The 72,089-nt window shown below is 31.2% G+C and overlaps 1 protein-coding gene and 1 pseudogene across 10 annotated transcripts; both read left to right on the top strand.

The window, feature by feature from the left end:
• The first annotated feature begins 3,111 nt into the window (after positions 1 to 3,111).
• LOC111296296 (CMP-sialic acid transporter 2-like) lies at positions 3,112 to 13,098 on the top strand. Of its 9 annotated transcripts, none has more exons than XR_016325859.1 (16): positions 3,112 to 3,269; positions 3,389 to 3,571; positions 3,692 to 3,808; positions 5,222 to 5,278; positions 6,413 to 6,490; positions 6,748 to 6,792; positions 7,143 to 7,202; positions 7,350 to 7,472; positions 8,664 to 8,741; positions 9,057 to 9,126; positions 9,363 to 9,470; positions 10,015 to 10,062; positions 10,356 to 10,435; positions 11,693 to 11,741; positions 11,851 to 11,909; positions 12,751 to 13,098. XR_016325859.1 is itself a non-coding variant. In XM_089740530.1 (16 exons), the coding sequence occupies exons 2-15, from the start codon at positions 3,416 to 3,418 to the stop codon at positions 11,899 to 11,901; spliced, it is 1,206 nt and encodes a 401-aa protein (XP_089596656.1). In that variant the 5' UTR covers positions 3,112 to 3,269; positions 3,389 to 3,415; the 3' UTR covers positions 11,902 to 11,916; positions 12,751 to 13,098. The 9 variants fall into 9 exon arrangements, 8 of the variants coding, with proteins under 8 accessions (XP_089596656.1, XP_022746245.1, XP_022746249.1 ...); XM_089740530.1 differs by having other exon boundaries at positions 10,015 to 10,148; positions 11,851 to 11,916; XM_022890510.2 differs by having other exon boundaries at positions 10,015 to 10,148.
• Positions 13,099 to 40,135: 27,037 nt separating this feature from the next.
• LOC111295812 (putative E3 ubiquitin-protein ligase ARI8) lies at positions 40,136 to 53,479 on the top strand (annotated as a pseudogene). The gene is made up of 15 exons (XR_016325860.1): positions 40,136 to 40,640; positions 42,310 to 42,434; positions 42,685 to 42,790; positions 42,921 to 43,011; positions 45,588 to 45,760; positions 46,468 to 46,572; positions 46,706 to 46,794; positions 47,548 to 47,655; positions 47,991 to 48,081; positions 48,199 to 48,283; positions 51,033 to 51,080; positions 51,918 to 51,989; positions 52,063 to 52,162; positions 52,240 to 52,366; positions 52,641 to 53,479. The product of XR_016325860.1 is annotated as a putative E3 ubiquitin-protein ligase ARI8 (transcript).
• The last annotated feature ends 18,610 nt before the right edge of the window (positions 53,480 to 72,089 follow it).

A 72,089-nucleotide genomic window follows, 5' to 3' on the forward strand; every position in this document is an offset into this window, starting at 1 on the left:
ATGACAAAACAAAGTTGTTCAAGTGGTCATTTGGCATTAGAAACAAGGAAATCAAAAAGTTTAACTCTTAATCCCCATATTTCTTTGAAAAAGACTATTAAGATGGGCAAATATGTTTAAACACAAATTTAAGTTCTTTAAACCATCTAGAAAAGTTTTATATCCCAATTTGAAATTGTCTAAATGGTTTTTGATGCCCATGTATGTTCAAAAACAAGATTTGATCTTTTAAGTTCAACAATCCTTTGAAACTTGCATGTAACATTATGAAAAATAATTAAGCACATAAATAATCACACCAAGCATCAATAAAAAATTCATCAACAAAGTTATGCTCAAGCAATTTAACACCACAATCAATTTCAACAAGCATCTCAAGCATATTTAAGTGCAAAATAAATGCATATTCAATTCAACTCACATTTTCTCAATATTATGCAACATATGTCTTGCAATCAATGTCAACCAAATTTTGCATAATTAATCAAATACTCACAAATTTCATCAAGAATAGGTAACCAAATCCAAATACTCTTGAAATAAAAGTTTAAAGGTTACCCATCTCCATTGTATGTCTAGAGTATTCAATCTTCAATCCACATTGTAGCTTCTTACTCTAGCACACCTATAAGAGATAATCTCATTTGATTTTTTGTATCCAGATTGCTTTGGGTCCTTGAGAGTTAGTGAGCAAGTCTCTTGTTCCTTTAGGAACAAATACTTACCTAATTCTAAATGAAACTTTTCTTCTAATAGGACAAGTATATATAGTATGATCATGAAAATTACAAAAATTACATTTAATCATTTTAGTACTTAATGAACTCTTTAAAACTTTTTGTTTTTCATACATCAATTCATCAAATTTCTTTTTCAAATCAAAATTTTCTTTTTCTAAAATTCATTTATATTTTGAGAGGTTTCTAAATCTATTTTCAACTTTTCATTTTCTTTTTCTAAAATATTTTTTGCATTCATCACAAGATCATTTTCAACATTCAATTTTGAAATCATTTTCTTATGTTTCAAATGCATATTTTCAAACTCAATTCTTAAATCATTGTAAGCATCTTATAACTCATCAAAAGTATAAGAGTTTGAATCACAAGAGTTAGAGGTTATCTTTGGTTCCTCAATAGCCATAAGACATGTTGGATGTTGGTTGAAAATTTATCTTTTATGTAGCTCATCCAACTTTCTTTATATCTCATTTAAGGTTGAGCATTTTGAGACCAAGTTGAATTTGTAATCATCTAAAGCTCCATAGAGAATGCATTTAGCCTTTGCATCATCCATTACTTGTCTTATATGGTTTGCATCATTTAAAGGAGTTTCAAGCCCTATTTCTATCATTAATCAAGTTTTAAAATCATGGGCCATTGTGAACATCTTCATCTTTCTTTTTCATTCACAAAATTTAAATTTATCAATCATAGGAGGTTTGAGGACTTTCTTACCATCTTAGAACCAAAATTGAGCCATAGGATCTTTACTCAAGGTGATTAGACCTACAAAAAGAGACCAAAGCTCTGATACCAGTTTTCAAGATCAAACGCTTACCATTACACCAAAAGCTATAGCTGATAGTGAATGTGCAACTCTATTTTCTTATTCTCTTTTGGTAGTGTAGAGCCCTATACTAAGCGACATATGGACATAAGGGGCTTTACAAAGCCTTCATGGGATACTTCACCCATTGGATCTCGACAAGTTGGGTTGTCATACACCGAAATTCGATCCACCATGGGATACCCCACCTAGATGAATCGACATATCGAGTCCTTAAGAGAGATCGTTAGACCTCAGAATCCAATAATCTCTCTTCCAGCAACACCTAGAGGACTCAAACCTGTAACCTCGCTCTGATACCAGTTTTCATGATCAAGCGCTTACCATTACACCAAAAGCTATAGCTGATAGTGAAGGCGCAACTCTATTTTCTTATTCTCTTTTGGTAACGCAAAGCCCCTTACTAACTAACAGGTGGATATAAGGGGCTACGCAAAGCTTTCATAGGATACTTCACCCATTAGGCCTCGGTAGGTTGGGTTGTCATACACCAGAATCCGATCTATAATGGGATATCCCACCTAGATGAATTGACATACCGAGTCCCTAAAGCAAACCGTTGGACCCCATAATCCAACATAATAAATTTGGACACATGTCAAGTTCTTATCAAATATGAAGAAGGTATTATAGTAATTTATTTGGAGATAGTTTTAAGCTAATAGTTATAAGAGAAGTGTAATTTTGAAATTATGATATGGAAGTTAAAGGTATTCATAGGTTGGGTCGAGCTCAGGTCGGATTCATACTTAGTATTAATAACTTATATGCTTATTCAGATTCAGTCCACTTGATTATTTAGGCTTAAAAAATTTCTTAAACTCGGTCCAAATTAATAAAATAGATTTCAAGCCCACCTATTAAACATAATTTATATAATAAAAAAATAAAAAATAATTAAATTAAGTTTAATAGGATTATATTCAACTCATATAAATAATTAAAAACAAAAATTATATAAAAATAAAAATTAAGTTTAATAATATATATAATTTTTATTTTTAATTTTTATACATTTGTGAATTAATTTATATATGCGAATTTGGACTAGATCGAGTTCGGGTCTTAATTTTTTTGGTTTAAGATCCGATCCGAAATATAAATGGATTTAAAAATTATGTTTAAACTCATTTAACATGTTTTTATTTTTTGTCTAAATTCTTTTAAAATTTGGATAAATCTTTAGATTTAAATGAATAATTTGACTCTTAAATAGGTCTAAGTATTATAATAAATAATTATAAGAAAAAATGTATTTTTATAATTATAATATTATGACCTACTAATAAATTTGAATATGAAAAGGGATATAATAATTTACTTTCGGGATAGTTTTAATTGTATAATATTGTTTTTATAAGATCAATTTAGTAGTAATTTAATTTTTTTATATATAACATTTATGAGGTCAAAACCATGCATGCAGTGTACGCGATTAGGGTGTAATTTGGTAGTACTTCCAAAATCTTTGATTTTGTTGCATAAAAGGCAGGAATAATATATAAATGGAAAGGCCAGTCAGACTCAGTCAACCTTGTTTAATTGTTTTAATTTATTTCTTAAAAAACACAGTAACATCTCTATATAAACTCAAACCAAAACAAAACTTAAAAGAAAAGAGCAGCAAGCTTTATGCTCTTTGGTTTCAGTTTTTCTTTTTCGGCAATCAATTTCTTTTTTGTTTGATCGGAATCTGATCGGTAATTTTTCTCCTTTTGTTTTCCTCCAACTTTCACTCCAATTCTGAAATTCCCCCTTCAAATATCTTTTCTATTTTTTTAAATTGTGATTTTATATTAATGCAGCCGATTTATTGTAGTTTTGATTGGGGCAAGTGCAGTTGGAGATGATAGAATGCAGTGTTTGCCATTCAAAAATAGCATCACCGATTAGCAAAGCCATTTCGAGGGCTTACGATGGGCACCGTAGCCATGTCTCCTCCAAAACCCGTATCCTCAATGTTCTTTTGGTCGGTGGTGACTGCGTTTTGGTCGGTTTTCAGGTCAATTATTTTCCTTTAACCTTAAACCAACCATACTTGGTCTAAACCAGCAATATTGTTTGGTGGTGCCTTTGCATTCTAACACTATATATATTAAATATATACACTAAATTATTGCAGCCTATATTGGTTTATATGTCAAAGGTGGATGGTGGTTTCAAGTTTAGTCCCATTAGCGTTAACTTTCTCACTGAGGTGACCAAAGTTATTTTCGCCATTATTATGCTCTTGTTCCAGGTATTTTTACCATTTTATTAATCGGCCTCTTTAGAATTTAAGGAAGCACTTTAATCCTATATGCCAGCAGGCAGCAGTGGAGCATAAGAATTATATGCTTGTTATCATGTGTTCATTTAACTATAAATAAATAAGTCAACATTGAGTTAACATGTATAGTTAATTAGACACATGGCATTCAAATAAACCTGCTTGTGGAGTTTTTAAACTCTTCTGCTAAGTATTATTGCCATTTGTTCTCTCTTTTTTGTGCTTTTATTATCATAGAGTTTGCAAGGAATGTACCATTTTTGTCCTAGTGAAGTCGTATTCTCCATTAAGTTTGGTATCCAGTGCATGAACTCTCTCATCCTTGTGGTGTTGTATTCTCAATTGAATCTTAGTTGTATCTGTTCAATTTTCATTTATATATATTTTCTATACTAGGTTAGATAAGCCAAAGAAAACATAAATGTCTCCCTATTACAACTATTGAAATAATTGGGGAAAACAGAGCTGAGCATATCCAATCATGATGTTTTTTACAAGGTTGGAATTGGTTGGCATGATCAAAGGAAAATGCATATATAATGTAAAGGTATCAGAAACACCATAAGATGAATCAACATATCCTTCTAAATATGAGGTCCACACATTTAACAGTTCAATCAAAGTTACCTCATGCATGAAATCTCTGTTTCAAAATTTCCCTGTGCATGAAACTTGAGAAATCCTAAAGAGGAGGGGGGGGGGGGGGTTTACAAAATAGATCGGTTTGATGATATTAATAGTTTATATACTACAATCATGTTATGCTGGTTTTATAAAAGGATATAATGTCTAGTTGGAAAATTTTATCATAATAGCTTTGTAGTTCTGAGTCCGTGTTTTGTCAACCATTTCTGTCTCTTGTAGTTATTTTTGTTTCAAATTCCTTTTTCATTCGATTCATCAATTATTTTTATAAGATGTTTTATGATTTATAAATTCTCCTAGCTTATAAGCCCATATAAATTATTTTTAGTGGAGATATCATCTTGACTGTGGTTTCTTTTTATAGAAATTGTCTGACATGCAGGAACAAACAGATTATGTTCACTACCAATTATTATCAGATAATCTAGAAATGGCAAAGATGGAAAGGGATCTGGTGCCTTAAAGCAGTCTGGAAATTAGAGGGAGTGCTAAATAAAATGATTCTGATCATCGACCTGTAGCAATAGGAAACATTACTAAGCCTAGCCTGTATGAGTTCAATGGGCTTGTTATTAGTATCTGGCAGGAATAAGAGAAGTTTTATTGCAAATGATTATTAGAAGTCCAGTTCCATTTATTATTTTTTTATTGAATGTTATTGGAGATTTTTTTTATTAAATTCATTCATTAGCATTTAATTATTGATCCTATTTAACTCTATCTCTTATATCCTTTAAGGCTCGGCATAAGAAAGTTGGGGAGAAATCTCTTCTATCAATTTCTACATTAGTGCAGGTAAGAAATTTATTTCAACAAATTTGTGATTCTGATTGCAGTTGTGTCATTAGTTTCTCTATCACTAATTTCACTATTGATTCTTAGTAACATTAATAATCCGGATGGTTTATAATGCAACCTTCTTATAAGCTTTTGATAAAGAATGGAAATAGTCCAATCTTGAGGTTAGAAGTATGTCCTGCAACATGTGATTAAAACTTGTTGGCTAAGCTAAGAACCAAGTGTTGGGCTTTGGTAGTTTAAATGTTAATTCTTGAAGTTTGTACTTTGTTCAAATGATATGGGATGATTTTATTGAGTGTTAAAACTGTAAAACTGATTAAGAAATTGGCTTAACCATATATGCTTTCTGGTAGATAACAAAAGCAATTGAGATACCAACATGATTGTTCATTGTGATTAGTTGACATTTATGATATTTAGGCAGTAAAGGTGCAGAAGGACATTAAAAGAATTTCAGTTGTTACAATGTGATGCTGAAAGTTGAGATGCAGTAAGTCAGCCAAATGTTTTCAGTTGCCCACATAGCTTTGGCTTTCTGTCTTGGTTTTCTTGGTTTTGTGTGGTAAATTTGTTGAGACAGAGTGTTGTGCAATGTGCAACTTTAACAAGACTAATGGTAGATAAGCAGTGGGTTTGGTTTTATTCTATTTAAAGAGTGAACAGTGCGTTGTTGACATTCTTTGGTTTTTGAGTGGCAGTTTTCTTTATGCCTTACTTTTGCATTTTCTGGTGTGTGGGTGTGTTTATGTTCCCTTGAATCATCAATATTTTTTTCCTGTTGGTTTTTGAATAGATAATATGTTTCAACTCTTTAAGGATATTATGGGTTTTCTGAAAGATGTGCTGCCATTTATGTGATCTTATTTGGTTGACAAAAGTGTGTTTGGATTGCTTTCTGTAAACTAAAATATATGTACTACTATTCATGAGGTATCATTTTGGTCTGGGAAATCATCTTTATGTGATATTAAGGCCTTTTGAGCTTTTTTAGCTCATTATTCTCCTTTGTATCTACCTTTGTTGTTTTTCTCAGATTCCACTTCTCCAAAATGATATGAGTGGCAGTAATTCATCCACAACATCTTTCTGACCTCAAGATACCTTTCTCTTTGTTCTCAACTTTTACAGGCTGCTCGAAGTAATTTGCTTCTTGCCGTTCCAGCTCTACTTTATGCTATCAATAATTACCTAAAGTTTATCATGCAGGTTGTCTTTTCTTACTGACCTTGCTGCTTCTTTTAAGTCACCTGAATAATTTCAACTACTTTTACATGACCTGATTCTGTATAATTTTGGGAAACACCATTTCACCATGTGCTGTATTTTTTTTTTTTTTTTTGAGAATATGTGTTGTATTTCTGTTAAACAATTATCCACAGCTAAAATTTCTTATTAATATTCCTTGGTTTGGTGTTTCCTAATAGTAGTTGTTTTCTAATATTTATGCTGTTATTCTGCTGCAGCTTTATTTCAATCCTGCTACAGTGAAGATGCTGAGTAACCTGAAGGTAGCATAATAGACTATGTTTAACGATCTTTTAAATAGAATATGTTCTAACCAATCTCCTTTATGCTCTAACAAAATGCATTTTTGGCTAGTTTTATGCTTTAAAACTTCTTTTCCTTTTTGGGTATTCGTGACATAGTCATTACAACCAGTCAATGAGTATAATGAATCCTAAATACCATTAGTTTATACTCTATCTAAAAGTTATACCCATTGGTCAGAAATAACTTTATGTTGCTGTCCTCCATGAAAAGATTAAGTACTCTGCTCACGATCTTATCCGGCTGTTTCTTTTGGCTTTTCTGTGAGATTTGTTAGTACATCTGCTTCACTGCTTTCCAACATATGCAGGTTTTGGTAATAGCTATCTTGTTAAAGATGATCATGAAACGGCGGTTTTCTATTATTCAGGTTAGTTTGAACAAAAAATTTTCTCGTTGTACCATATTGCATTCAATTCTCCAAAAATTAAAAGAGAATATGTGGGCTTTTGAGATGACTAATTGATTGTTATTTATCCGTATTGTGCACATGTGGGTTGATCCATATTTGTAACAGTGGGAGGCTCTTGCTTTGTTGCTTATTGGAATTAGTGTAAACCAGTTGCAGTCTTTACCAGAGGGTATGACTTCATTTGGTCTTCCAGTTGCAACAGGCGCATACTTGTACACACTAATTTTTGTAAGTTGTTAAATGTGTTGCGTCACTCAATCCATATGGCAACTTTTTGAACTGTCTCTATTACAAAGGATTATATCTTGTAATGATCTTATTCATGCAGTAGGACTGCTGAAATGCATGTTTTTTCTCTCTTTCTCATAAACGTATAAACTAGAAATTGCTTATTAACAGATTATGGTTTAGCTAAACATAGCTTAAGCAGTTTTTTTAACAAGCAGAGGTGCCTGCTCGTTGCAGCTGGTAATTTGTTAGGTTAAAATAGGAATGAAATTGAGATTTAGGATAGGTAAGGAGTATTTAATAATTTTTTAGGTTTAAACTATATATATATATATATGTATATTCATAATAGTTGTTCAAAGTAATTACAGTTAGGAGTGAATTTACAAAATTAACTTTAGCTATAATATAAATTGCCAAATAAATCGGTTAATGCAATTTTTAGGTTTACAGCTTTTAAACTATTAGTTAACCATCGCACTCATGACAATGTTAGTTTGACCAAATTCATAAATCACTTAGAGCACTCCAAAATTTAGAAATCCATTGATAACTTTTTAGAAATTATTAGATAATTAATCTAGTTAATATTGGTGGGAACTTGATTAAATTCTAATAAATTCTCATAATTTATAATACACACTTTCTAAATAAGAGATCTAAATACATATCTAGTAAAACTTGTGATGCTAATATGATCAAATCAAGTTACTAATCATACTTGAATACTATGATAGTGTCATAGTTATTCCTACTCCCTAGTAAGTATTAATACATCAATAATATATAATAAAAAAGAATAAATTGATAAATGACAAATAAAGTAATTTTGTGGGTTGGGGTTTTGGAGTGAAGAGATAGTTTAGAATTTCATGACGTGAATAATTATTAACTATTAAAAACATAAGTTTTAAGAAAGGTTGTTAATAAACAAATGTTACAGGAACCACTAGAGCGTCATAACAGCTAAAAAAACCCAGTGAAGGAAAACCTACATATGACCAAAAGAATAGAAAACACGAACTGTGAAAAATAATCATAAAGTCTACACTATTTTGGTAACTGTCCCTCCCTTTTACAAAGACACTGTCACAATGTGTCAATAATCTTTAGTCATTTGTAAAATATTAATGTATATATTATGCTAGAGAATGTGACACAATGAAACTTAGCACTATTACATTAATGCAGGTTAGTGTTCCATCCTTGGCATCAGTCTTTAACGAGTATGCTTTGAAGAGCCAATTTGAGACAAGCATTTACCATCAGGTAAGTTTATAATGATATTATTTGTTGTACTTGTGTTGCCATGATGAACTAGCCTGGTGGGACAACTGATGGCACATTTGTCATGGGCTTTAGTATTGATTCTTAATAACAATTTGAGGAAAAGGAAAGAAAAACTCTGAAGTAGTCTTACATGGCTTAGATTTGGGAGAATTAAAGTAATTTTCTGAAGGATACGTAAGTGGGTAAACAATTCTGGTCTTTGACCTTTAGTTTAGGTCCTCCATTCATTTGTGGTTGCTTTATGTGTTTCACAGAACTTATTTTTCATTTTTGGTTGCTTTATGTGTTTCACAGAATTTATTTCTTTATGGATATGGTGCCATTTTCAATTTCCTAGCCATTCTTGGAACTGCAATTTTTAAAGGTAGGACATAGACTCTAAGCTAACAAATGTGCCTGGTGGAAATCATGATATGATTATTGACAGAGCTTCATTGTTCATGTTTGGTCACAAGTTCTTGATTATCTCACAAATTATTTTATCTGTGTATATATTTGTACTGATATTTTGCCTTTTAGAGGCAGTATAAATTACTCTGAGCACATGCAAAATCCTTTTGTTGACTACCTGTTTTAATTCCATGACCTCCTTGCTTTTAGGTCCCAGTACCTTGGATATCATGAGGGGACATTCGAAGGCTACTGTGCTTTTAATATGCAACAATGCATCCCAAGGGATCTTATCATCTTTCTTTTTCAAATATGCAGGTAAATTTTGCTACTCATGTATTTTAATTTTGTGATGGAAGTTGATACAAAAAAAAAGGTAAAGAACATGAAGTAATTGCTGAAAACACTGAATTTAGTTAGACCTTGGAAAAATACTTGAGTTACTGCATATCTACAATGGTCGATTGGTTTTAAAGGGGTAAAAAGGAGCTACGCAACGTTAAGTTTAAGGCTTGGTTCCATTCATGCCTTTATAATCACGTGCCACAATTAAATTATACTCCAGTATGCAATTCACGTGAGAATGATGCTATGCTAACTGTATGGTTACGACCCAGAACTTTATGTTACAACATTATGCTGTTGATTATTTCGCTGAAATTCTGTCAAAACCGTTTCCCTTTTTTTTAGTATCTTTGACTAAATTTCACTTGGTTTTTTTTTTTTTTGGCTGAAGGATTTTTTTTTCATAGACCTTGCATTATTAATGGCATTATATTTTAGTATTTTCTCTTACTGTCTAATAGGCTTCTCATATTATTTGTATTTTGTCTTCTCTAAAAATTGTTTCTTGTTCTTGCAGATACAATCTTGAAAAAATACTCCTCAACCATTGCTACAATTTTTACTGGTATAGCATCTGCTGCTTTGTTTGGTCACACCCTGACTGTAAACTTTGTTTTAGGAATCTCAATTGTGATTATCTCCATGCATCAGGTAATTTTAGCTTATATAGGTGCTCGTATATGCTCATGCTGACACAGTTTTCTTTTGTTTAGCATTTCTGTTGTGGCCAGTGAAGAACACACAGAAACCTTGGCCTATATATTTTTCTACTTTTCCTTTCCTCTTATTTCTTTGCCTGCCACTTTGATGATAGGGAGAGACTGCTCATAATTGTGTTATATATTTTCTTCCCTTCAGTTTTTTTCAGCACTTTCGAAGGTTAAAGATGAACAACAAAGTAGTAATTTAGAAATGGTGGATAGCCAAGACAGCAAGAGGTGTGCCTTTCTCCTGTATGCTATTTTTGTGGACCTTGAGTAAACTGTTCTACGCTTGGATATGGATCATGGCATTAAATGGATCTATGATTTTTTTTATTCACTAGTGAAAAATGACTGTCTTTTTCTATTTCATGAGCTTGATCATTATGAAAAGGAGGGCTAATATAAACAAATAATGAAGGATCTAAGAGGCCTTGGAAGAATGAGAGCTCTTAAGAGTCAAGACTAGTCTCAAAGGGACTTTCTGATGTGCATACATGACATTTTCTGTCTTGTGTCTAGATACATAGTTTCCATATGTAAAACAACCACTGGGTCAACAAAAGTGTTATCACCTAAATGCGCCTTTTCCCCCCTTAAATAGTTATGTTTTTTACTTCTTTATTTTCCTTTTTATTGTTTTTTATGTGATTTTCCTTTTTTTTCCAAGTACATGCATCTTCTTAATAGCTTGTGCAATAGTTACCAGAAGATGCCAATACCTGGTTGACAGAATTAGAATTTGTTCAGAATCCTTCTTTTTGGATCCTATTATCCTTTCCTATACTTGGATTTTCGATTTGTGATATAAACCATTAAGGTAACTAAGACCAGCCGTGTCATTGTGATGAGGTGAACTATATGATGCTTCATTTGTCTTACTTTACCCTATATGTGGTAAACCTCTTTGAGTCAATGATCATGTACTGACTAAAAACAAAGTTGTCAAATTTGTTTCAATATAATGCGTGCCTACTGTCTGAATTAACAAATATTTAGTGCTTGGAGTAGAGCTAAGGTATCAAGCATAAAACTCTTGTTGGTAAGTTTCATTCCTGCTTTACCAGGTCGTATCAAGCTTTTACATCTCAAGTTAAAAACTATTTCCTGTGGTTCAACACAATTATCAGAGAACTTGTTCACAGAGTTGGTTGGATTGTCAGTTAGGGAACAACTATTTTGAAGTTTGCGAATGACTATGATGATTGATAGACACTATATACTGCACTATTTTCTTGAAAAATCTCAGGCAGTTCATTTTGTCGTTTCTATTTGCATTTTTTTATGTGCAATGATTACTAGAAAATAATAAAAAAAAAAGGTTGTACAAGAGGTGCCTCCAGTTTAAGTTCATTGCATTCTTTTCTAGTGAAAGCAGGTCTGTTTTTTGTACTTATCACCACCAAAACGTTTTGCGTTACCTTCACTTCTCCCAATATTATAGTTGTTCTGTTCACTGCAAACTAAACTGCAAACTTGCCAATATCTTATCAGGACTAAGGATGCATCCTTCCTAAATATGACCGCTGGAGCAAATGAAGATGTGAGAAGCTTTGAACAACTGTGGCTTATTGAAATATACTGAACATTTTTTCTTCTCTTGGATTTTGATTCTCAATTATGCTTTTTAATGAATTTTTGCTTTTGCCCAGGCTAGCCATCATGTCAATGAGGAGGAAAAAAGATCACTTCTTCCAGTTTAGGTTCACATGTACTGGGTTTGGATCTGCATTATTGGTTTTGCTGATAAGGAGAATGTCTTAATTTTCTGTGCTTGTCACTGTCTAAAGCATATCACTCCTTCTCTCGCCTTTGGAAAATAACATGAGGGTTCAAATAAAAGAAAACTATCCTCATAATAGGATTTCACAAATATTAGAAGATAGAGGTGGCAATTAGGCATGTTAGGTTCAGGTTGGGTTAGTTTGGTTCATGAAATTTTGGGATCACTTCAGGTTGAAATTGTTTCTTGTTTGGATTCAAGTCACTTTGGGTTTCAAATTACTATGGTTCAGGTCATCTTTTATAATAATTTATAATATATTTTTTATTTTTTAATTAAATTAAAATTTTAAATGAGAAAATAATATATCATATTCTTAATTTAAGTTTCAAGTTAACGTCATTTGGGTTTGAGTTGATTCAGTTCATTGAGTTTGATTGTTGACATTTAGAGTGAAATTGGGTTGGATTGCATTAGAGTTCGAGCAGGTTGGGTGGTTTTATTGGTCGGGAAAAGTTGTCAGCTGTAGCAGATATTTTTTGAAGCCCTGTTTAGAAATTTATCCAGATATACATAATTAGGTGTCTGATGTAGCAAAATGCTCTTTGACTTTTTAACTAGGCAAAAGCATGCTCATGCATAAGAAGCTTCTCCTCTTTATTCATAAGAAGGCATATTACAGGCAACTCTGGTTTGTTACTCCTATGAGGTTTGAACACATTAGCCATGGCCAGGCGTCAGGGAAATGGAATGACATGATCATTTCAGTGGATTTTGTTTGTTATTTCTGCTTTCAAGTATATAATTCTTGTAAATGGTTTAATTTCAGGAACAGTTTTGGAGGATACACTATTTTAGGTGGACTCAGTTTGAGAAAATGGTACAGCTTGCAGTAACTGAACAGAATAAATGCCGTCTAATGATTCACAATTCATTACTTCATCTCATGCCATGCTTGGGTCAGTTACCCACCACAGCATAGTCAGTCTATGAAACTGCAAGTGGGCTGGCTGTCTCATCAGCAAAGTTTAATATCTGCTACAGAAGAAAAATTAAAACTTTATACGGGATTATAGAATTCTTCTTCATGTGTACATTCTGTACTCAAATCATTTCCCTTTAAACCGAAGGGTTCATTTTTGAACATGCAATGAAATTTATGCAGTTTTGCTTTAAACTCTTTGATATCAAATGGATTCTTGGATTTGTTGGAAGCTATTCTTTCATTTACCAAGAGATTCAGGGAAACTAGATTTAAATCTTAAACCTCAATCCTCTTAAAAAGTGATAATAACTGTCACCTCAAACTAGTTTTGTTCTTGCACCAACAATGATTGTTGGTGATTTCTTGATTTGGAGGCAGCACAAGATTGACTATATTTTAGTAGAAGAAAAAAAAAGAGATTTTTTTTTTTCCTTAGAAGTCAAGTTTCACTTCGGTTCAATTAATCTATTTAACTATTAAAACAATAAATTATTTGATATTAATAAGTTAATATTTTAAAATTAAAATTAAATAAAGACAACATTTATTAATAATATAATTTAGTTAGGTCAAGCTTGAATTGAAAAATTTATGCACAAGCTCGACTTAAGTTTGGTTGGGCTCATGCTTATGATTAACCTGGCTTAGACACCTTTAATCAATATATCCATTTTACATTATTGCTCAATGGCATACTGTGTAAATATGATTTTCAGAAAAAACAATTCTGAGTTTTCCTTTATATATAATAATAATAATAATAATAATAATAATAAGTCATAATGTGATAATAAAAATAATTATTGGTGTGTTTAGTGTATAAGATTATGATAGGATATGATAAAATGATATTATGATTAGTATTAAATTAAATAACATTATACTATTTTGTGTTTGATATATGCAAGAATTAGAATAAAATAATTTATTTATTGGATAAAATTATCCTTCTTAAAAATTTATACAATTTAGATTATTAATGTAATTTTTAAGGATATAATAGAACATATAAATTCAATCCATGGATTAAAAATAATTCTCTCTTATTTGGGAAGATTAAATGATCCTATAGCAAGAGGATGATTAATCTTCCTTGTAATCTTATCCTTTTCTCTAAATACAAACAAAACGTAATATAGGATGATTATCATCCTATCATATCCAATATCTTATAGCCATGTTTGATCTATAGGATAATGGATAGGATAGATGATAATCATCATCTTGGCTTAAGATGATTCAATTTTCTCAAAATTGAGAAGATTATTTTAAATCCATGGGTTTTTTTATACCATTAAAATTATATCGATAATTTAAATTGTATAAACTTTAAGGAAGGATAATTTTGACTAACAAATAAATTATATTATTCTAATCCTTACATACATTAGACATAAAATAAGATGATATTATTTAATTTAATTCTATTTATAATGTCATTTTATCCTATTCTATCATAATTTTATATACTAAACATATCCTATAAATATTAAGATTTAATCTCGTATCTATTAAATATTATTTTTAAAAATAATTATATAAGCCAACTATTTAATTAAACAAACAGCTTCAAATTTTTGTGATGATGGCACGTACATGGTGCACCTTGCATATACGCAAGGAATTAAGTTTAGATTTGTTGAGTGGAAAAGGGGAGAGAAAAGAGAATCTCTCTTTTGGTCATTTTCCGTTAAAATTGGGGTTCTAATTTGGTTGTTTTCTCAAAATGACGAGAGTAGGTGTCATAATGTATGGATTTATTGATATATTGTTAAACTTGACTTTAAAGAGTCGCCAAGAATATTATTTTGTATAAGTGTGATTGGCCACTTGATTGAGTTTGTCCCATTTTAAAGAAATGTCCTAAGCTTTATTTAGGTATTTTTAAAAGTTAGATTCATGTCTACAAAACCATGACTATGTTTGGGAGTACGGTTATGTGTGGAAAAATTTTTAACATTTTTACAACACCTATCCAAAGGATAAAACCAGTTTGATTTCGTGTTATCAAAAAGCCTAAAAAACTTATCAAGTAATCTAATGTCGAAAATTATCCCTAAATTACTTCAATATGTTGGTAATAATTCAAGAACATCCCCTCACCTCAAAAGTATTCAAGGAGACTATTTGTCAGATTTAAATAGGCCCCATTGTCAGATTCATTTAATTTTTGTAAAAAAAAAAAAAAACCATCAAAATTGCATTTAAGGCCATCACTCTCAAGCTTAAAAAAGCTATATATACATATAAAAACTGGTGGAAAATAAAAGAAACAAAATTGGCAGTACATAAAAAGAACTGGCAGAAAATAAAATAGAACATAAAGGCATGAAATAAGAAGAGAATGAAAGAATCAAGTCTTTTGAGCACCTATAAGAGGTCTTCCAAGCTAAGGCTACCTTGGACTATCATTTTCTTACAAAAATAACATCAAACTTGAAGCAAAATAAAGTTGAAAATGAAAGGAAATCAAGCTGGAAAAAACAGAACCAAAAAAATGTAAACTTTCATTAATGGAACTTGAAATGAAAAAAGGTAGCCTTTGAAAGTAAGCTTAGTACAATAAAACTAACTAGAATTTTGCATGGTTTGGAGGGACTTTTTGGTTAAAAAATGCAGAAGATAGTGATCAGATGCATTTCTCAACCAAAAAGTCCCTCCAAACCGTGTAAACCAAAGGCAATAAAGAGTGGTAGTAAATGTCTTTTTCAAGTATGGTCCCAATTTGTCTTGTAGTGAAATCGGTTTCCTTTTCTTGCTCTTTCTTTGTCGATTCTCCTTGCTCAAATTTGGCTTGATTTTTGGCTTGTTAGATTGATTTTCTTCCTTTTTTAAGCTCTCAAAGTCAGCTTGAACTTTCCTCAATTTGGCTTCATACATTGCAAGCCAATCAAAGCAAAACATGAAGCTTATACAAGGCTAATTGCTTGGTAGCTTGTTTGTCATATTCGTGGCTTTTTTCCCTTCTGAGTTCTAGCTCACTTCACCTGCTTAACATCATTTGCAAGGGCCTTGGCACAATTCCCTTAATATGTTTAACCATAACTAGCACAAGGGGACTAGGTGTAGCCATATTTCGAATTCACCTACACATGCAACAATTTGAAAAATTAGGTGAGTAATAAAGTAAAAATTAATCAAGTAAGACATAAAATTAATCAACTAAACACATGATAAAACTTGACTTTTTGTTTGTCCTTAAGCAAAATCAACTTATATTAAGAGTCAATTTCACTTCCTATGATCAATTAGAAATTGTTTCCTCAAAAATTGCAAGATGATTATAACTTAAGGTAAATCCTAAATAATGGCTATTCATGAGAATTATCCTAGAATGTGCATCTGCTCAATTGAAGTTCCATTATGTGCAACATTCATCACATATATATGCAATCTAGCTAAGAATATGCAACCATGGAATTAAGACAACATAATCAAAGTGCACATACATTTCATAAGTTTGTCTTACACACCTCTTTCCTTTAATGTTGGGCTAACACTAAAGTAAAGATCCTTAGGTCTTTGCTAATTTATAATGTTAAGCTAGGGTAGAGATAAGATAGAAAGGATTTTTAGGTTCAAGTTCCCCAATTGTGCATTACAAGCTTAGGATCAATTAGAGAGCTTCTAAGACTTAAGCACCCCTATTGAACTTTTCCCCATTTTATTATTTTTCTTTTTCTTTTTCTTTTTTTCTTCTTTAGTTTATTTTTAATTTTTTTTCTATTAACCCTGTTTCCCAAATGTGACATACCTTTCTAATTATGTCATGAGTCATCCTTATGCATATAGATAGGGACAACAAAGATAAAAATGCAAGAAATGATCTAAGTTTATTTATGTGGGTGCTTATCAAGGAATGGATAATATAAGGCTCAAAAGGGGTGACTATGGATATATGCATTAAGGTTGGTTTGAAAGGCTCAATCGATCCAAAGATAACTAAAGTCATTTCTCTAATTCAATGTAGCTTAGAATTTTACCTCAAGAAGTGATCAGACAAATTCTAGAAGATAGGCACAATTTCAAAAAATGAAATGCAATTCCTATGATTAATATAAACAATCACTAAATGATGTGCACTTTAATTATTAGAACATATGCTCACAAGTGAAAGCATGCAATCAAATATCAACAAATTCTAAGATCATTTCATGCTTCACACAAATTTATTATTTTCTTAAAGTTATAATCAAAGTCAATCATGGTTTTTATCATATGATCAATAACAATCAACTAAGGGAAGCATACGAAAGACTCATAACAGCAATGTTGCTACCTATTAGGAGTATTGTAAGTGTACGGGTTATAAAAATAATAAAAATCAAAAGTAGTCCAGATTATTGTCTCCTTAGAGATTGAGAGTTCTAAACTTAGGGGTTGTACCAATTTTGACACTTTGAATATATTTGATTCTATGAAATTTTTTTGGTGAACTAATTAACCTAAACTGATCTATATAAAATTTTCAAATATATTAAATCCAAATTACTACAAATTATGAAGAAAGTAAATACCTAAAGATTAAACCTACTAAAAATAGAACATGCTAAAAATGCAAAGTTTCTAAAAATAAAAAATTTAAACAACTTCGTAAAAATTAACAAGGTATGAAAAATAATTTAAACACACTTAAACAAGACATTAAAAATGAAAGCCTAATAATTTAAATGCGAAAAATTAAAATAAAAATTGAAAATTAAACTTACAAGTAAACTAATCTAACTTTTTATCACCTAAACATGCATGAAATGTGAATAAAAATAAACACTGTTTGACATGGTTAATTGAGACCTAAAATGGAACAACAAACGTATGGAAACTATATGAAAAAATTGAACATAAATGGAAATCAAATTCATGCAAATTGAAATACTAAAATGCATGAAAACTAAGATCTATAAACAAAGATGCTAGGAAAATGCAACCCTATCTAAGAAATTTGTAAAAATTGTTTTACTAGCTTAAAATAGACATAAAAACAAGCCAAAAAGTTATAGGAAAGCTTTGCGTAAAACTGACCAGAAATGCTTAAAAAAATACGCAAGATGTAGCATGAAATTTAACCTATTCTACTCTCCTAGTGAACTAAATGCAACCAAAACTTAACCTAGCTACATGCCACATGAAAACCATGAACATAACATCAAAATATACTAAAAAATTAATAAAAAAATATAAAGGACACTATGACTAAAAATAGAATACGAAGTGAAGAAACACTACTTGAACAAATGCATGAAACAACAAACTTATGTCTAGGGCATTTAATCAACCATGCAATAATCTTTTAAAATGATTTAATAATATAATATAAGTATAAAAATTATATGTAAATAGCAACAAAAATTAAAAGGACACTTTACATAAAGTGCAAGTAAAGGACACTATGACCAAAAATAGAACACAAAGTGAAAAAACACTACTTGAAAAAATGCATGAAACAACAAGCCTATATCTAGGGCATTTAATCAACCATGCAATAATCTTTTAAACATGATTTAATAATATAATATAAGCATAAAAATTATATGTAAATAGCAACAAAAATTAAAAGGCAAAATATAAAAGTTGGGCAAAAAAATTAAAGAACAAGAAATATAAAATGCAAGTAAATAAATACACAAAAATCAAACTTGTGGATGCCTGTGATGTTTCTATCAAATTAACATCTAAAGCCATCCTTTCTGAGTAGCAAAAAACCCAAATATCATGTAAAATTTGTTGGAAAAATAAAGAAAATTAAATCTAGAAATTGGCATAAACTAAAAATGAGAACTTGTTTAAACAAAATAAAAAGAGAGCTTGGAATGTGTTTGTAACTTGAAGGAAATTTAAATAAGCTAAAAGATAACTAAAAACAACATTTAAAAGAGCTTGAAAATGGACTAAAAAAGAAAGATAATGAAGTCTTAAAGGACAGGTTGGTTGGTCAACAATATTACTACCACCAATCCTTAAAGACATCCTAAACTAAGTAAAGGAAAAAAAAATGAAAAGGAAAAAGCTTCTAAGGCTAGCCTTCTCTTCCCTTTTTTATAGCTAAAAGATATGACATTTTACAACATATCCACCATCCAAAATAAGCCATCCCAACCCTCTATTCAATCATCACAACCAAGGCAATTTTTGGGTTATTTTGAAGACTGCTAGGAGTGATTGCATGAGCTAAAATTTCTAAATCAGCTCCATCCCAAGTGATGATTGCTTGGTTGGTCCACTGAGGGTTTTTCATGTTGCGGATCACTATATATTTGATACTACTTGTTAGGCAAAAAAACCCCAATCCAACAAGCCAGTAAAAGTAAAATCAAACAATTAATCAATCACACAAGAGACAATAATTTAATGTGGTTCAGTCCAACTGACCTACATCCACAGATGAGAAACCAAGATACACTAGTTGTAGAGAATTACAAACATACAATCAAATCATTAACCTCGCTTAACAATCAATACTCATTAGACCCTTTCAATCTTCTTTAGTTCTATGAAGTATTTTTAACCTAAATAAATACACACCCATATGCACCTATATATCATAAACAAACACATACCCATATTAACCCATTCATCACACCTATGTGGACTATTTTAATCTCCTCTAGTCCATTCATAAATATACAAACATACACATTTGTAAGACGTGAATCTTCAGTACTCTTATGGGATGTTTATCCCATAAAATCTTATAACTTTCTTACATATTTTTCTCATATTTAATCTTTTAGAGACTTCACCTATTTATAACCATACAAACTTGCCTATTAAGAAGCCCTTTCCTTTTAGAATTCTTCTTTGGCAAGTCAAACTTGCCTATTAAAAATTTCTCTTTTAAAATTTTTTTCTACAAGTCTTTTTATCCATAAAGTAATATTTAGTGAATTTTAAATAAATTTGTTATAGGATTTGAGTCACTATTCTCAATAATTTCTACCTTGACTCAAATTCTATCAAATCATCTGTCTTTATACTAGACATGCTTAGCTCCACTTGCAATGAAAGTTTCACAATCATCTTCTCTTATATATTTTTATGCTTTAAGTAAATCGATCCTTAAAATATGAACTCAAACTTTTTCTTTAAATCGAGCTCCTCTAGACTTATTTTTTTTTATGGCTTGAACCATGCTCTAATACCACTTGTTGGGGATCACCATAGCTTTAATACTACTTGTTGGACAAAAAAGATCCAATCCAATCAAGCCAGCGAAAGTAAAATTAAATGATTAATCAATCACATAAGAGATAATAATTTAACATAGTTCGATCAACTGACCTACATCCACAGATGAGAAACTAAGATACACTAGTTGTAGAGAATTACAAACATACAATCAAATCATCAACCTCACTCAACAATCAATATTTATAAAACTCTCTTAATCTCCTCTAGTCTTATGGAGTAGTTTGAACCTAAACAAACACATGTCTATGTGCACGCATGCATCACAAATAAACACATACCCATATGTACCCATTCATCATACTTATGTGGACCCTCTCAATCTCTTCTAGTCCACTCATAAACATACAAACATACATCCAATAAGACATAAATCTCTAATACTCCTATAGGGTGTCTAATCTATAAAACCTTATAACTCTTTTATATCTTTTTCTTATACCTAACCTTGTCGAGACTTCGTTTATTTATAACTATACAAACTAGTCTATTAAGAATCCCTTTCCTCTTAGAATTCTTGTTTTGCAAGTCAAACTTTCCAATTAAGAATCATTTTTCTTTTAAAAATTTTCTTTTGCAAATCTTATTGTCCATTAAGCAATATTTAACCAATCTTAAACAAATCTATTATGGAATTTAAGTCACCATTTCTAATGCTTCATGCCTCCACCTAGGCCACATGTTGGCAGCTTAGTCCTCTTTCAAAATGTCAAAGAAAATAGCTAAAATAGAACCATAAAAGTTTTAAGGTCAGCAAGTTTGCTACTTTACCAGTGATGTGAAACAGAAAAATGAAAGAAGAAATTTTCTATAAGAAATCAGAGGTTCGGTTCACCCTTTTTGTCCCCCTAAAATTTCTTATTTTCCAACCCTATCCTAGATTTTTTGTTAGCCCATAAATGGTTTCTTGAACCATGCAAACTAGTAGCCATGCTTGACTTTTATTTTTCATTGTGTTCCCATTTATTGCTTAACTTATAATTTGTTCCCTTTGCTCTTTCCTTCTTTATCAATTTTTCTTGGTCAAATTCGCTTGATTTTTTTGACTTACTTTTTATCCTCATTTTAGCTCTAAACTCCTCCAAATCAGCTTGTGCAGTAGCTCATCTCAAGCAAGCCATCTTATACAAGAAAAAAAAGCTCTATATGCCTTTGTTGGTGGCTCATGGCTTGGGACTTTATGGTCATGTTTTGGAATTTTTTTTTTTCTTTATGGCTCCATTTTTTCATGGAAATCAACTCTCCTCATCTCCTAAGGGCCTTTAAGTTGCTTTGGCAAATTTTCTACTAGATTTGGCCATTGCTTGCATGATGACATTAGGTGCAAGCATGGTGTTTTGATTTTTTCTACACATGAAATTTGAAGAATTTATGTGGATAATCAAGCAAAATTAAATCAAGTAAGTTAAAATTTAACCAACTAAGTACATGATAATTCCAAAAAAAAAAAAATTATCAAACAGCCAATTATGCCTAAGTTTAAAAAAAAATTAAAAATTTTTAAAAATTTGGTTTAAAAAGTTTTTCACCCCAAAACTTAAAATGCACATCGTTTTCAATGTGTAGGCATATATGAAATTAAGTGCAAGAGGTGAAGAATACTCTTTTGACTGGTTATGGCTTTTCCTTAAAGTTTTTATGATTGACAACCTTTATTATTACCTACAAAAAAAAAAAAAACTAAGCATTAACTCTATTAAAAACAAACATGAAAATAAAAAAGAAAGAAATGAAAACATCAAATACTTGGTTGTTTCCCAAGAAACATTGATTTATAGTCAACAGCTTGACTTTCACTGAGGTTATGTGAAAACTCCACACTTGGTACCAGTATTTATCCATTTTCTAATCTTCTTTTTTTTTCGATATATTTTCAACAATAGATTTAAGGTGATGGAACTCAGTGACAATGGAGAAAGTAGATAGGTGGCCCATCCTTAACAATGTATTAAGCATCTTCTTAGAAGGGCTAAAATGGGTGGGCACTAGCCTTAGTACTAGTGAAAAAGATATTGCCATTGAAAGTATAAGGTTGGGCTTTAATGTGAAGGATTCCTTCATAAATGGTGTAGTATGGGTGAATGAAAATGATGAAATGATTAAAGGTTCTAGCTGAGGATCAGAGGTTGGGGAAACTTTTAGACAAGTAGGGAATTCTATGACACTAAGTTTATCCATATCATCATTGGATTCTATGTGTGAATGTCTATTCAAAAATTCTTTAATATGTCATCATACAAGTCATTTCCATTATAATCTTTTGGCATATCATTCAAAAATGCTTTTATTTTATCTTCTTTACTAAGCTTGACAATATGTGTTCCTAAAGGTGGAAGAAAATCATCAAATACACAACCATTATCAATAGGCTGCTTCACTTCAATCATCTCTAAATTATCTAGATTTGATCTTCAAAGGGTTGAAAAGATGTCACAAGTGGACTAAAATACTTAGACTCACCTTCAATGGGACTAATGCTAGACTCTTAAATAGTCCTTCAGTGGGACTAATGCTAGACTCTTTAAAAATGTCAGATTCTAGAGCCAATCCATTGTCATCTACTTTTATTTCACAAGAGTGCTCTTCTACTTCCATAATCTTTTAGTCCATCACCTTGACAAATGCAAGCAAATCAGTCACGATAAGCGCATTATCATCATCATCATCAACATACACCATACCTCTTTATTTCGATCATCCTTAATACACCTAGTGAACTAGGATCTACTAGCTTGTTAAGGCTTTTTCAAGTGGTAACTTGGGTTTTGAGGAGGTTGGCTTGATTTTGGGTGAATTCTATGAAAGTTTCCTCATGAAAAGGTTTCATTTCTTATGAAGGTAGTGGGTGATATTAAGTATGTGATGAAAAGTATCGCAGTGATGGATGGTATAAAGAAGGTGGGTTATATGGTGAAATATGCTGTGATGGTGGAAAATCAGGGGCTAGGTATTGTGGTAAGTAATAAAGTGAAGGAGAAACAATAGGGTAAAAAGAGGTGTATGTTGATGATGAACTAAAAAATTACCATTGGTTGCTACCCTATGAGACTTCTGAAATATTTTTCAAATCTTGAATGTAGATGTTTAGGTAAAAATAAGAGTGTAATCATACACATACCTATGACTATAATAATCTCCACCACAAACATCACCATTGCTAAATGGACTCTGAAAGGAAGTGACTAGACTATGATCATATTGGGCTCTAATAGTATCTATCTTATCGGCTAGATTAGCTATCTATAAGGATAATACTATAATAGGATATAAATTACTCTTAACAAAAGCACTCTTAGGCTTTAAGCTTTCTAATGACCACTTGGGTTAAGGTCTATTAACCATAGGATACCACATAGTCCTTAAGGGCTCTGGCCTCATCAGTGAAATATTCAGACATGAAAACTAAAAGAAGAAGCAAATAAAAACAAATAAGCAAAGGGGAAAATAAGTATTTACAAAAAAAATGAACTAGATTACACCCTATCATATTTCTATCGAAATTAACCCTAGCCCAAATGCACCAAATCTTGGGCAACAATGCCAAAAATTTGTTACTTACCTTTCAAGACTACTGTAAGTGTATGGGTAGAAAAAGTAATAATGATCAGAAGTATTCTGAATATCGTCTTCTCAGGGATTTGGTAGTTTTAAACCTAACAATAAGTACCAACTTTCACAATTTGGGTATATCTAGTCTTACGAAAAATTATGAAGTGATATAATTAACATAAATTAATCTAATAAAAATTACCAAATAATTAAACCTAAATTATCTAAAATTAAGGAGAGAAAACTCCAAAAAGGCAAATTACTAAAAATAGCAGTTTCTAAAAGTAAAAAGGTTATTAAAAATAGTAAACTAGAATTCCTAAAGTTAAACAAAACATAATTAAAAACATGAAGTAAATTTGCAAGTAAAGAGAAAAGGGTAGAGAAACAGAACCTAGAGCATCAAATTAAAATCGAAAATAAACCTAACACAATAAAGAAAAGAAAATGCATTTTTAATTTAAAAATAAACTTAATAAAAAATCCTAACCTAGCCTAAAATACATGAAATGTATGGAACAAAAATTAAACATGAAACTAACAAAGGAATGCAAAAATTAATGTTCTAAAAATGGAATTGAGAATTTCGTAAAAGCTAAGCTAAAAACCAAATGAAATCGCCATCAATTTTCATTGAGGCATTTCATCAAACACCTAGTATTTTACATAGAACAATTCTAAAATATTATTTCATTTTTACCAAAGATTTCATAAATTAATTCAATCAAGGTTAGTTAAGATACTCTTTTTATCACATAAGGTGATTAATCCTATCTTGATTATTTAATATATCTTCATGTGCCACATGTTATACCCAATAATATTCGACTAGAGTATTCTTGGTTAGAACCATAAGTAAAATAAAGTCAAAGTATAACATTCATTATATAAGATTATAAGTAATCTCAAGTCAAAATATCACTGATGCAACCATTACATGAGAATTAGCCATAGACACTGTGAACTACCATATAGTATCCTCATATCAGCTCATGTTTGCTGAACTTTTTCTTGAAATAAGATCCGCATGTTAGCTCAAGTTTATCCAAACTTTAACCTATGAGATCGGTTGCTTATTTTATAAACATGTGCATAATCATGTACTAATCTTAATAGCTTTTTTAATGTCCTCTTATTGATAAAACATCAACTAGAAACAAATTTTCAAACATATAGCTTTTATGCAACGATGATCTCATAATTACAATCTCATCGTAATTACCTTGCTAAGATTTATTTATATTTCGAGGATAGTATCATATAAGCATTAACATTGAAATATATGCATACAAACTCAATGATAAAGAAATGTGACCTTTATAGATATCAAATATCAAATATCAAAGTATTATGAATATGACAATATCTTAGCCAAAATATGATTTGACTTGAAGGGCAAATATCGATAGAATTTAGGGATAATGCAAAAAATGATAGTGATCTACACAATGTTCATGGATCTAATGACAAGGGAAAAGAAAGAAGTTGTTGGGATTAGAATTCATGTCTGATTAACAAAATGTATGAAATTTCTTGTTGCATCTCTGTTTATCTAATATCTTATATGTTTTTTTTAACAATATTATTTATTTTTTTTATTTTATAGGAATTAAAGCTAACATTTTAATAAGTATATCCTGATGTTGAGCATAGGTCTTTCGAGGCATTTGTACACTAATTTCAAAAGACAGTTCAAGGGAAGAGTATAAACAACCTCTATAGAAAGCAACAAATGTTAGGTCAGTCAAAGAATGGGAAAAAGCCATGTTACATCTTAAAAGGCTTGATAAAATAGGCTAAGCCTATACTTGGGTAAATAGATTGAATTTATCTAAGTGGGCAAGGTTCGGTTTAGCCTAAAAACTAAGAGTGATCTATTGGTTCATAATCTTAGTGAATCATTTAATGCTTACATATTACAAGCTAGGGATTTGCCTATACTAAGCATGTTAGAATGGATTAGAAAAAGATTGATGAAAATTTTTCATGCTAAAAAGATAGGAATAGAGTCACATAAGCGCCCTATCTATCCAAGTGTTCAAGATAAATTTAAAAAGATAAAAAAAGACTCATTTAATTGCTTTTTAGTTCTAGTTGGTAGGTTGAAATATGAAGTTGAATGTGGTATAACTAACCATGTTGTGAATAGGATTGAATAGAGTTGTACTTGCAAGTATTAAGATTTTGTGGGAAACCCTTGTAAGAATGTTGTTTCAACTATTTTTAAGAACAAGGAGAAACCATAACGTTATGTCCATTCTTGCTATTCTAATAATACCTACATGAAGACATATGATAGCATTATTAATCGTAATCCAGGACAACATGAATAAGTTATAAATGATCATCCTTTAGCCCTTCTAATTATTTATAAACCACCAGGCATACCAAGAAAATTAAAAAGGAAAGCACTTGATAAACCTCAAAATTCTTACAAATTGTCTAGGAGGAATAAACCAATAAAATGTGAAAAATGTGGTCAAGGACAAATTGTGAGATGTTGCAAGGCATTAATGATGGGGGAGACTTTATGGCAAAAAAGGATAAGGTTGAAGGGTGAAGGGGTTAAAGACTTAATAGTTTTAGCTATATTGTGATACAGACATATATTTGTAAATTATTTTCTAACCTTTATGTGGTTATTTTGATAGATTGCCCAAAACAAAAATTTTATATTTGTTTCAAGGACAAGTTCAAGAGGAAAAGCTACTACTACCACTAATAAGATAATGGTAGATCCAAAAAAATTCTTCTTAATGCTGGTAGATAAAGAATTTGATACTTTTAGTTCAAGAGAAAGAGCTACTGCCAATGTTGGTACACTAAGAAGAACTAATGCCAATGTTGGTAAAAGACAAAGACGTGCTACAAATGTTGCCACAAAAGTTTTAGCTATTGCTACAACTTTAGAGTTTGGCACAAGTTTAATGGGAAGAGCTGTTGGAAATGTTACCAGAGGAAAAGGAAAAAGAACTTTTAGGCAAAAAGTTACTATAATTAAAGGAAAGAGTAGGATTACTATTAATGGTAGCCTATGCATCTAGTAGGCAATCAGTTGGCAAGCACACTATTAGCACAAATCAAGAAACTAGCAACCAAAGAGTTGATAACCAAGTAACTAGTAGCTAAAAAGTTTAGATGCAATCTAGGAACAATTTGTACATGTTATTTTGATGATATATGTTGATGTATAGTTCTTTTGGGGTAAAAATTAGTAACTATATTAAGGTTTTTTTTTTTTTTTGTGTATGGAAGTTTATAAACTAATTTAGGGTATAATTCTATTTAGGTGAAAGCTTATGAACTAGTTTAGGATATAATCTTTTTTTTATTTATAGCCAATATCTTTATAGGTTTCATGATGTATACATGTTGGCCTTATTATAAGTTGCTTAGTTCAAGCACAACTCGTTCTTTATATCAATATGAATTTTTTGCCTTTATGTTTTTGATATGTTTCTTGATCAAACACAATGTTGGATAAATTTGTTAAATGTGTTTGTGAATGTGTTTATGGAAATTCACTTTGTACAAGTTTACTGTTTGTGTCACAAATAAAATGACACAGTTGGAATAGAAGAAAATTGTATATGTTAACCATATTTCAACTACAAAGTTCATTGAGTCATTTTCACAAGCACTTGATAGACGTAAAGCATTAATTCCTTCCTATTAATATCAATACTGGAATATCAATTCTTCAATTCCAAAATTTGGTTTCTACAACTTCTTAGATGAAAATGATCATACAAAATTACCATAAACATTACCAAAACACTTAAACTAATTAAAAACACCCATTTTTGCCTCTAATTTGAGTTTCAATAAGTTCTTCCTTTAATTTCAACTCCATTTTTTTTTTGCTTCAACTAATTCTTCTTGCAAACTCATCTTTTCTACTGAACACAATACCAATTCTTTAAATAATTCTTGTTTTTTTGAATTTGACATGGAAATATGATATTTCATTTTCTTGATTTTTACTTCCAATTTAAGTATCTTTTTTTTTTTTTGCAAAAATCACTATACAATTCATCCACCCACTAGAAGAAATCACATTTTCTTGTTCCTTGACAAGAAATTTAAGATTAAATATATTATTTTTAAATCCTACAAGCTATTTCAAGATTAAATGAAGTACATCTTATCTTAAATTTGTTACACCCATAAAATTTCGTCTACGATTGTTCTTTGTTCTAGATGTCCTTATAGGTGATTCCTACTACAAAAACATACTTTTGCAACATTTGATCCTCCACTTGCTGAAGATTGGGAAGAATTCATGCTTAACACTAATTTTTCTTTCAAAAGTTTGAATATGAGAAATAGCAAAGAAATAAAAAGGATGGGAAAAAAGTTTGGGGTTTATACAACTCAGATACTAATAGCATCAATGAATAGTAATGGAATGACATGAAATAATATCTTAGGGTATTTATGAGTCACATTTTAAATCTAAGAAGGTAAACTTAAAGTGCCTTAAACTATAGGGTATATATGTAATTTACCTTTATTTTAATTAGACTGAATAAAGAATACATATCTAATATATTTATGAGTTAGTGTTTGATATATTATCATTTTTTTTTTATTTCACAAATGGAGTTAAGAGATTGAAAAATGTTACATTTATTTTTTTAATTATTTTTTATTTTTAAATATACTTTAAGAGGTATGTATCATTCTACAAAACTCATTATAAAGCCTAAAAACTCCACTAATAAATGAAATAATTTCTTTATATTTAATTATAATTTTATAACTTTAATTAACTTAATCATTACAACAACTTAATGTTTATATACATACATATTTATTGAATTTTGTTAACTATTTTGTAATTACATATAATTGAATTATATAATGGCAAAAGTTGCACATTAATTATTATAAACATGATTGTCATGAAAGGTATACTTTTGCAATTAGACTTGGCAATTTAAAATATAACATGGTGATATGATACAAAAAAACATTAAAATGACATGATTTTAAATTTTAGCAAAAACAATATATAAATTTAACAAAAACTATATTTCATATTTTGTATATCGACACGAATTATAACATATAATTTTTAAGTAAACATGAAATGAACATGCTAATTGTTAATATTTTACATGATACCAATATATAGATTTTCAAAGGTTAAATATTGATCTAGCCTCTGTATTATACACTTTTCTATCAATGAGATACTTAAAGAAACAAAATTCATAATTGTATATTTGAACTTTTATTCTATTATATAGTTTAGTACTTTGGACTAATGTCATTAGTCAAATTATTAACGTGGCATGAATATCCAATAAAATCATAACATGTGATAACAAAATACCACTTCATTGATAGGTCCATCAACATATCGGCAATAAAAGAAAATTCACAAAATATTCAAAATAAAAGTTGAAAAGTTTGTTAAAAAATAAAAAAATAAAAAAAGAAAAAAATTTCCAAAAACATCAAAATGAGAAATAAAAAATGAAAAAAAATAAAATGTTAAAATTTAAAAGTACCAAAAAATCAAAATTATAATTTTAAAAATCTAAAAAAATTTTAAAATACAATTAAAAATAAATTTTATTTTTAATTTTTTTAACAATTTTTAAAAGCCATATTTTAAAATTCTAATGAAAATTCATAACATTTTGAATGTTAGGTTAGCAAATAGTGAGGGTTATTTATGACTTTAGGGCTAACTTGACATATCAGGCCGACTTGATATGTCAAGCCAACCTAACATATACAGTACCACGTCAACTTAGTCACCTCATCAACTTGTCCAAAGGGCCTTTTTTTATGTTGACTTGTCACTCTCTAAATGGATGGTTAGCGTCTAGATTAACTCAGTCTACCAAGTTATCCTGACCACAGGATTGATCATAGGTAACCTACGGTACCCTAAAACCCCTCACCTTCAATTATAAATAGGGTCATTCAGGTATTATCTAGACATTTCATATCTTTTTACTTTCATACTTTTTCCTTTCTAATTTCTTCTTTGGCTAGTCTCTAACTTGAGCATTAGAGTGTAAACACTAGGAAAACTCCTAGCTTTTACCTTTAATCATTCTTTTTCTCTTTCTTATGATTTTAGGATTTTACCTTTAAACTTAGAGTTTGGCACAAATATTTGGTGTACCAGGTAAGAGGCATTTCATTGCTACCTAAGATAAAATACTATGTCACCCCAAAAGAGAGTCCCCGAGGAAGGAAAACCAATTGCCTAAGCTAGAACTGAAACCTAAATTAGCCAACCTATAGATCGACCTATGGATGTATCGATAAGCCCTACGATGGAGCAATTCCAAGTTTTAAACCAATAATTATAGCTCTTCATAGAGACAATTTGAAACCTCACACCTCCAAACTTCCAAAGTACCCACCATAGTCACTTTTTAAATACTATCAACTAAAAGGTAGCCAAGCTACAAGGACTTTGAAGCCTTGTTAGCCTTACATGAAGAGGAACTCATTACTTTAGTTAGCTATTACTATACTCACTCCTCCATACAAGCCACCATTAAAAAATCTAAACAAACTGACTTAGAGCCCTAGCCAAATAAAGACCTAGAAACTAAAATGTAGGCCATGGAAAAAGAGTTGAAATGAAAAGCCATTGCATTTAAGGATGAGCTTAAATTTTTGGTGACTTTGCACTTTACTAAGGGATTGATAGAAACATGCCCCCAAAAGGGTTCAAAATGCCTACTTTGAATACTTATGATGGTACTATTAACCCTTTAGATCATTCAAAGTTTTACTAAACTAACATTATAATGTAAGGGACAAATAAAGCTTTTATGTGTAAAAGACTAGCTACTACACTTAAGGAGACAACTTGATATGGTATTGTAGTCCAAAGTCGAGGTCCATCACAACTTTCAAAAAGCTCATTCATGTTTTTTTGTCTCGATTTATAAGTAGTTGAAGAATAAAAAAGACTACTCTAACCTTAATGTTAACCTACTTAGGTAAAAACGAGTCTTTGAAAGATTATGTAATGCGTTTTAATGCAAAAGCCATTCAAGTAAAAATTTAAAGCAAACTGCTACAGTTGTTGCCCTGACCAGTGGACTTAGTGACAGAGAATACCATCTAAAGCTTACACTTCCTTTAGAACCCGTCAAAAATATTAGCCAACATGCTACTTGTCACGAAAAAATATATCAACACTAAAGTTACAATGAAAAATTGAGTTAAGTAAGGGTCATCCCCTTCCTCAAAGACCGAGGTGAGGGAGATTTATCCCTTTTTTGACTGAAAAAAGAGAAAAAATTATGATCTTCCCCTAAAATAGAGATGACCAGAGTACCTTAGGGCTAAGAGCTCAAGCAAATAGAAAAACTACATAGCATTGAATACCTTCAGAAAGAGGATCTTGATGCACAATGAAGGAGACTCGAAGTTTTTATGACTAAAGCTATTAAGGCAAAATAAAAAAAAAAGATCTAACAAAAAAATATGCTTTTCATTGAGACATCGACCACAAATGAAATAAAGAGTTTGATTAGAAAAGGAGGTTAGGCATGTTTATGAATCGAGCAAGATATATCAAGGTAGGCTAGATTATAAAAAAGATAACTAGAGAAAAGAGGTAGAAAGGAATCAAGAGAATAGATAAAAAAAAATCAAAGAGACAAAAATAAAAAATATAAAGCAAAAAGAAGATAAAGGCCGTGTCGTGGATAACAGGCCCATTACGAGCATCATCAATGTTATAAATGGCAAAAGTTTTACATTAGCCAAAAGAAAAGTTTGATTAAATGATGGTTATAGCCATTGGGTCATTGACCATGAAAGCGAAAAACTAAAAAAAAGAGCTTATCTCTTTTAGCTCAAAATATTTGAAAGGAATTTAATTCTTACATGATGATGTGATTGTGGTTAGTGCTATGGTGTACAATCATGTGATGAGAATGATCTAATTTGATAGTAGGAGCTTGAATAATGTGATGTATTATGCCACTATGCTGCGAATGGGTGTAAGAGAAGAAATGTTGAAGCCATTCACTATCATTTTGATTGGTTTTAGAAATGAACCAGTGCCAGTAAATAGAATTATTAAGCTATCGATCATATTAGGCACAACCAAAGAGCATCACCTCAATTATAGAATTTATGGTAATAAATGTTCACTTTGCATTCAAAATGATCCTAGGACAACCTAGCCAATCTATTATGAGATTGATCAACTCAACTCTTCATTTGAAGATCAAGTTTTCATTGCTAAATGGAGTTAGAAAGGTTAAAAGAGATTAGTTTATGGCATGACATTATTACGTGACAATAATGAAAGGTAAAACTGGGAAGTAGACTGACATAGTTTGGTCAAAATGAGGACCTAAAAATGATAGACGTGGTTGGAGTAGATGTCAAGAAAATTGAATAAGCAAAGCAAGATAGCCTTGGTAAGAAGTAACATAAAATTAAGAAGAAAAAAGAAGTGCACTCTATAAGCCACTTTGAGTTCTTAAACTCTATAATTATATATGCTACAAAATTTTTGTAATTTTTGAATGATTCCATAGAGACCGAGCTCTTAAGCTATCATAGATACATGATAACAAAAACAAGCTTTTAAGCTGGTTAAAGAAATACAAATCTATATTTTGTTCAACTTTTTTCTACTGCATACTATAAGCTAATAGTAAATCAACTAACTATCATGTTGGGATTCATCATTCTCACAAAAAATAATCTCGACCTAATTAAAGCAAAAAGAAATAATTGTTTAAAGATCAGAGATTGATGACAATCGAACAGAACTAGCAGAAGACTTTATCTCTATACCATTCTAGAAAAATAATTTTGAAAAATGCATGCAAATTGGAGTGAAGCTCGACTACAAAGAGTAGCTAATTCAATTATTAAGAGATAATGGCAACTCATTCTCTTGGACCACATCTAATATGCTTGGGATAGATCCTAAGGTAATGATCCATAGACTGTAAATTGATCCGACATGAAATCAATTCAGCAAAAGAAGAGAACTTTGATTTTAAAAAAGTAGAAGGCAATAAAGGAAAAAGTCAACAAACTGCTAAAAGTAGGCTTTATCAGGAAGGCCTACTACCCTAATTGGATTGACAATGTAGTAATGGTAAAAAAACATAGTGAAAAATGAAAAATGTGTGTAGACTTTATTAACCTCAATAGAGCTTATCCAAAAGATAATTTTTTTTTGCTCAGTATAAATCGACTAGTAGATGATAATGCCAAGCATGACCTATTCAGCTTTATGGACACCTACTCTTGCTATAATTAGATCAAAATGCTAAAAGAAGATAAGGAAAAAATAACCTTATCACTAAAAAAGACTTATATTGCTATAAAGTTATACCTTTTGGCTTGAAAAACATTGGAGCGACCTATCAAAGACTGGTCAACAAAGTCTTCAAAGATTAGATTGACCAAAATATGGAAGTATTTATAAACGATATGATTGTAAAGAGTAAAAGCTCAGATGAGCACTTAAAAAACCTAGATGAGACTTTCAATACTCGTAGGAGGTATAACATGAGTTTCAATCCAAACATATATGCCTTGAGGTCATGTTGGAAAAATTTCTTAGTTATATGATCAACAAAAAAGGCATAAAGGCAAACCCAAAAAAGGTTTAGGCTATCTTTGACTTAAAAAAATCAACCTTAGTAAAGAAGGTGCATAAGCTAATTAGGAGAATAGTTGTCTTAAGTAAATTTATGTCCAGATCGACAGATCGATGCCTACAATTCTTCAAAATTTTCAAGAACATCTCAAAATTTAAATGGACACCTTAGTGTTAAAAAACATTCGAAGAGCTCAAAGAGTTTTTTTTCCTCTCATCCTATTCTTTTTAAATCGAGGCTTGAAAGGTTCTATATCTATATATCATTACAACTGACTAGGTAATCAACTTGAGACTGGTTAAAAAAGAAGAATGGAGATAGAAGCCAGTATATTTTATGATAAAAAAAGTTTCTAGATAAGGTACTAGCACATTTGACCACATTCACCAAAGTAGATGTAAAAAAAATATCGAGGTCAAAAAATACCTTGGCTAATTTATTATTCAAACTGGCATCTAAAATAGTAATTAACAACTCAACTTATGTTTTAGCAGAGGAGCTAATAGTGAAAAGCATCGACGAAAAACTAATCAACCAAGTTAAAGAGAAAGAGTTATGGATGACTCTAATTTGAGCTTATCTGATAACTAACAAACTACTTAAAGATAAAGTCCAAGTTAAACCTTTAGTTAGAAAAGCTACTTGATACACCATGATCAATAAAAAACTATATAAAATATCTTTTAGTTTACCTTACTTAAGATGTGTAGATGAAAAAAAAGCTAATTATGTGCTCAAAAAAATTCACGAAAGAATATATGGTAGTCACAAGGTGTTCGGACAAGGTTACTACTAGCACACCATTAAAAGAGATGCAACCTATTTGATAAAAAGTGTGATAAAATGTAAAAAATTCACACATGTACAACATATCCATTTGACTAAGCTGACTTTTATCATTAATCATTGGCCTTTCATGTAATAAGAAATGAAAGTCCTAGGCTTTTTCACTCCGACCACAGATAGAGGAAATTTGTGTTAATAATAGTTGATTATTTCATAAAATGATATGAAGCCGAGACCCTAGCAACCACAATTGAATCTTAAGTAAAAGATTTTATTTGAAAAAATATAATCTACAAATTTGATCTACCTCGATCTATAATAATGGACAATGAAAAATAGTTTGATAATCTAAGATTTAAAGAATGGTGTTCTAACCTTTACATCGACTTGTGGTTCACCTTGATCACACACTCACAATCCAATGGTCAAGTTGAGGCGGCTAATAAGACTATACTAAAAGCCTTTAAAAAAAACTAGATGAAACTAAAGGCAAATGGGCCAATGAGTTGCTTGGCATATAATGGGCTTTTAAGATGATCGACAAGATCTTTATAAGAGCAACTCTTTTTAATTTAGCTTTTAGAACAAAGACCATGGTGCTTGTGAAGATCGACCTTTTAAGCTTTTGAGTTGAGCTTGGATCTGAAGAAAGGAACAAAAAGGCCTTTAAGGTCAAATTGAACTGGGCCAAAGAACAAAGGGACATAGCCCTAACCAGAATAACAGCTTATCAGCAAAGAGTGTCTAATTTCTACAATAAAGGGTCTGAATTAAGAGTATTAAGAAGGGTGGCTTAGTACTTAAAAAAGTATAAGCCTCAAGATTTGACAATCGAGGTGGAAAGTTAGCCTCAAACTAAGATAACCTTTATATAGTTAAAGAGATCGTCCATGATGTGACTTATAAATTACAAGATATGAACGGTAATCCCATACCAAGGACATGGAATACAAATAATCTCAAAATTTACTACTAGTGAAAAGGTTTAGAGCTGAGCTCAAACTTATAATTTTGAAAAAAATACTTATACTATGCAATGGTAAAGTGGAATATAAGTTTTAACTTTACTCTAACCATACTTAGCGTATGATGAAGCCTAGAAATCAAACATTAATTGAGCATACACTTACAAAATTAAAGCCAAATCCAAGATAATTAGGTGCAATTATATCTAATCTAATAATAAAGTACAAAACCCAAAGCTTTGGCTTAGATAAGTAAAAAGGGTTGTCGACTTGACATTTTAAAGCTTGCTAAGGTTCTAAAATTGATCTTGAAAAACATATTTAAAATTGAAGTAAGAACCTTGGTCATAATTTTACATTGACTTGGCACTTGTGCAACCATCAAATTAGATTTTCAAGTTAATTTAATAGATTCTCAAGTTAATTTATTAAAATAAATTGATTAGCCCATCCTATCCGAGTTAAGATTTGAGCAATTATGTGTAATGAAAATAAACTACGAAGTAAAAAAGAAAAGGCAGAGCTAAAAGTTGGGTAAAAATATATTTTTATTTCATTGATAGAAGTTTAATTAAGTGGACTTTACAAGATATAAATTAACAAAAGTTTGGTAGAGTGGTCCTCACAAAATCTAATCTAAAATCTTCACAAAAACCTAATCTTAGATTACAAAAATTATCAACAAAAAGTTCATCAAAAGAAAAAAATTATCAAAAAAGAAAAACTATTTCATTAGCCTTTTCCTTCATCGACTTATCCTTCATTAGAAACAAGAGCTAAAGGTCCACCAACATCGACATTAGCCTCGAGCTTAAAGCCTCACCCCCTATGGCAGCATCTATCTTGACGTCTTCATCCTTATCATCATCATCGCCATCATCCTCAGCTTGCTTAGTTCATGTTGGAGCTGGCTTTGACCTTATGTTATTCAAGCTAATGTCGGACAAGCCCAGATTCAAATCAACAATTTTGAACTTCACCTCATCCAATGTCAAGTCAAAGGCACTGAGGATATTTTTTCAAGCAAACTTGGTCTGTAGATCATAATACCTTTTGGACACCAAGAAGTCATCCACTACTTGCTCATTAGTCTTTTTCTCAACCTCTAACTCTGACTTCAGCCTCACGACTTTGATTAAAGCCTCATTAAGCTTTAAGTAGGCTTATTGTTGAAGAGATTTAGTTGTAGGTTTTTGGATATATATGTTCTCAAGCTTGGCTGTTAAATCTTTAACCTTTTTGTTGAGTTCAGCATTGTTATTTTTCGCACCAACAGTGAAAGCTTTCAAATTTTTGTTGGCATTAGTTATGGCAGAGAGGTCATGGGAATACTTTTTGAAGTCTTGCTCAGTCTTGTAGTAATGCATAAGAGCTTGATGGGCACTAACAAGTCCCTGCCCTAAAGTTTGAGAGATTGAGGTGGGAAGTTGCGCAAAGGCTATAAAATAAAGATCGAACTTAAACTTGAATAAAATAAAAAATTATCGATGAAAAGTAAATTAAGCTAGAAGATATGTTGACCTTTTTTTGGAGAGGGTTACCTTTGTGATTTTCCTAACCACCTTGGGGTCTTTAAAAGCATTCTTCAATAGCCATATTTTAAATTAATTGTAGCCTTTTCTGAGGTGGGTTATAGCTTTGATGTTGTTGGCCTGTAAAGAGAGGCCTCAGTCCTAGATTTCTTTTGACCCATGCCAGCTATTTATTTATGCCTTTTTTGGGGTAAAGAACAGCTCGGTGGAGACTAAGAAACTAAAGGATCAATTATTTTAATGCTTTTTTTAAAAGGGCAATAAGTTGGATGAGAGCCCTTCCCTTCTTTTTTTACTTTAGAAGATGAGCAAAACAAGTAAACTCAAAGTCCCTCATCTAGACCAAGGTGTTTGCAAAATAAGTTAAATGTTAGAAAAATGAACATTGCGTGGAGTTACCTTAGACCTACCCCAATATTTGGTTTCTTTGACAACTTTAAGAGAGGTTAACTCATATGTATCTACAACTAAGTTCCCCTCTTTAAGAAATCAATTATTTTATCTCGAGTAATTAGGTCCGTGAGTGTCAGAGGGTCAACTTGGACATCTTAAAAAATGCCAGCAACATTAGTTATTTCTTATACTTTGGGTTTTCCTATCTTTTTTTTTTTTATGTAGAGGAAAAGCAGTTTCTAACTTTTTACTAAGCTCGAGCAATTCACGAAAATTCTCTTAGCTGGCCAAGCTATCACATAAAACCAACTATTATCATAAGAGTACTTCTTAACTATAAAAAAATTTCTTAAATAGAAGGATAGTTGGAAGAAGACCTAATTTTTTTATAAAGAATAATAAAATCTACAATGTATAAAACAGAATTAAGAATGGGCTGAGTGATGTTCAATTATAAGAAAAAAAAGTTTCATGATAAAAAAATGTAAACATAACCTCAAATCGACCACTATAAACTCCCAATACACTCAAATGTGATGGATTTCTAAGAAAGTAGTAACATAGTTATTGGTGGTTAGATCTATTATGCTATACCTCTTTTTAGAAAAGTTAAATATGACCTTCCAAAAATGAACGTGATGTAAAAAGAACATGTTAGGACAGTCATCGAGATCGACTCTGCCCTTCTAGTTCTGTATCACGTCTTTGGAGATTGCATCGAAGGTACAAAAGAGTATAAAAAGGGATTTGGTCTAACATATGATCATTTGAAAAGACTTTTTTCTTCTTTTTTTCACTTTCACTTTCCTCCTAAGCTTGGTCAAACCCTTTTGCCTGTTTCTCATCTAAACCCTATTCATTTTTAGAATATTCATCAATAATTTATTCATCCTTTAAAAAGGCAGAAGGGGTCATTTGTAATGCCCCAATCCCATATTAAAAAAATGTGTGGATATGATATGATATATATGTAAAAATCTAAAATTAAATATGTAAGACACTTTTTATGGAATAAAACTGAGAGACCTTTGGGTCAAAGTGTATAATACTTTATAAGTTGTGTCTGGGACTTTACATTATCACTCGAATAGAAGTTGAGATCTCCCTTACCTCAGAAGAAAAAGAAAAAAAAGGAGTAGGAGACTTTTTAAACATAAAGCCCAAACCAAGATTGAAACCTAAGATTGACATAGAAGCTCATCGAAAAAAGGCATAAGTGTAAGCTTCTAGTTGAGGAGAAGGAACACAAGAATAAGAAAAAAAAATGTAAAAGAGAGAAAAAAGAGGAAGAAGAAGAAGAATAAATGTGAGGGCAAAAAGAATGAATAGAAAAAAGAAGGTAGTCAAAAGAACCAAACTGTCCTTTATTATTGGGACAGATGGATTTTGAAGATCGTGATCTATTGTAACAAAAAGCTTATCCATCCCATGATAAACCCGTTTTCCCATAGCACGAGCATTGTTTTTAACTCATTTTTGGTCTTTAGCAAACATCATATTCAATAAAAAAGTAGCTCAGGCATAATCACTTTCGATAATCATAGAAAAAACTTCATTATTTACACCCTGATAGTTGAGTTGACCTCTCTTTGGCTCTACCATAAAACTCTTAAAACTTGAATAAGAAAACATAATTAAAGGAAAAAAATGTATTGAACTAGATGAAATAAAAAGGTTGGTTGAAAGAGAACTAGAAAGTTTAGATGTTGGAAAAAATATATTGACATGAGACTAAAAAGCCTGTAAGAGATGAAAGACCCAATGTGCCTTTTATATAGCCAACAAAGGGATTAGATGAATGTTCCAAATCATGCCATGTGTCAAAAGCGATTAACGAAGACAACTTTTCACATTCCTTGCTTTGAGTTTTTATCGCATAGTTTTTTTCCTCATTAAATGTCATTTTCAGATAACATAAAGGTAAATTGGTCATTTTACCTACCCACAATCACATGTTAGATTAAAAAATCAAATTTCAAAATAAAAAAAAAATTCAAGTCCTATGTCAGCCCAAACAATAATAGGCCACCAAGTCACAATCAAATACAGCATCGAACATATAAGTCATGTCAGAATAACTCATAAATTTACCTGGTTCAACCTTCATCTACTTCGATATTCATAGTCATTTACTTTGGTGACTTCAAGTTAGACCGATGAAGTGTAAATTTCAAAGCCCATGCTCAAGATTAAGTTTAGCACTATCGAGCATGCATTAGATTGGCATAAAGGCAGATCGTCCAAGACTACACTCAACAATATGATACTCACACTGCTCGATGAGAAGATAAAATGTTAAGGGCATTTTTAGGTGCTAAGGGCAAAATGATTATTTTTCTCATTAAAGGCTGCTAACAAATAGCCAGAGGTACTTATGACTTTCGATATGACTTGACATTTACAGTATCACGTCAGTTCGATCATCTCATCAACCTACTTAGAGGGCCTCATTTATGTTGACTTGTATTCCCTAAGTGGATGGTCAATGTCTGAGTTAACTCGGCTTGCTAGGTCATCTTGACTATAAGACTAATTGTGGGTAGCTTAAGCTACCCCAAAACCGTTCATTTTTAACTATAAATAAGGCCATTCATGTATTATTTAGATATTTTATATCTTTCTACTTTCATACTTTCTTCTTCTACTTTTCTCTTTAGTCGACCTTTGACTTGAGCATCAGAATGCTTGAGAAAACTTTTAGCCTTTGTCTTTAATCATTTTCTTTCTTTCTTTTATGATTTTAAAGTTTTATTACTTAGTTTGGAGCTCGACACAAATATAAATACTTATAGAATGTAGGTTGAATTAACTAATTATAAAATTTTACTACTACTAATAAAATTTCATAATTAGGTAATGAAATTTCGTAATTAGTTAATTCAACTTATATTTTGTAAGCACTTGTATTTGTGTCGAGCTACAAATAGAACGATAAAACTCTAAAATCATATTAATGGTTAATTCAATCTATATTCTGTAAACACTTGTATTTGTGTCGAACTTCACACTAATAAGTAAAATTCTGAAATCATAAAATGTAAAAATGAATATTTAACCAAAATTCCAAATATATTTGCATTAAACTGCGACAAAGTTTTCCCCCTCGTGGTCTTCCACACAGCCCCCTTTCACATGGTAAGAAGTTCTCAACGATGAAATTAAAAAGAAAAAATATTTTGCTTAATAAAAAAAAAAACAATTGCCAATATAAAATTAATTAATTACCACCTTTTTCGTTGTCTCCTCTCTATAGAAGGCCAAGATGAAAATAATTTACTAAACTTCTGTCTTTTTTCTCTGTTTTTCTTTTCAATTTTCATTTCATTTCTGTTCTGCTTTCCCTTCGCCGCAATCCGTCTTCTTATCCTCGTTTTCACCCTTCCTCTCTCCCCTTATTTACATCTCTGCCACTCATTCTCCATCTTCATCATCCATTGATTTCAGACCATCTGATTATTCTTTATCAAACTTTAATTTATTGATTAAACTTGTTATTGAAAAAACAAGAAGCAACAGGAAAAATGGAATTGGAGGATGATATCGATATGCACGACTCCAACAGCGAATCCGGGGAAGATGATTTCTACAGCGGCGGCGACGATGATGCTGGAGCCATTGCTTCTTACGATGATTCCGATGCTGACGTCGCTGGTTACGAGGTCATCGACAACGATTCTGATGATTCCGATGATCTTGTCTCTCATAGATACCAGGTATTTGGTCTTTTTTTTTTCTTTGGATTTTTCTTCATTTGCTTTGATTTTTCTTTTAGAATTTAAAGCTTCGTTACCATGCCTTTTTTTTTTTCTTTGTGTTAATTTTGAGGAATATGTTGTCATTTGATGATGTGTTTTGGTTTTGGTTTAGCATGATTGTCAAATGTGTTATTATTTCGTATAATTTGAACATTTCTAATTGTAATAATTTTTTTGGTGGTGTGTGACTTTTTGAATTGCGCTTGACTTCAAGAATAGCATTTTTTTGAACAAATTGTAATATATTTATGGTGTAGTGCTTGCAAAGCTTTGGTTATCATTAATATGCTTGATTTTGGTTTGCTTTGTTTTTCAAAATCTGACAATATCCACCAAGATTTTGAAGCTTTTTGGTTGTTTGGGTGGATTTGGTTTAAAGTAAGTGTTGTCATTGCACCCTAAAAATTTGAAACAAGACTTTACCTCCAAAAGGAATTCACCTATTCTTTGCTTTTGCAATCGAAGCTTTTACTAGATATTGAGCCATTGGATTATGTGTGGCGCCAAGATTGAGACTTAATGGATGGAAATGGACAACTTAAATTAAATATGGGCTACTCTATGTAATGGAAATTAAATTAGATAGAAAAACAAAAAAATTAACATAGCTTGCAATAAATGGAGCAAGTAAACATCTTAAGGAAGTAGCACCCAGATAAATTTACACCTTAAATGCTGTTGGTATCCTATATCTGTTCCATTAGATCCATAATTAGATTAGGGGGATGCTAGGTTTTCATTTTTTAATTTGGGTTAATTGGTATGTTCTCTAAAATTTATGAAGTATGTTATTTTTTCTGTTTTCGCTGAGCCTCTTGAATTAAGGTTTCTTTAGGTGTTATGTGAATGTATCAAAGTTCTAAGTCAAAGCCATGCTGCTGAGGCTTTACACCTAAATCATTTTACTTTTGGATGGAACTCATGTGACATATTTTTTGGTACTTTTAGCTAATGATTTTTCCATGCTTTTTCAGATGCAAGAAAAATGGCTCTACTTTTTCAAGAAGGTTTTACTCAAAATTGAGAGGAACCTTATTTGTTTTTCCCCTCACAATTCATTGCTCTTTTGGTGATATTTATAACTTAGTGGAAATACATACATAATGGAAAAATGCAACCATGCCGGGAGCCATTTTGTAAAGTCATGTATGCAACTTAAAATCCAACTTATCAACTGCTCATGACCTTTCTTTTTTGTTATGTTAAACTGGCTGGTTAACTCTCTGACCTCTTTCTTTAAATGTATGTATACTGCTCTATTTGCTCTACTATTAGCACCTATGGAAATATACTTAACATTCCATAGTGAATGTTTGAAAAACCTACCTTCTGCTAATGCTACATAGTTACAACTTACAGCGCATATCGAATGTCTGAAACTGAAACACCTTTTGCTTTGTGGATTTTATAATTAGTGTGTTTTACAAATGTTGTAGTTTCTTCTGTTCACTTGCACCGCATGCATTCAGTTCTTTTGCTATATAATTGTAATGGTTTCCCCTACAAGCTTATAACTTTTCTTATCCTTGTGTACATAAAAGTTTGTGTTCTTTGAGCCCTTGTTTTGTTAGTTAATTAAATTTTTTTGAAGCAGTTTGTCCTAAATCTGTGTCTCTTCTTTTCTTAGCAAAATTATACCATTTTGAATGAAGTAGATATTCGTCAGCGTCAGGAGGATGATATCGTGAGGATATCTACTGTGCTTTCCATCTCAAAGGTTGAAGCAGGCATCCTGCTACGATACTATAGTTGGTGAGTGATCATGTATGGTTTTTCTGTTATTTAATAATCTCTTTATTTTTGTTCCTTCCAACTTTCGTAGACGTTTTTACTTATTGGAAATTTATTTTTTATGAACTGCAGCTATGTAAATGTGGAGTGAAAATTAGCATTTTGTATTTCACTGTTCTGGTCAATATGCATCTATTTTGCAATCTCTTAGCAATGATATGTTTGTGTGCCTTGATGTTGTAATTGGTTTATGTTTATTTTGGACTTACAGGAGTGTCAGTAAAGTACATGATGAATGGTTTGCAGATGAGGAAAAGGTTCGCAGGTCTGTTGGCTTATTGGAGAAGCCTATAGTTCCATTTCCGGATGGTAGAGAAGTAAGTGGTGCAACACTCAATTGAGAGTTTTCACATTTGTTTCATGAGCTAGGAGTTCCAGTGCTTGTTTGCTATGCACTCTTTGACAGCTTATTACTTTTTTTTTTCTTCACATCTCTTATTTTGACAGATGACTTGTGGGATATGTTTTGAAAACTATACTTATGATTGGCTGCATGCTGCTACATGTGGTCATCCTTTTTGTAACTCTTGCTGGGCAGGTCTGTTTTGATACAGCCACACTTTTTGTTTTCATATGATGGTACTTAAAAGTTAATGTTTGTTTAGTTTTAATGTCTGTTAATCTAAAAGTTTAATTTTGTTTGGTGAAACCGACAACATGCCATTGCTGTGAATAATCTGAACTTTTAGTAGTGTTGGTTTCAAAACTGGTGGCATTATTCCTTCTTGTCAGCATACTTAAGGCCAGAGCTAAATTACCAGATGGTACTGGTGATGTCATGAATATCCTGCTTAGTAGATAAAGGAAAGGTTTATTTCTTGGGAAATAAAAAGTGTAACCATCTATAGGACCACACACTTCTGCCGTTTGCCTGCTCCTCTCCCTTTTCTTTTTGCGAAGTTTGCAGTTCTAAAATTAGAAGTATGAAATTGGAGAAAGATCAGTAAGTTCAGGAAAAGGAAGCTTCTTCAAGGTTCCGGGAGAAAAGAAGGCTCTATTTTGTCTTCTTGAATTGGATGGTTCAATTCACTTCTTATATGTGGATTCTCCTCGTAGTTTGGCTGATTTGTTGATGGAGGAAAAGTTCCTTTTGGTTTCATGTTTGTTTTATGGTTTGATGTATTTCTTTTTTTTTTTTTTTTTGGGCCATAAATTGGATGTAATTCTAAGTTCTGTGGTTTTAGTAGCTCCTTATGGACCGTTAAATTAGCAAAAGTAAGGTCTGGAATGTTTTCTTGTTTGATTTAATTCTAAGCTCTATTGTTAGCATCTCTATGGTCTGGGTGTTGATGAAAATTGTCCAGCTATTCAACCAATCAATAGCTAATTTTTTGCTCCTTTATTATTAATTTTTTTGTTGAGTCTGTGTGTGTGTGTGTGTGTTTGTGGGGGGGGGGGGGGGGGTGAGAAACCTCCTGCATCAACACGTTATGTTTCTGTCTGATGCTAGTTTAGGTATTTGGCTGATAGGATAGGTAAACTTTTGGTTGAATCTATTGATACCATTGTTTTGAGCCTCCCAATAATTTCAGGTTTTTGGATCTGGGACAGTTGCAGAGGTAAATGTTGTCATGTGCAGTCCAGAGCCTATGTGTTCAAATGCTTAGAAACTTCACTGTTGCATAATAGGGGGCTTTCCTTGTCAGATAACCTGGTTCTTTATATGATATTGGTAACATGTTCCAAGGAAGTGGATGGGGTTCCTTTGGTGCTTTCTGCAAGTGTCATGAATTTTTTTCTTTTGCTGCTCGTTCTCTTTGCTTGGTATTGATTGAATCTTTCCCAGGAATGTGGTGGTTGTCTTGCGCTTAGGCTGTGTAACTTGGGAATGGCTATTTGATACTTCTCTTGAGGAACTTTTAAATATTTGGAAGAAAGAAAGATAAGAAAAATCTTGCAAGAAATTATCAAAAGACTTTAAAGCAGGCCCATAATCAATATTGCAACCATTGGTATGTGTGCCTTACTGATTTTGGGAGGTGCAAAGAGTTACACCAAGCGCTCTAAAGGAGTAGGGAAGGTGCATCAATCTCATATTAGATAGGAAAGGGTAGGTCATTGGGCATATAAGCGTTGGCGTTGCACATCCCAATAAGCTGGTTTTGTGGGGAGAGGATAATTACCATGTGACAAGTGGTATCAGAGTCAACCCTTGACTCATTCAACTCCACACCAAGCACCCCAATAGGGGTAGGCAAGGTGGGCCAATCTGGCTACTTAACAAGGTGCTTTGGTAAGGTATGGTGGAAAAGTTTGACCACGCCAAGCACTCCAAAGGGGAGAAGGTAGGGTGGCAGCTGTGACAAGTGTGTTATGAGATTGGGTGGGGAAGAATGTCATGCCAAGCGCTCTAAAGGAGTAGGTAGGGTGCTTTAATCCCACATTGGATAGGAAAGGGAAGGTCGTTGGGCATATAAGTGTTGGCGTTACACACCCCAATAAGCCTGTTTTGCAGAGAGAGGGTAATGATCACGTGACACAAGCATCTAGAACCTTTTTTAAAATTCAGCATCCAGAGATATAATTAAGTTCCTGCTTTCAGTTGCTCTTCTATTGAACTTCATATAAAGGTGAAATAAGAAAGATCAGCAATGGATTGTCCTTGTACATGTAAAAATTGTTTTTTACATGGGTTGGAGTTGTTTTGAGAGCTTGTGTTAGATTTGGGAAGTTTTTATTTTTTATTTTTATTTTTATTTTTTGTGAAAGCATTGGTTGCATGTGTTTAAGCTGGCTGGCAAGAGGTAAAGGGCTCCTGGTCTGAGAATAATTCTTTATTTGTACCGTTTGCTCTGATTTTGATGAAGAGTCCATATTCTGGAACACTCTAAGCAGCTCAATATTGACCTTGTACATGTAAAAATTCTTTTGTTACATGATTATCCACATTGTACTTTAGTTGCATGTGTTTTTAAGCTCAATAGCTGACCTGGTAATACTTTAGCTATTCTAGCTGTATTTTGTTAACTTGTCAAAGTAATGACTTTCATCTTAATGATTTTCCCTGTCTGAGAGTTTATATGCTACTAATCGAAGTTTTGTGTGTTTATCAACCTTTCTATATTCTAGTGTAAAATTTTCCCGTACGGTCATAATCTTTATTTTCTTGCATAGGTTATATTAGCACAGCCATTAATGATGGTCCTGGATGTTTGATGTTGTGATGTCCTGATCCATCCTGTGCTGCTGCTGTTGGTCAAGATATGATAAATGCACTGGCTTCTGAAGAAGAAAGAGAGAAGTACTTTCGTTATTTCATTAGATCTTATGTTGAAGACGATAGGAAGGTAATAATACTTAAAACATCTTGAGTAATTGTGCGTTTATTTTTCCTTTTTAAATTTGCAAAATGATTTCTCAAAATTGCATCCTTTAATATTATTTTAAGTATTTATTTTGGGTTGAAGGATAGGGGTGCCACTGCATGGGTAGTGGAGTTGTAAGGTTGTGGATTGTGTTTTTCGGTGTTTTGTAGTTAGTATTTAATTTGGGATGAATTGAAAATTTGTTCTACCCTTTACCAGTTTTGCACAAATAAGATATTAACCACACTCATATCATATTTGTGCTCTGGCTTATTTTCCAAAAAAAAAAAAAAGTGTTCTGGCTTGTTAATTTTAAAATTTTTCTTCTTTTCTTCCAATGGTTTTTAAAGTTTGCAATATACTTATGAATCAAAACATGGAATTTTGTGTAATAACTAAGTATATCTTACTTTTTTGATGTGCCTTTGTTAAGGGTGTATAAAGAAATTGTTAATATTATCTGTCTTGACTTTAGCTTCATAAATGGGATTTTCCTCAAGTATGTCATGGATTACACCCATTAATCTATTGTTTAAATATGTTTTTTTCTTTTCATTTTTCAGTTGCTGCAGAGTATGTCTTCTACATCAGAATCACTAACCGAAATGGAGACAACTTTTTCATTATTTCATTTTCACCTCTTTGGTATCATAACTCGTTTTCTATATTTTTATTTGTTTATTTTGTAGACCAAATGGTGTCCTGCACCAGGGTGTGATTATGCTGTGGACTTTATTTTGGGCAGTGGAAGTTATGACGTTACTTGTTGCTGCTCATATAGCTTTTGTTGGAATGTAAGATTTGTTTGCGTCTTTTCGTGTTATAGTACTTCTAAGAATTCATGCGTATGGATTTCTGCTTCATTCTTTTTTACTTTAAAGAATGCAAACATGAATTTTCACCCATAATGTGCATTTGACCTTGCAGTGCTCTGAGGAAGCTCACCGTCCTGTTGATTGTGGCACTGTGGCCAAGTGGATACTTAAAAACAGTGCAGAGTCTGAAAATATGAATTGGTAGGGAACAGGATTATAGTAATTAGATTTATTCTAATACATGAGGTTGTTTAATTCATGGCAAAAAGTGAGGTTGTTAAATTCGTGCAGAATGGCACACCTTAGAGAAGCAATTTTCTTGCTCTCCCTTACTACCTGTGATAAGCTTGAGTGCGAGTGAAAAGTAAACAGTATGTGTAGAATGCTTTCTTATCTGAATGTTTGAATATCACTTGTTTTGGATATTGTCACTGGGTAATGGGGAAAGCTTGTCCAGATTCAATCCTTCCGACCACAAATCATTGTTGTAAACCTCAGAAAAAGAGAAAGGTATTCTTGGGGCTGTGGCGGAGGGAGGTTATGGGGGTCAGATGATACATTAGGGGGCTGTGGAAATGGTAAAGATGGTTATAGGTTCTCATTTATGCTCTATGCATTGAACTATTTTTGCTTTTTTGTGATGTAGTGAAATAAATATTCCCTGTTTATACATCTTTATTAATGTGTCAATTTTATATTCTAAATTACTTATCATTTAACTTTCTTCTAAATACATGAACATTTCTAGTGAATGAAATGAATGTTTCCTTTGAATTTTTCTTTATTTAAAAAACATGCCTTTTCTTTTCCCCTTCCTGCCAATGGCCTGAAGGTGAATATATATAGGGAATGTCCAATTACTAATAGTTGTTCAGCAATATATATATATGTTATTACATGCTATATTTTCATAATGATCTGTTTCTTAATCAATATGCCTGTTTTAATCTTCAGGATATTGGCTAATTCCAAGCCTTGTCCAAAATGCAAGCGCCCAATTGAGAAGAACCAGGGGTGTATGCATATTCCTTGCACACCACCTTGTAAATTTGAATTTTGCTGGTGAGCTTATGCTTCTGCTTACGTATGCATTGCTTGTATTTTGATGGAACTCTGACTTCACTACCTTATTTTGGTTTTTCTTTTTTTTTTTTCTTAAATTGAAAAACAATATAAATAATTCTCCTATTCATTTGTATGAACTCAAGTTTTCCTATTGTTTGGTTAGCTATATTGTCTACTCTACAGGAGTGAGTATTTTTCCTAATTGAAGGCTGTACTGAAAAGAATTTGTTCCAAAAACAAATTGATTTTTTTTTCACTTTCTGTATATGTAGTGTTTTGTTTTTCTCTTCTTTCTATAAAAATTTCTGTTAGTCGACCAGAGAGGTATGCAGGCTTTGCCTTGGTGCATGGTCGGAGCATGGTGAGAGAACTGGTGGGTTTTATGCTTGCAACCGTTATGAGACAGCAAAGCAAGAGGGTGCGGTATGAAACTAATTCTTCCCTCTGGCAGTCAGCATGTCCCAGTGCTTGTCATAAGTTATTTTGCATCATCATTTAACTGATCACTCCATGTATCTGATTCGTACTATTTATTTACAGTATGATGAGGCTGAGAAGCGAAGAGAGATGGCTAAAAATTCTCTAGAGAGATATACTCATAAAACAATGGGCAACCAACCAAGCGGTATGTATTACCTTTTTAGATTTGTATTGAAATTGAAATGATGCTTGTCACTGTTAATGATTTTGTGAATAACCGGTTGGCAGTATAAAGATTCGTCTATCTTCACTTGTAGCCCATAAAGTTCATGGTATTAAATTGAATTGTGAATTAAGCATTATTCCCTCCCCCCTTTTCCCCTTTAAAGCTATGAGAAAGACTATCGAAAGTTGATTTCTTCGTTTTTGATTAATGATTTATTTGGAAAGTGCTGTGATTGGCATTGCTTGGATAATATTTACATTCTGCTCTTTCCCCTTTTTATCGCTAGCTTTCTTGAACCTGCATTCTAAGGTGCTGTTTGGCACAGTGGGACCACCCTGAAACCCCGGTTGCTCACTAGACCTTTATTTGGGGCCTAATTGAGTTTGGCAAGTGAGCTGAAGATTATGGATTTTTGATAAGTGAGTTTGGCGAGTGAGCTGAAGATCATGGATTTTAGATGGACATAGGTAGGCTTTTAGAGGTGACAGTATGTTACAGAGGTTGGATGAAAGCCTGACCTGTCCATATTTTCAAGACATGCAACTTATTTATTAATTAGATTTTGGAGTCAGTGGTTGGAGAGAAAGAGTCATAAAATGCATATGTTTTCAATTTAAAATTGCATTGTGAAGAGACCAGAACCTAGTGAGACATATTCTCATGCAAAAGGTGTGGACAATATTGATGTTGATACTAATCATGCAATGAACTGGATTATAGATACCATAAGTACCTTTGTTGATTCCATTGTGGCAATGCTTTAATTCTCATCAATAGCATTCCATTGTGGCAATCATTTTCCTGCTTCCTTTATTATCATGAAGTACCTAAAGAAGTCCCCAAGGCTTGTTGTTTGATTGGCAAGTTGTTTCATTATCTTAGATTTAAGGATGTTAGTGGGTAGGGTATGGGGCGGGTAGAGCATTCCTTATTCTCATTTACGGATTTTTATATTATACCCATCATCGTACGCATATCCAATTGGTATTTCAAATCTATCCCTATTGCCATCTTCATGGGTATTTAACGAGTATGGATAATCCTTGTACCTATAGCTTTTTAAAAAAAAATAAAAAATTTTTTTTTTATAATTTTTATCTTGTATATTTAGGTAATTTTTTTTTATAAATATATATTAATATATATATATTTTCAATAAAAATATATTAATTCTAACTAATTTAAAATAATAATTGATATTATTTAAAACTAATCTATTTACTAAAAATATATAAATATATATTTAGATAGGGGTGTTATATTGCCTGTCCCCATCCCCATTCCCATACCCAATAAAAATTTAAAATCATATCCATCTCCATACCCACAATATAATGTCTATCCCCATTCTCATTTGGGTAAAAAATTAGATTCACCATTGGATATGAGTAAAATTTACATCCCTACTTAGAGTTTTTTTAGCCTAGTTAAGGAAGGCTAATCTTTGCTAGCCCTAGCTATGGGGCTGGCAATTTGTGTTAGCAAGTTGTCATAATGTCATGTATGCGTAAAGTATAACAAAAAAAGATTGATGATCGTGTCAAAGTTCTTGACATGAACATAACACATTTATTACACAAGTTACTCAACATGACACAATTAACACATTTAAATATAATTATTTTGTTTAGAACGCAACAAGTTTAATCAATTTAGACAAAAATAACCTATTAAAAAAGCAATAATAAGTTATTTTATATGTTTCCAATATTAATATTAAAATGTGTTAGATATGTTGAATCTTTTGAATTATGCTATTAATACAATTAATTAAATATGTATAAATGTTTCATATACATGTTAGGCAGGTCAAATCTCATAAGACATGAATATTTTTGTTTATATATTTTTTCATAAAGGGATTGACATGATTGTGACATGAACATGATTATACAAAATCCAAATCCGCTTAACTATGTGTCTTGTTGTGGTGTCAGCGAGTCATGTCCAAAATTTTCAGGTCTACCTGGCTTGTATCTGGTTTTTAAATGCTAGGAACCTCATATGAAAAATCTACCGTACCAGGCTTTTTTTTTTTTTTTGCTATACTATTCTAAGAGGGTAGCAGGATGTACTAGGATTCAGTTGAAGTTGTGCTCAAGGAGGGTGCTTTGGGTTGAGAGGCATGTTGATAAAACTGGAATGAGAGAGTAAAGAGAAATGTTAGTAGCTTCACTTTGTGGAAGTGGGGACACTTTCTGGATGGAATTTAGATGGTCTTCTTTAAGATAGAAATTGTTTTTAAACAGAAAATATGTGATAGGTAGAAGAAAATCTTACAATCGTCATGATGGTGATAATTTGCTTTCAGTTATGTATGACCTCTTGATAGTAATGTTGCATATTTTTTAGCGATTTTATGGATTAGCGCAAGCAAAGGGAGTGTGACTTTTAGTTAAATATAATCTTTTCTTATGTATGATAATTCTGCTTCTGCAAAATGTCGTCTCCTCAGAAGCATGTGCATCATTGTGCACATGCAGGCATCTTTCCTTTGTTTGAACTGATTTGCTTTGTTCACTCTATATATATGTGTGTGTGTGTGTGTGTGTTTTTAAGATTAGCTATTTACTTGGCAAAACAACCGTTAGCATTTAATACATTATTGTCTTTTTTCTTTTGACTGCTTAAATTTATTTTCTTGGAATACTTTTGGGATGAATAGCCACCATATACATAAATGATAAAACATTTGTCTGTCCTTGGAACTTTTCTTCATTTGATGCAGTCTAGGCAAAAGGCACTGGCAGATCTACAGCAAATGCAGTCTGTGCGTGTAGGCCAAACTTCTTAAAATTATTGACTCCCTATTTAGTGATGCTGGTCTAGTCAATTACTCTATGTGGATGTCATGATGATAGTGTTTGAAGGCTATCAAAAACATTGGATAACTTTATAATTGATCAGTGCTGGTTCATGACATTTGCATATTCATTTCATCTGTTAATATGTTTCCTTCAAACTTCTCATTATATAGCAGCTTTGGACTTATATTGCCTAGGGGCTGGTAGCAGACCATCCATGGGCATCATACCAGAAATGTATATATATATATAGATAGATATATAGATAGATAGATAGAGAGAGAGAGAGAGAGAGATTAAAAGAAAATAACTAATGACTGTGAATGAGGAAACCTACTTGTTTGATTGTGTTTCTAAAGTAATTTATCTGCCTCAACAAGTAAGTTTTGAGTTAATTTATCTAAATATATTGCATCTGCAAAGTGTGGCAATAGCACTCATCAAGCTCAAGACTAGTGCACCTGATGAAAAATTATTGGGATATAATTAAATGCCTTGCATGTAAACATAAGGTTACTATTTTGCACCGAATTTTTTCCTCAGTGATTATCTTCCTGTTATTGTTTAAGTATTTCATGGTTTAAGGTGAAAAATTCCTCCAAATCACCAATTTCCCCTGCCTCAAATATTAAAAATACCATATAATAATCGAAATAATAAAATGAAGAGCAGGAAGAAGAGAAGAGCTTCGAAGAGAGTAAGTAAGATGAGTAGTTTGTTTCCTCCCACTTGATAGTGTTTTATTTTGCTTTAAACTACCATTTGTCTTTTATTTCATGGAGAGTGCTGATGATTATGTGTAAATGTAGCTTGAGAAGCTGAGTGACATACAGTGCCAACCTGAGTCACAGCTGAAGTTCATCACTGAGGCATGGCTACAGGTAAATTCCAAAATTTGCTTGAGTTACTAGCTACATTCTGCTTTAGCTCATTGATGCTGCTCAACTTGTGTAGATAGGAGAATGTAGGAGAGTTCTGAAATGGACATATGCCTATGGATATTATTTACCAGAACATGAACATGCTAAAAGGCAGTTCTTTGAATATTTGCAAGGTAATGTCTATCCTCCTATAAACTATGGCTTCATATTCCTGTTCACTTTGCACTACCCGTGCTCTATTGTTTTGCAGGTGAGGCTGAGTCTGGGTTAGAACGACTTCATCAATGTGCAGAGAAGGAGCTGCAGGTTTACCTCAATGCAGAGGGACCATCAAAAGATTTTAATGAGTTTCGGACAAAACTTGCTGGATTGACGAGGTAATTTTCATTTAAAATATATTTACCGTGTAAGTTCTTTATGAAACTCATTCTGAAGTAGAATTTGATAATCTTAACATGAAGTTTTATTAAAGAGATTTTCAGTTCAAAAGCTTGGTTTGTGTGGAAAGAATCTATTTTGTTGGAAAGAGATGGTTGTATCTTTTAATTGAACCTTTTAGAAAAGTGTTTTCTCCTACCTTTTGTTATTTTTCAAGACTTGGCATGTCATCTTTTATCTAATTAATTACTTATTTGAACTTCATGACAACAGTGTGACACGAAACTACTTTGAGAATTTAGTTCGAGCTCTAGAAATGGTCTATCAGATGTGGACTCCCATGGAGCCTGCAGCAGGATGGGGGGCTCAAAGATCTTGGGAGGTGGTAGCAGTAGGGTAATAAGTGGAAAGGGCAAAGGTTTAACCACCAGATGCAGCGGCTTTAGCAGAAATATTGACGATTCCTGACCATTGGTCCTGTGAATATTGCACCTTTGCAAATGCCAAGTTAGTCACCATTTGCCAAATGTGCCAGCAGCGGCAATAAATTTTATTATCTACACCAGATTTATCAGTTTGGATGGACAGACATGATGTCTGGCTACCATGGCATAGGGCTTTAGAGCATTGCCAAAGGGGGAAAAAAGTTTTCCATTGCTCTTTCCATCTCTTAAATCAAATTTGCCATGATATAGGACAGCAGCATTGAGGAACTGATGTTGGGAGAAGGGGGAAAGAGTGTTCACTGTATGTTTATGTTGTTGCCATGTGAACTGTACATAGTTCTTCTCTAGGTCCAAGCCATGAACTTGACTTGTACATTATGGTAGCAGTCTTTCCAATGTATTCATATGTAATTAATACGGTTATAATTCTCGCATAAAATGGATTTGTAGCAAGCTTGAGGCTTTCAGGTGGATTGCAATGAAACGGCTTGCAGACGATCGGCTGCACTGCCCCTCAGCATGCAAAAGTAAATGGCTTCTTGTAAACTTTTTATGCGGGCATCGAATTTACCACGTGTTTGTATGTATAACGTTGATGTATGTTTTCTCTGGTACATGCATTGGTTGTAGGCAGTGCCAATATTATAATTTTTTTAACTTTTTTAATCTCCTTCTGAATCTTTTATCTTTATATTATTCAATCGAAAAAGAAAATAATACACGAACTTACTTGAATCTATAATCTTCGATTGTTAATTTTATTATCATTTCAATTGATTCAAAAATTAATTGGCAACATTATAAGTCTTTATTAGTTTTCAAGCATGACACATGATAACCAAGGGGATTGATTCTACTGCAAATAGAATCATTTATTTGGCTGAAATAACTAACGGGATAGAATCCCTTTGTATAAAAGATTGATCCTTTTGAGACGGATTGATCCAACAAGGATCAATCCCCTAAATCAAAAGGCTTATAAGTTTTTAGGAACGGAAAATATGCTTTTATCAATAAATATTTTTTGTTGATAAAAGTTCATTAATGATGATTTCATGTTCGATGAAGAAATTTTTGTCGATAAAAGTATTACCAATGAAAAATTTTTTCAAATTAAATTTATAAAGATAGAATATTCCATCATTATAGATTTATTTCAATGAAGATTTTTCATTGCTATTTTTTTATTGATAGAGTTTTGCATTACAAACAAAAAGTTTTTAGCTTCTTTATTTTTTCTATCAAAAAATTTTTCGTTGAAATTTAATTAGTAATGAATATTACCAATAGAATATAAGTTTTTATTGATGAAAAATTTCATAATAAAAGCCTTGTTTCTTGTAGTGTTAGTTGAGAGTTGAAAATCACCCTAAAGGTTAGATTTTAAATTAAGTATTTAGTCAAAAGAAAATTATAATTACCATCCATGAGATTTTATTGAAAGTAAACTTACCTTATTAGTTTGAAAAATACATTTTTTCTCTCTTGAAAGAATTACAAGTCCATTAATCAAAATAATACTAGTTCAAATTTTATTTTAAATATTAAAAGTACCCTTATTTTTTTATTCTTATTATTTCATATATTTCAATTTTATTTAATCAATTTCCTTATTGTAGATACTTAATTTTGTCTAGGCAGAATTTAATTAGTTGTAAGGCCATTAAAATCCAACTGAGTTCAAATATAATATTTCTTCAATTTTGACGAGTTTTTAAAATAGAATTTCAAACCAATTTGACAAAAATGCCCCAAGATATAACTTAGTTAAACCTCGTCAAACAAAGTTAAACTTGATCAAAATTGGTCAAAATTAGTCAAACTGAATTGAACTCGGGTCAATTTTCAAAATTCACATTCAAATGGAGTTAACAAGGCTTGGAATTAAAATTTATGATTTTAATGCACTAAAACCTTTAAGTATACTTTAGGAAGGATAAAATTACTAAAATACCCTTCGACAGTAATTTGACCTTCTCGAAGTTGGATTTTCATGAAGACTTTCAAATCATATTTAAATATTATTTTTTTAATTTTTGATGCAATGAAAACCCTAATTGCACCCCTGGAGGTGTGATATTACCAAAATACCATAAAGGTATTTTTGTAATTTAACCTTTTCGATGTCGACTTTTTATGAAAACTTTCAAATCATGATTTCATATTATTTTAAAATTTTTGGTGCTTTAAAATCACAAAAACCAAGAAGGGATCATAGTGTTCTAAGAAAATTGTGTAAAAAGGCAAAAACTTTCAAAAGGGCAAGTTAGTTGTTTTAGATTGTTCTAGCAGCCCTTAGAGCCTCATTTTCTATTGGGTACATCATGAACCATTGATTTTCAAAAGGCCTTTATCCAAGTGTGAAAGGTGATTGCTTACTGAATAAACAAGGGGAGAATGGTAGCTTTTGGATGGACTTTTGATCAAATGGCTATTATACAATTGGATGGGATATATATTCATCATTTTAAGGCTATGAAGGAAAGAGGAGATAGCCAAGGTAGTGGGGTGGAGGATAAAAAGGGAGGAAAAGAAATTTGAAAAGCTGTGTGGAGGTATAATTTCTACTATTTCTTCATTGTATTTCATACCATTTCATATTATTTTCCATAATTTTCATATTTTTATCCTTTGATTTTTTTTTTTTTTTTTTAAGAAAATAACTTACTCCATAATTGTTTGCCTATGAAACTCCAAGCCTGATTCAAAAATTCAATCAACTAATTCATAGTTTGGTTTGAAACATAAGAGATCCACGCACATAAAAAAATTCACCATGAATGCTTATTTGGAGGTTTGGCCTAGCTTGTGATCCTTTATGGTCGAACCCTTTTAAGTCATTTTGAATGTATTTTTTTCTTTAAATAATGTGTTTGGATGTTTTGAGTGATATATTATATATAATTTGCATGTTTGTTGATTGTTTTAGTAGCCTGCATAATGTGTTTGGCTTATGTTTATGTTTTTATGATTTCCTCTTTAGGTAATTTATCACATGTTTGATGAAATTCCTTTTATGATAGAAACACCTTCATATGACAGTTTTATAGATGTTCGATGTATGTCTTAGCTAGATGAAATGTTGAGAGCCAAATGGAGCATTCGACCAAGCTTTCCCATGCTTGGTCGAGCCTCCCACTTGTTCTTAGTGGCCAAATGTTGCTCATTCTATGCTTGTTTGCTTATGTTATTTATTTATTTTTTATGTTTTCTATGAGTTTGATGAAATGTTCAATGAATAAAAATGATGAATTAGTAAACTTTTTGGTGATTTTGTGTTGTTGCATGTGTTTGATTCAAAAAAAAAAAATGGTCAAGAAATGGCTTGGCCAAACCTGATTTGGTTTCTAAAACCTTGGTGTTTGATCCCTTTTGACCATATTATTGCATGCATGTTTAATGTGTAATATATTTACAAATATACCTAATTTGTAATATTTTTGTTTCCATAATCATTGATGTTCTATGCATCAAAGTTTACATTTTTATTAATAGCATTTTGGCAATTTTGCTACATGTATCAAAATTTACATTTTGATCAATAACATTTCAGTAATCTTGTTATATGCATTAACCTTAAATCCAAACCCCAAACCAAACCCTAAACCTAAACCTATACCTTAAACCCTAAAATCAAACCAAAATCCTAAACCCTAAACCCAAATCCTAAACCCTAAAACCAAACTTAAACCCTAAACCCAAACCTAAACCCTAAAACTAGCTTGATCCCATTCATGCATTTGCATTTCATTATATTTTGTTGTCACATGCATCTTTTAATTGTCAAGCATTCATTCTTTATCATTCATGTTTAATTATCATGTATGTATACATCATATATTATTATTATGTTCATGCATATTGTATATGTTTTATAAATGAGGTTTTTCAAAGAAAAATGTTTTAAATAAGATGTCTTAAATAAATATAGCTTTTGAGATCTAGCTTAAATATAGGGAAACTCTCAACGGCTATCATTTTATGCAAGGTGTCATCTTGATTTTGTTAGGACAATTTGGAAAATCCTAAGTTAGAGGCATTTTCGAAATTTTACCTAAATATAGAAGGTGGAAGAAGTATTTTGATACTTATTACTTTTTCATTTTGATCCAAAAATAAATAATTTTATTTTTTCAAAAAAAAAATTATTTGCTTTCAAAAGAAAATTAAAAAAAGAGATTTATTTTTTTGGAATTAATCAAAGGAATTAGTTTATAAACTTTAAAAGGGACCATTTTTACCAAAATATAAGGATAACATATAATTAATTGGTACCATCTTCAATAGGTGCTGTGATGGTGCTAATCCTTTCCTATGCGTAACCAACTACTGGACTCAACTCTGATTTTCCCAGACTACAAAATTTTTTTAATAAACTTTAAACTCGTTTTAAATATTTTATTAAAGTGATAAAATTTTTGGGTGGCTAATCATGTTCTAAAAAAGATTGGTAGCAACTCCATGTTTTATATTTTATTAAAAATGCTTTTTAGTGTAAATTTTTTCATTGCCCAAGTTCGACAGTCGAGTTCTTAGACCTGTACATCATGACAGCTTGGCAACTTCACGGGAAAATATTTTTTAGAGTATCAAGCTAAAAATTGATTGCATGTTATCTTACATTTTGGTTTTAATGGTTCTAATTAGTATTTAATCTGAATTCTTTGATTTTTATTTTTTTTACTTTCTTAAAATGTAGAAAATTGAAAAAAAAAAAATTTTTTGAAAAAAATTGGAAAAAATGTTTTGATTTTAATTCCCTTGTTTTCAAAGAATTAAAAAAATGTGTATATTTTATATTTCATACATATTTTAATAATGTCATTTATTTTAAATTATTGTTATTTATTCTGTTTTTAATAATTATTTGACATTTAGGATAGGGGTATCTTAGGAAAATATAAAAGTTTTATACGTTCCATTGCACACATTCAAATTTGCATTACATGCATAAGCTCTATATCTAGACTCTAACCTTTTTTGGAAGAAAATAAAGAAGCTATACTTTCATCAGGTGTAAATCTCCATAATGGCTAGTGAACACTCCCACTCAAATTGAATTATTTCCACTTGTATTGAACTATTTCCACTCGTAACCTATAATGGGTGAGAATTTGAGTGTCTCATTAATCTATAATGGATGATGATGTGAGAAACAATTTGAAAATTTTTAGATGTGTCAATTCCTAAATAAACTTTAGGGAGCCAACCTTAGGTAAAGCCATGCCACACCTTATCTCTAAAAATTACCCTAAATAAGTCACATAAAGGAATACTTTGATATAATCTGCATTTAGAGGTAATAATGGTGTAAATAAAGCTAAAGTTTTGAGAAAAAAAGAAAAATAAAAAAGAAGAGAAAGTTTTTCTTAAATTCTTTGTTGGCCAATAAAAAAACATAAGTGAAAAAAAATCTTTGAGTTCTAGTCATCATTTCTTTTTAAATAAACAAAAAGTATCCTTGAATTTTTCCTTTTAGAAAAAGAAAGAAAATGGTCTTATGTTGTTCATCCTTTACATGCCACTTAATCCTTCTTACATACATTATCACGTTTTTGGAGTTGGAAATAATAAGATTGTACATCCATTCCCTTTCATCCACATTTTAATAAGATAAAGTATGCATTCCATCTCATGCACATTTTAATAAAATAATACATGCATTCCATCTCATCCATATCTTAATAGATAGTATATACATTCCATCTCATATATATCTTAATAGATAGTACATACATTCCATCACATGCACATATCAATGGATTGTACATGCATTCCAATTCATGCACATGTTAATAGATAGTACATGTACTCCATCTTATGCACATCTTAATGCTAGTATCAACCTCATTAGGCTTGCATAACATAAGCATTGCATTTCATGTTGACATATCTCATGCATGTAATACATTAATGTATCTCATATAAGTATGTTACATCAGTCATAGGTATATATCTCAATACTCATAAAATATGTTACCGTATTTCATTCATAAAGATCAATGAATGGTAGGATGTTATACAAATTGCACTTTATGTGAACATTATCACCATCCCTCAATAGGACATTGCATTTCTTACATATATATTTATGGCTGATGTGATCTTTTTTTTTTTTTTTTTTTTTTATCATTCGAGTATTGTACATATGAAAAGCCATTGTCTTAAGCATCTTTGCATTTCATGATATTCTTGGCATCAATGTTATATTCATGCATTCATAAACATGTTTTATGTGTCATGCAAGTTTGAAATTATTTTGTAGCATTCATTCAATAAGAATAATAACAGACTTTTTGGTCTAAATCTTTAAAATAAAGTCTCTTCTTAGTGGGCATAAGAAGGGTAAAAATTAGAGATCAATTGGAGGCAAGAATCAGTGAATTAGAATTGAATCAAGAGAAATCAAGAAAGATTAAATGACAGATCACTCAATTCCTAGAAATGGTTAAAGGTTGTGGTGGGATTAAGTTTGTTTCTTAAAGTCTTTTCTCACTTCCAATTCAATCAGATCAAGATCAACTGGTCCTTGCTAGGTCTAATATCACTCAAAAAGATCTTGACGTACACTATGACCTGAGTTAAGATTAAAGTTTAAATAAGCTCATGAAAAGGATGAATGACTTGACCACATAAATGACCAAGCTCAAAAGTTTGATTCCTAAGACAGTAATCAGGATTCATACAACCCTACCTAATTGTCCCAAATCCAAACCTGCATTTAAACTCTCTTCATGTATGCTTTTGACCTACTTTTCAAGTGCCAAAGATTGGGCCCCCAAACTTCATGTAGCCTCTAAGAATTCCACATTTGAACTCATGTCCTCTTTTCTTATATTCCACAACCACTTGTCCAGCCAGTTACTCCCTAACCACCCATTCAATCAATGTCTCGAGTTCTTACTTCTGCACCTCTAGGTTAATCTCTTAAACAAAAAATAAAAAATGGACAAGACTCGACTCGATGCCAATCCTATGACATATACTAAATTGTACCCTTGCTTGGTAAAGGCCTACTTCGTTGCTCCTATCCTATTAAAACCTTTCAAACCCTCATATCCCAAGGGGTATGATGCTAATGGTCATTGTGATTATCACTATGGTAAGATGAGCCATTTCATAAAGATTGCACAGCCTTAAAATACAAGGTAGAAGGTTAGATAAATGTTGGCTTGTTGAATTTTGACACCAAAATGAAGCCAAGTGTTTATAGATTTTCTTTATTGATTGAGGCTGGAATAATGAATAATGCTAAAGGCAATAGTAAAATTGGTTCAAACTAAAGAAGTGAGGACAAGTTGATCTTGACAAAACATGCACCCAAATGCTTAATTGAGGCTAATTTGGCTTTGAATAAGCCAATCTTTCAAAATATAGAAATAAAGAGTGGTGCGATTAAAGAAAATGATGTAGATGATGGCAAGTTGGTAGTGCATATAAGAGAAAAAAAATAGAGGGGGCGAATGTCGTGACTTGTGAGTTCGGGAACTTGATCGTTAGACTTAGGGAATGGAAAAAAAGGAGCCTAAAAAGCATTTTCAATAAAACCCAAAATAAAGAATCATCAACAATCTTTTTTAAGGTGAGATTGGTCACCCAAAAATTTTCTCCTTTTAATAAAACATTTAAACAAGTTTAAAGTTTACTAAAAAACCATTTTCTGGTCAATGAAAATCAGAGTTGGGATTAAGAGTTGGTTATATGTGGGAAATAATTAGCACTTCTATAGCACCCATTGAAGGCAATACCAATTAATTGCATGTTATCATTACATTTTGATAAAAATGGTTCCACTTTACTATTTCTTCATTTGTTTATTCCAAAAGTTGAATCATTTTTTTTTCTTGTTTTTTGAAAGCAAATCATTTATGATTTATTTTGAAAAGCAAAACATTTTTTTTTGGATCAAAATGAAAAAGTCCTAAGTAGTAGGACATTTCTTCCACTCTTTTATATTTAGGTTAAGCTTTAAAAATATCTTTAAATTAGAAGTTTTCCAATTTTCCTACAAAAATCAAGATTACACCTATCATAAATTATAGTCATTGAGAGTCCCTTTTTATTTAGATCAAATCTCAAAGGCTATATTTATTTGAGATGTCATTTTATTCAAAAACATTTTTCCTAAAAAATCTCATTTATAAAACATAGGCATGGAATATATAACAATATATGATGAATGAATGACAATTAAACATGAATGACAAACTACGAATGCATGACAATTTAGAGTGCATGTAATAACAAAATAAAATATAAATGCATGAATAGGATCATGTTAGTTTTAGGGTTTAAGGGTTGGTTTAGGGTTTGTTAGTTTAGGGTCTAGGTTGGAGTTTTGGCTTTAAAATTTAGGGTTAGGGTTTTGGTTTAGGGTTTGGGTTTAGATTTGGATTTAGGGTTTAGGGTTTAGGATTTGTGGTTCAGGGTTTTAAGAATTGGGTTTAGGTTTTGAGTTTTTGGTTTGGATTAGGTTTTTGGTTTTAGGTTTAGGTTTATAATTTATAATTTTGATCTAGGGTTGAGGAATACATGTATCAAAATGCCATTGATAAAAAGGCTAACTCTGATGTATGGAATATGAATGAACATGGAAAGAAACATATTACAAACTTAGGAATATTTCCAAATATATTACAAATTAAAAATGATGAAAATTAATCAAACACCAAGGATAAAAAAGACAAGCAATATTCGGTCAAACCATTTTGTGAAAGAATTTGTGAGCAAAAAATTTAAGAAATGTTTCCACCATTTTATTTTTCGAACAAACAACATAAAATCACTAAAAAGTCTACTAATCTAACATTTTTTCATTGAGAATTTTATCAAACATAGAGAAAACTTGAGGAACAAATTAAAAACACAAGCAAACATATATTAAATAAGCAACATTTGGCCACCAAGCAAGGAAGAGAGGTTTAGCCAAGCATGCAAGAGCTTGGTCGAATGATTCCATGGCATCTCCATAACATTTTTCCATTTTATTTAGCTTAAACATGTATCAAACATCATAGTAACTATCATATGAAAGCATTTTCATCATAACAGGAATTTCATCAAACATGTAATAAACTATCTATAAGAGAATCCATAAAAACAAGAACACTAGCCAAACATTGTTTGCAAACTAATAAAATAAACAACAAACATGCATAAGCATAAACATAAAACATGCATACATCTTCCATAAACATTATTTAAAAATGGAAACATATTAGAAAATTCCAAAAGAAGGTTCGGCCATAGTGGGAATAAGGTTGCCTAAACCTTTTTTCCATTGTTTTAATGATGGAATTTTTTTTCTTGCTTGATTCTTTTTGTTTCAATCCAAACTATTGATTAGTTGGTTGAATTTTTGAACCAAGCTTGGATTTAAGGAGACAAACAACTATGGAGGAAGTTGTCTTCTCAAGAAAAATAGAAAAATTAAAGGATATAACACAATATGAAAATGATATGCAATGGTATGAAATGCAACAATGAGATAGTGAGAATTATACCTACAAGAAAGCTCTCCAATTTTTTTTTGCTTTTTTCATTTTTCTCCTCTTTTTTCATGCCAATTCTCAACTACCTCGTTCTTTTCATTCAACTTTGAATGATAAGTTTATAAGCCATGTAAATGAATAATGGCCCTTGATGATGAGATGCATCCTAAGGCTAAAAATTCACCATTGTTTATTCACCAAGCAATTTGAAAATCAATGGTCCATGACAAATCTAGCATAAAATGAGATTTTTGGTGTGATTGGAATAGTGCAAAATGACCAACTTACCTTTTTAAAAGTTGACCTTTTTACACAATTTTCTTAGAAAACCATGATCCCTTCTTTATTTTTGCAATTGTAAAGCACTAAAAATCTTAAAATGATATGAAATTATGATATGAAAATTTTTACGAAAAATCGACCTCGAAAAAATTAAATTACAAAAATACCCTTTTCACACCTTCAAAGGCACAATCAAGTTTTTTAATGTGCAAAAAGTTATAAAATGATTTCAAACATGATCTAGAGCATTTTACGAAAAATCGACTTTGAAAAAGTCAAATTACAAAAATACCCTTAAAAGGCATTTTAATAATTTCACACCTTCTAAAGTATGATCAAGGTTTTTAATTTACCAAAAATTATAAAATAATATCAAATTATGATCTAAAGCTTTTAGTGAAAAGTCAACCTTATAAAGGTCAAATTATGAAAATACCCCTAAGGGTATTTTGGTAATTTCATAGTTTTGAGGTTCAGTAAGGGTTTTTGATGTATCAAAAATCATAAAATAATATTTAAACATGATCTAAAAGTTTTCAAAAAAAAAAAAAAAACCAACTTCGATAAGGTCAAATTACAAAAATTTTCTTAAAGGGTATTTGGTAATTTTACCTTTCCTAAAGTACAATCAAGGCTTTCAGTGCATTAAAATCACAAAAATCATCTTCAACGCTTATTGATGCTATGTGTTTATGAATTTTAAAAGATTGACTTGAGTTTAATCCAATTCGACTGATTTTGATAAATTTTGACTATGGTTGACCAAGATTAACCCTATGGCATTTAGGTCAAATTGATCCTAAATTTAATTTGAAAACTTGTTAAAATTAAAAAAATGTTAGATATGAATCAAGTTGGATTTTAAGAACCTTACAATTGGCCAAATTCTGTCTAGGCAAAATTAGGTGTCTACAACAATTGGTCACAATTGAAGGGTAACTTGTGATGAGCTTTATCCCACATAACCTTTATCATTCTCACCTAGTCATAAATAGTGATTCCTAAGTCTGCACCCTTGCACCAACATCAAATGTTTGGAATCCTAGCCAATTTGTCACCCAAAAACTACTAAGAATAAAAACATACCCAGTTAGATCCTATTCCTATCTCATATGGAGAACTTTTTCCCCTTTTGGTCCAAGCACACCATAATGCCACCTTGCCTTTAAAGCTTAGAAAGTTTTTTTACCCAAAGTGGTATGACCTCAATACTAAATGTGAATACCATGATGGGGTTAAAGGACATTCTACAAAAAATTGCATTACTTTCAAGGATATGGTTTAGTTTTTGATCAATGCATATCTTGCAAAAATTCAAAGAACTAGTTGGTGGCTATGATAATTGATAGCAGTGGAATAAAAGGTTAAGATTCTAAGGGTGAGATGCTGAGTGGGGGGTTTATTTTCTTAAGCTTGTATATCATCTTGAGAGCAACATTAAATATGTGAATTTTGAATTAAGTTTGAATGTTTGCTTTGAAATAAATAGACATAGTGCATCATGTTGTCTAATAACTTTATGAATATTGTCAATTGAGGTTTTTAATTTCTTTTCAATTCTATATTTTTATGAATTTTCCCCAAAAAAATAGTAAAAAAAATTGTTTGGACTTAAATAAAGCCCTACATAATTAATTTCCAAAATCATAAAAAGAAAAGAAAGTGCCTTAAAAAAGAAGAAAAAAAAAGAAAATTTTCTTTCATAACAAAAGGTGAAAAGTGTCACGAAAGAGTTAGCGATCTCTATTAGAAAGAAACTCATCAAATATCTTTACACATTTTTCAAATCACTTAAATAATTTCACTCATTGACCATAACCCCTCAAGAGACATAAACTTAAATTTGTAACTTTGCCTTCACCTGATAATATTGTGATATAAAAAAATGATATTCTTTTCTTCGATAATGAAATATTAGATAGCCAATTTTAAAACTAAAAAGAAAAATTTAAGATTCCTAGAAGATCATGCAAATACGACATTTTTTTTAAAGAATTTAGATATGATAATTTGATGTGTAAAGGCTATGCGGTAACTCCAAAACTTTTCAAAAATTAAGGTCACGCAAATTCTTTAATAATGACCTTAAACACATTAGCCCACCTAATTCTTTACCCTAAAATTGTTTTCATCCAGTGTTTTGGGGCATATTGACCAAAAGAAAGACTTCATTGAACTTTGATTAACCTATTCCTTTTGTGGAGTGACTTAAACTCTTTGACACCTTGAATGAATTCATTCTACATGACCCTTATTCTCATATTAACTTTCATTAGAGGTGATTTATCAAAGCAAGGTATCTTTTTCGAATAGTGGTGGGGGCATGAAAAAAAAAAGAAAAAAGAACAAAATGAAATGAAAAGAAAAAAAATTTTAATTGTGACATCATACACTTAAGGCATTCGAATGAATCCAAAACAAATAAAAGATCTCAATAAAGTGACCATGAATAGAAAACCAGAGAGTTCAAAGGGAACTAAAGTCTAAAGAAATCTTAAAAAAAGAAAAACCTTTCTTCAGACTTTTTTCCAAAAAGAATTGTTCTTCAAAATTGGTTAACTTTGCTTATATGATAAATGGCCTTCTTTCATAATCCTTTCACAAATATAAGAAATTTATCCTTTGCCATCTCTTTGAGCCTAATAAAATTATTTCAGAAGAAACCCTAACTAAGGATTACAAATATAAGAAATTTATCCCTTGCTACCCCTTTAAGGCTGATAAAATTTTTTCAAAATAAACCTTGACTAAGGATCACCCTCCACAGTAGGATGCAAAATGAACGCATTTAAGGGTTAAGTATGGTAATGTCTAAGAAGCAACCCTATATGTTAGGGGTAAAATGTCGAATAAAAGGTCTCTAAGTTTTAAATCCACTAAAAAAAAGGCAAAAAAAAAGTGAGAGTACAAGAAGATAAGGAAAAAGGGCTAAAAATGAAAGAAAGAAGAAAAATGAAAAAGGAGAACAAAAAAAAAAAAATAAGAAAGAAAAGGAAAAGAAAAGAAATAAATGATTGAGTGGGAAGCATTGGAAAATAAAAGAACAAATACCCTAAAGTGAATCCTTCAAATGAAATAATAAACCTTGGTTCAATCACTCTCAAACACTTACTTTGGGCCTATCCATCCCTTTCTTTGATAACCTCGAACCTTGGCTTATGTTACACCCGTGAAAAAGTTCGTATTGGATCAAGCATGGATGCTAAAAATTGAAGAGCTTTTCTTTGAAGAATGGTTATAAAACCTGTGAACCCTTTTTATCTTCTTTTATTCCCTAATTACTTGTTTGGACTGTTATCTTATTTCAGATAAGTTTGAATTCTTAAGTGCATGGTGTAATAATAAAAAAAAATTAAGAATAAAGAAAGATGAATGTGGCTTTAGGGTGAAAACTTTACAAAATGGTAGTCTAGAGCAAGCTTTAAAAACCTCAAAGCCACTTTTGATATTTAATGAGATGGAAGCTAACCGAAGGTAACCTATACCCTTTGAAAGATTCAAAGATATCATGGTCTCAAAAGTCTGAAATGTAGAAAAAGTGATTGATTTTGAAAAATAACCTTTCAAAATCTTGAGCTTATCATAGTTGACCCTAACATCTATCAAAAGGCCATATTTAGATAGTAAAGAAAGCGTCGAAGATGTTTGGTTTTCAAGGGATTCACCATTTTAAAAAAATTTTTGTTTCATTTGTGATCCTATATTGAGCAGTACACACTTCTTTTATTCCCTTCAAATGATGAAGCTTTTTTGAATAAACTAAAACCTTGATATGCCAAACCATTCAATCAGTTTGAAAAGAAAATTGTCCCCTCTTTTATTTCTAACAGAAAATGTCAATTTTTAAGAGACTCCTAAAGTCACATTTATTCAGATATTTCATTCTCTTTAATTAAAGAATTTAACTATGTGGGGTAATTTTATTGACCATTTTTAAAAATTTTGAATAATCAATCACGCATTTTGGTAAAATAAGGAATCATGTTTGAAAATCATTGAATTATGAATCTTTAGACTAGTTTGGATTTAAGGAAGAAAAAAGTTTTTCACTAAAGAATTAATGGTGTTGAAAAGCAAAGAGAAAAAAATTTTGTTTAGGAATGGTAGTATGTCTTATTGTTTTCAAAATTAAGTCAAAAACACATGTTGCACGTTGCATGTTTTTGTGTTGGAACTAAAGATAAAAGAAAGCATATTGAAAGTGAAAGGAAAACCAGGAGAATCTTTCCAAAAGCAAAAGAAGGTAGAAATCAACAAAAAAAAAGAGTAAGCAAAGGAACAGTAAAATGGTAAGTTTAGATGATTTTGAAAAATTGAAAATTTAATTGGATGGGCAACAAGAGAACTACAAATTTAAGAAAGAATTTCCTTTTGAAAAATGAGTATTTTTGTGTTTGCATCCATGATTAGGCACATACATTAGGTAGTTTTTGCATTTGCATGGGCATTAGCATGGGCATTAGCATTTTTGAAATGAAATTCTACAATGGCATTTACATCATTAAAAAACAATTGAACTTGCAAAATTTGTATTTATATTTTTTCTGCATCTATATCATGTATGAACATTGGCATTTGCATTCATAAGAGGAGCTTGCATGATGAAAAAGAAATTTGCTAGTAAGAGATAATCTTTCCAAAAGTAAAGGAAGGTTAAAACCAACAAAAAAAAAAAAACAAAAGAAAGAGCAGGTGAAGGAACAGTAAAATGGTAAGTTTAGATTATTTTGGAAAAAATTGAAGATTTAATTGGATAGGCAACAAGAGATTAACAAAATTGAGGAATAATTCCTTTGAAAAAAAGAGTGTTTTTGTGTTTGCATCCATGATTGGGGCACATACATCAGGGGATTTTTGCATTTGTATTTGCATGGGCATTGGCATTGCTGAAATGAAATTCTACAATGGCATTTACACCATTAAAAAATAATTGAACTTGCAAAATTTGTATTTATATTTTTTGGGCTTTCAAATCATGTATGAACATTGGCATTTGCATTCATAAGAGGCACCCGCATCATGAAAAAAAATTGCTAGTAAAAGATAATCTTTCTTAAAACAAAAAAAGGTAAAAACCAATAAAAAAAAAAGAAAGAGTAGGTGAAGGAACTGTAAAATAGTAAGTTTACGTCATTTTGGGAAAAATTGAAGATTTAATTGGATGGGCAATAGGAGATCAGCAAAATTGAGAAAGAATTTCTGTTTGAAAAAGAGAGTATTTTTATGTTTGCATCCATGATTGGGGCACATACATCAGAGAGTTTTTATTTGCATGGGCATTGGCATTGTTGAAATGATATTCTATATGGGATTTATATCATTAAAAAATTGGATGTTTTGTTTTCTCTTCAATGATGTTCATGGTGATTAAATGATTTGCTTATTTGAATTTTGCATCAACTTTGAATGGCCCATGATACATGTTACTGCTGATTCATGTTCTAGTTGTCCATTACTTCATTGCAATTTTTTTTCTCATATGTTTGATGTAATGATTCTTATGATATAAAAATCTCCATATGATGAATATTACAATGTTGATGCTTGTGTGGATGAAATGGGATGAAGGAATATTTAAAGGAATGCCATAGACCATTCAACCATGTTGGATTTGGTGATGGCCGAACCATGGTTCTGTTTGGTGATTGTTTGTTTTTTGATTCATGTATGGAAACATGTTTTTATGATGATTGGCAAGTTTTCAATGTGTTTGAATAGAATTTTCAATGAAAAAAGCTAGCTTAGTAAGTGATTTTAGTGATTTTTAAGCTTGTTTGGTTGGATTTTGATAAAAGAAAATGGTGGAACATTCAAACCAATTTCAAAAGTTTTTCATGCTTGATTCATTTTTCTCTTGAATTTTCATATACAACTTGTTTGTGATTTAGTTTTGTAAATACCTAGGTTTGTAATTATTTTGTTCTTATGTCATACTTTTGTCACATGCATCATTAATGCCATTTTTGTAATTTATAATTGTCACATGTATAATTTCATGAAACCCTAAATTTAAAACTTTATTCCACCTCCCAAACCCTAAACCACTTCCTAAACCCTAAATTACCTTTCAAACCAAACCAACCTGTAAACCAGTTATGCACTTGCATTTCATTTTACTTTATTATATGCATTCACAAATTGTTATGCATTCATACCTTGTCATTCATACCATGCATTCATTATATATTATGTCCATGCATATCATGGATAGGTTTTCCAAAATGAGTTTTCAAAAGAAAATTGTTTTAAATAAGATAATATCTCAATTAAACATAGTCATCAAGATCTGGCCTAATCATAGTGGGACTCTCAGTGATTATTGTTTATGTGAGGTGTTATCTTAGTTTTGGTAGGCAATTTGAAAACCCTTAAATTAAAATTATTTTTTAAGCTCTACCTAATTATAGGAGAATAAAAGAGGTGTTTTGATATTTAAGGTGTTTCCATCTTGATCCAAAAATTAAAAAAAGTTTTTTTTTTTAAATTTGATTTGTTTTTGTTTTCGAAAAGAACAAAAAAGGAAAAGGAATTAATTTTAAACATTAAGAAAAATATGACCATTTTTACCAAAATTAAAGGATAACATACATCCAATTGGTACCGTTTTTTATAGGCATCAAGGGTTGCTTATCTTTCCCTACGTGTAACCAACTCCCAAACGTAAACTTTGATTTCGCATATCACAAATTTGTTCTTTTTATAAAACTTTAAAGCCATTTAAAAAGTTTTATTAAAAGGATAAACCTTTTTGGTGGCTAATCACACCCTAAAAAAGATTGGTGGTGATTATTTGTTTTGTTTTTTATTGAAAATATTTTTAGCCACCATTTTCCAAATTTCCCCATTTGTCTAGCTTTTAGGTTGCCCACCCCTAGGTCTTAAGATGTCACAATAGCTTGGCAACTCTTCTAGGGAAACAATTTTAGGGAGTCAGACCAAATATTGATTATATGTTATCCTAAATTTTGGTTTAATGGTCCTATAGTGTTTAATCTTAATTCCTTGATTTTGGTTTTCTTGTTTTCTTAAAAAGTGGATATTTTGAAAATAAAAAAATAAAAAAATTGAAAAAAATGAAAAAAATATTTTGATTTTAATTTCCTTGTTTTTTTAAAAAATGCATAAAAAGTGTGTATTTTGCATTTCACACATATTTTAATTGTTTCATTTATTTTAAATTATTGTTATTTATTCTGTTTTTAATAATTGTAGGACATTTATGATAAGGGTATTTTTAGGCAAGTGTAAAGGATTTGTTTGTTCTTTCACACATACTCACATAACATTATATCCATAAGCTCTATACCCGAGGTCTAACCCTCTTTTAGGAGGAAGTAAAGTAGTTACGCTTTGGTGAATTGTAAACCTCCACATTAGCTAGTGAAACACTCTCACTCAAATTGAACCATTTTTGCTTGTAGCCTGTAATGGGTGAAGATTGGAGTGCCATACTAGTTTATGATGGATGATGATGTGAAGAACAATTTGAAAACCTCTAGATGTGTCAATTCCCAACCCAACATATAGTGAACTATAGGAAGCCAGTCCTAGGTGGAACCCTGCTATACCCTCTCATAAAAATTATTGTAAATAACTCACATGAAGGAACACCCTTCACTTTTCTTATTTGATTTTCTACTAATTTGATAATTTGTATTATTGCTTTTAATAAAAAGGAAAGGAAAAGAATCATTAAAAAAAATCCTTGGTGTTTTTTTTTTTTAAAAAAGAAAAGAAAAATGCTTCCAATAAAATTTCTTTTTTTCACATAGTGTAATTCATTTGATTTGTGTCCAAAAATTACAAAAACAAAAAAAAAGAGAAAAGAGAAAAAAATAAAATTTTTCACAGAATGAAAAGAAAAGGTTTTGTTTAAATTCTTTTTTTATGGGCTTAATAATTAAAAAAAAAAAAAACAAAGCAATAGAAATGAAAAAAGAAAAAAATTTTTAAATCCTAGTCATTTCTTTATAAAAAAAAGATATGTGTCCTTGAGTTTTTTTTCTTCCTTCAAAGAAAAAAGGAGTATAAGTTTGAATGTTGCTTCATCTTTGCATGCATTTTTATCATGTTTTAAAAAAATAAGGAAAGAACAAATTGAAAATAATAAGATAATACATACACCCCATCTCATGCATCTCAATAGATAGTACATGCACCCCTATCTCATGCATCTCAATAGACAGTACATGCATTCCATCTCATGCATTCTCATAAATGGTACATATATCCCATCTCATGCATCATAATAGATCGTATATGCATTCCATCTCATACAACTCTTAGTGGATAGTACATGCGCTCTCTCTCATGTACATCTCAATAGATAGTACTTGTATTCCATTTCATGCACATCTAGATAGATTGTACATGTATTCCATCTTGATAGATAGGACATTCATTTCATTTCATACACATCTCAATAGATGGTACATGCAATTCATGAATGTTTGAATAGATAGTACATGCACTCTATCTCATTACATATCTTAAGGTAGTGTTAGTTTCATTGGGTTTGAATAACACATGCATTGCATTTCATGTAAACAAATTCATGCATATAATATGTCAACGTATTTCACATAAACCTGTTACACCAGTCATAGGCATGCATCTCATTACTCATAGAATATGTCATTGCATTTCATACATGTGGATTCATGAATGGTAGGATTTATAAAGCATGCATTGCATTTCATATGAACATACCTTATTACCCCTGCAATAGAACATTATGTTTCTTGTATACACATTCATAGGTGATGAAAGTTTTATCATTTGGGGCCTTGTACATATGAAAATCCTTTATCTTAGGCATCATTGCATTTCATGACATTCTTTTGCACCATTATCATACTCATATATTCATAAACATGTTATGTGTGTCATATAAGTTAGAAATTATTTGTGGCATTCATTTAAGAAAGATAATAACATGGACTTTTTAGCCTAAATCCCGAAATAAAATATCTTCTTAGTGGGTATCAAAAGGGAGAAAATGGAAGAACAATTGAAGGTAAGGATTAGCATATTAGAGTTGAATCAAGAGGAATTTGGGCACGAGCTTTGAGAAATGAAAAATAGATTACTCAATTAATAAAAATGGTTAAATGTGGTATTGGGTTTAACTTCGTTTCTCCTCAAGGGTCTTTATCACTTCCATTTGAATCAGATCAAGGTCAACGGGTCTTGTTAGGTCCAACATGCTTTAGACAAATCTTATTGCACATGATGTCTCGAATGAAGATCAAAATTTGAATAAGGTCATAAAGGGAATGAATGACTTGACCACATAAATGATCAAACTTAAAAGTTTGATTTCCAAAATAGAGTCACCAGATTTTAAACAACTCTCACCAATTATCCTAAATCCAAACTTGCACTCAAATCCTTCTTATGATTGCCCTCGACTTTCTTTACAAGCAGTAAGACTAGATACCTATTCCATACCTAAACTTATGCCCTTCACTATACATTCCATAACCACTTGTTTAGACTGTAAC

The sequence above is a fragment of the Durio zibethinus genome, chromosome 12 (assembly GCF_047325235.1).
Source record: "Durio zibethinus cultivar Kanyao isolate XHJ-2024 chromosome 12, ASM4732523v1, whole genome shotgun sequence".
NCBI lineage: Eukaryota > Viridiplantae > Streptophyta > Magnoliopsida > Malvales > Malvaceae > Durio > Durio zibethinus.

Excerpts from the sequence above, each read along its gene's own strand:
- LOC111296296 (XM_089740530.1), top strand. The coding sequence starts at position 3,416 with ATGATAGAATGCAGTGTTTGCCATTCAAAAATAGCATCACCGATTAGC. Across the intron at positions 5,279-6,412 it reads CAATTTCTACATTAGTGCAG|GCTGCTCGAAGTAATTTGCT; the intron begins GTAAGAAATTTA and ends CAACTTTTACAG. Across the intron at positions 11,742-11,850 it reads CCGCTGGAGCAAATGAAGAT|GCTAGCCATCATGTCAATGA; the intron begins GTGAGAAGCTTT and ends GCTTTTGCCCAG.